We start from the raw sequence: 72,089 nt of genomic DNA on the forward strand, positions 1-72,089 counted from the left end.
AAATTATTTAAAATTAATAGAAATGCTTGAAAAAACTTCAAAAAATGATTAAATAAGTAAAAATACACATTTTAAAGTTATCTTGTAAGTGTAATTGACATATATATAATTAAGAAGAAAAATATCGTAAACAAAGATATATTGGTAGATTCGATATTTGAATTTTAAAAATAATATATATGAATTTTGAAAGTATATAGAGTTAGAATTGAGTTAAAAAATATTTGATTTTACTGAATAAAAATAATTTATACATAAATATAATACATATGATATTACAATAGTCCTTATACTAAGGAAGAGATCGATGTGATTTCATTATATTGTTAGATGAAGATGACCCAATTTGTTGAAGATAATATTTATTTAAAAAATTTTAAAATACTTTTATTAAAACATGTTTTATTATATTTTAAATGAAAATTAAATTAATTTATATAAATATTTTATTTGAGATTTAATTTTTAAAATTTTATTAAAAATATATAGTAACAACTTTTTTTTTATTAATATTAATTTATTTAATAATCAAAATAAAATTCGATAATTTATAATTATTTATATGGATAGAGGAAAATTGTTCTCATGATTTGTTTTTTTTTTTTTTACCTCTACTAAATCTAAAAATTAAAAGGGCCACCCACTTCTGAAGTTGCCCTCCAGCCGAGAGAATTCCCCTTTTCTGAAGTTGCCCTCCAGTCGAGAGAGTTCCTAAAAAAGACCTATCTTCCTCTGCCACTCTCAATCCTCGCAGGTACTAATCTAATCACATTGATATTATTTTTTTTGCAACCCCCGTTTGATTCCCAAGAAAATCCATCCCCCATTCGATTTCCGGGAAAATTCATCCTCGTTTGATTTCCGAGAAAATCCATTCAAAACCCCCAAAGAAAACCAAAAATTTGCTTTTCTTTTGCTCCCTGTGTTTTCTGGATCTGTTTTAAGGGTCTCTTTGCTGTTGTGCCATTGGATTTAAATTTCACGAACCCTAAATCCACGATTTTTGAGCCAGATTTTGTATCCTGTCCGCGGGCTGGACTGGTAGGAAATATCGTGAAATTTTCCGAAAAATCGGTAAAAATACCGAAATATCGGCGATATTTTCGGCGATTTTTTTAAATTCTCCTCCAGTTGCTCCGCGCGTCAGATCCACTCGCGATTTTTCTCCGATAAATCGGTGCTTCATCGATATTTCGCCGATATATCGGCGATTTTGCCGATTTTTGCCGATTTTTCCGTCAATCGATAATCGGTGTCGATTATCGTTTCGGTGCCGCCCGATATCCGATATTTCCCGATTTTTCAATCCCTGCTCATAACACAAGATTTCCATTTAAAACCCCCTTAAAACCCTAGCTACAGAGTCCACCGGCAGCGCCTGCGTCGAAACCTGCCCAACACCTCCAGGTCGGGTTAAAGGCTTGCTGGATCAGAGTCTAAACCATCTGGCAAGTTGGTTTTCTGTGGGACGTAACGGTGGAGAGTCTAGAGCTGGTGAAGCGCTTTGTTCTCTGCCCTGGGTGTCTTTAGGGGAGGAGAAACTCAGTTTCGAACTGGTCGCCGGAAGTAAGCCCTCTGCGGGTCGGTTGGCCGAGACCAAGAGAGAACGCTCAGACCGGTTATCTGAATTGGAATATATCTCCAATGGAGATTAATTTGGGAAAACTTCCATTCGATATTGATTTCCATCCTTCCAACACGCTCGTTGCTGCAGGTCTGATTAATGGAGACCTGCACTTGTAAGTTGTGATGTCGATAATCATTTTGCTCTTTGTTAGAAAAAAAAAAAGGAATGGTCTATTATCATATTGATCTCTTTTGTTACAGGTATCGTTATGGTGCCAATTCCTTACCACAAAGGTACATATAATAAAACCCGTTATTTGAAAGTTTATTGTCCAGCATGTTGGGTGAAATATTAAAAATTTTATTTTGTTTTTGTTTTCGATCATATTAGGCTATTGGAGGTTCACGCCCATGGCGACGAATCTTGTAGAGCTGTTCGTTTTATCAACGAGGGACATGGTAATATATCACATGGTTCATTTGTTTTGTTTTATTTTAATTTTTTTTTTCGTTTTTATTGCTCTTTACAGTCTTGGTGCCATGTGAATTTATGTTGGATATCTTGCCTCTTAGTTGATTCTCATGGTTAATATGTGCATGTTTAGCAATTGTGACCGGTTCTCCAGACCTCTCAATTCTTGCCACAGATGTGGAAACTGGATCAGCTATTGCTCGGCTTGAACATTCTCATGGGTGGGTTTTGATGCAGAATCATGTTACTTCCATGTGCCATTGAATGATTATATGCAAGCCTTAGTGCTATTATATGTTATGTAGCTCTGTAATTGAAGTTTTAGTTGTTCAGTTGTGTTGGCTATTGTCATTACTTGAAAATTGATGTGGTATAATATTCTCTTGCAGGGCTGCCATTAACCGATTGATCAACTTGACTGAAACAACCATTGCCTCAGGAGATGATGAAGGATGTATTAAGGTGCCTTCTCACTCTCTCTTTTTTTTTTGGTTTTTGTTTCTGTTACATTATTTCAATTGTCATGCTTTTTGGTGGTTAACATATTTAGTGTGCAAAAAGATATAGAAAGTGTCTGAATTTAATTTTTCTTTCCCATTGAGAATGTTTTCTCACAACATCATGGTGGTGGAGTTTCCACAAAACTTCAGAAGAGAATTGAGGAGCCTGGAAAATTTTGAGAGAAGTGAGGAGGTGGTCTCGGGTAAGGACTGTCTCAGTTTGGATCTACCAGGGGAGGAGGTCCATTCAGATTGTCTTTATGCAAGTTGGCTTCCTTTAGTAGTTTTGTGGGAATGGCATGGGGGTGATTTGAGAAGTGGAAATTCTCCTTTTAGATTTGAGAATATGTGGCTTAAAGTAGAAGGGTTCAAAGGCTTAGTGAGGAATTGGTGGATGGGTTATAACTTTAGAGGCTCTCATAGTCATATCCTGGTAGTGAAGTTAAAGGCCCTCAGACAGGACCTAAAAAAATTGGAACAAAGAGGTTTTCAGAAATGTCACCACTAGAAAAGGGGTGGCCTTAAAGCAAATCAGATTTGGGGACTCCAAAGAGAAGGAAATGGCTCTATCCGTTGATGGGTTAGAAGCTAGAAGGGTAGCTGTGGATGTATGTAGCAAAGTTTTTATAGGCGAAAGCGTAAGACGAAGCGTTTAGTGCTTATGAGGTGAGGCATAAGCCTCAAGGCGTTGAGGTGTAAGCCTTTTAGGACTTTAATTTTCATAATTAATAAATATTTTAATTAATTTTAAATCTATAAAATAAAATTAAATCAATAATAAGTTTCATAATAAATTCATTTTTCATAAAAAACCATATTAATAATTCTATAATGTAAATTAAAAAATAATAATAATTGCAGTACATAATTTATTTTATTTGAAAAAAATAATTAATCGTAAAATTGAATATAGAAAAAAAATATACTATAAAATAGGAAAAGAAAATAATATTAATTAATAAAGTAAGTGACCTGTATTTCTATTTTTATTATAATATTTTTATAAATTTGATGATGATTTCATGGAATGGAAAAACTTTCTTTCAATAAATTTAATTATAAAAAGGGGAAAAAATGGAAATTCAACCATTGGAAATAGTAAATAGGAAATAATGCTTTAGAATTTTAGATGCATTAAAAGGGCATATGATAGGAGGCTAATGTTGGTTTGGCTTTTTCCACACAAATAAAAAAAAAGAAGAAGACATAAAACAAAGAAACGAGAGAGATGAAGAGGTGGAGAAATAGAACCAGAGAGAAAATGATATATATGAGCGGAGAAGCTAGAGAAATGTGAGAAAAGCAAAGACAAAATTTGCAACCCAAGAAACACAAAAGTGGCGACCCCGATGAGAGAAAAAGCAAACTGAAACAATGAGATTCTTCTCGTCTCTCTCAATCTATTTCTATTTGATTTTTATTTTTTTGGGCACTTCAGCAACTCCGTTGAGGCTTGCACCTCACCCAGAAGGTGTGAAAAGCGCACTTGAGGCGCTTCTCAGCCACACATTAACCCCTAAGGCATGTGCATTTTAGGGTTGACACTTTTTTTCTTATGCCTCAATGCGTTTGGCAACCACCTCGCCCTGAAGTGCGCCTTGACGAGCGCTCGAAGAACGCCTTTAAAAACTTTGGTATGTAGCAGGTAGGTTGTATTGGAAGAGACGATGTGAAGATGGAAATCAAGGATAAAAATATTAGCTTCTTCCATTAAATGGCCAATGAATAGAGACAAAGACATTTCTTAGCTAAACTAAGGGTAAATGGTGTTTGGTTTTCTAAAGAGGATGACATAAATAAATGAGAGGGTGACTAGAGAGCTTTTCAAAGTCTCATTTTCGAAGTAAGGGATTAGAGATCTGGTATTAGTGGAATGAGTTTTGAAGCATCGGGGAATGAGGGAACTATGAGTATGGGGACTTTATTCACTAAGAGGAAGTTTAGGTTGCTTTATGGCCAATGAACATAGACAAAGAAATTTCTTAGCCAAAATAGGGTAAATGGTGTTTGGTTTTCTAAAGAGGTTGACATAAATAAAGGAGAGGGTGACTAGAGAGCTTTTCAAAGTCTCCTGTTTGAGGTAAGGGATTAGAGATTTGGTATCAGTAGATTGAGCTTTGAAGCATCAAGGAATGAGGAAACTACAAGTATGGAGGCTTTATTCACTAAGGAGGAAGTTTAGGTCACTTTATTGGATTCATGAGGGGATAAAGCCCCAGGGTCAAATGACTTCACCATGACATTTTGACAGTTTTGCTTGGGAGATGATTGAGTTATTCACTAAGTAGGAGATGATTGAGTTTTTTAGGAAGCCTTTTTATTTATTTTTTATTTTTTTATAATAGATTCTTCAAAAAAAGTCTAGATGTCACTTTCTTAGTTTTGATCTTGAAGAAATGTGGAGTAGACGACTTAAAAGATTTCAAACCAATTGGCTTAGTTAGGGGGGCTAAATAAGCTATTGGTGAAACCTTTGGCTGACAAATTGAAAAAGGTGAGGGGAAAAGTGGTATCATACTACCAACACTCCTTGATGGAGTGTAGACAAATCCTAAATGCAGTTCTCATAGGCAATGAGGCCATAGATTAAAAGTGGTGTTATTTGCAAAACGACATTGAAGAGGCAGATGATCATGTCAATTGGGGTTTTTTTTTTTATGGTGGTCTTAGAGAAAATGAGTTTGAGACAAAAGTGGATTAGATGGATCAAATGGTGCATTTGTTCAACAAAATTTTCAATTTTAGTTATCAAGACCTTGTTTAGATTCTTTCAAAGTTCTAGGGGTTCGAACAGTGGGACCCTTTTTCTCCTTATTTATTCATATTAATCGTGGAAGTGCTTAGTTGGATTTTGTGGAAGGCTAGGCAGGGGGTCTTCATCTATGGACTGGTTGGATATCTTGGTGTATTTCCACAACAACTTTTTCGGTGTTAATCAATGGTACCCTAGAGGGTTTCTTCAATAGTTCAAGAGGTTTGCGTCAGGGAGATCCTCTTTCTCCTTATCTTTTTGTGATTGGGATGGAGGCCTTTAGTAGGCTTATTCATAGGGCTGTGAGAGGGGGTTTCCTTTCAGGATGCAGGATAAAAGGTAGAAGAGGTGACGGGGCGTTGGATTCTCATTTGCTGTTCGCTGACGATACTCTAGTTTTCTGTGATTCATCCCAAGATCAGATGACTTATTTAAGCTGGCTGTTGATGTGGTTTGAAGCCTTATCAAGTTTGAGAATCAATTTGGATAAGAGCGATATCTTGCCGGTTGGGAGAGTAGAGAATTTGGAGTTGTTGGCTCTTAAGGTTGGTTGTAAAGTGGGTAGGCTGCCAACTTCTTACTTGGGGATCCCTTTGGGGGCAAATCATAAGTCCGTGGCTGTTTGGGATGGAGTGGAAGAAAGGTTCCGGAAAAGGCTTGCCAAGTGGAAAAGGCAATTCATCTCTAAAGGCGGGAGAATGACCCTTATTCGGAGTACCTTGTCAAGTATGCCTATATATTTGATGTCGTTACTTCGAATTTCTAGAGCGGTTAGTTTAAGATTGGAAAAAATTCAAAGGGATTTTTTATGGGGAGGAGGAGCTTTGGAGAAAAAGCCTCATCTAGTAAATTGGGATACCGTGTGTTTGGATAAGAGTAAGGGTGGTTTGGGAGTTAGACGTTTGTCTACTCTCAATAGGGCCCTTCTTTGTAAATGGAATTGGCGCTTTGCGAATGAAAGGGATAAACTATGGAGGCGTGTCATTAGTAGGAAGTTCGGGGAGGAAGAAGGGGGGTGGTACTCTAAAGAGGTCAGAGAGGGCTTTGGAGTTGGTTTTTGGAAGGATATAAGGAAGGAAGGTGCTCTTTTGCAAAACAGGGTGGGCTTCTCTGTGGGGAATGGTAGAAGGGTGAAATTTTGGAAAGATAATTGGTGTGGGAACTCCACTCTCTGTAATTCATTCCCCTCTTTGTATGCCTTTGCATCTTATAAAGAGGCTTGGATAGAGGAGATGTGGGATCATTCTGGAGGTGAAGGGGTTTGGAGTCCCAGATTCTCTAGGCCCTTTAATGATTGGGAGGTGGAGGAGGTGGAGAGATTACTTGTGATAATTCGGGGGAGGAGGCTTAATCCTCTTGTGGAAGATTGTTTGTTGTGGAAAGAGACAAAGGATGGGATTTTCTCAGTTAAATCTCTTTATAGCATTTTAGATTCAAGAAGAGGTGTTCAATTCCCTATCAACATTATATGGAATCCTTGTGTGCCTACTAAAGTGGATTTCTTTGCTTGGGAAGCTTTTTGGGGTAAGGTGTTAACTTTGGATCAACTCAAAAAGAGGGGTTGGTGTTTAGCCAACATATGCTTTCTTTGCTGTGAGGAAGAAGAATCTATTGATCATATTCTTATTCAGTGCTCCAAGGCTAGAGTGTTATGGGAATTATTATTTGCTCTTTTTGGTGTTTCTTGGGTCTTGCCTTATTCGGTTAGAGATACCCTTAGTGGGTGGAGTGACTTTAATATGGGCAAGAAGCGCAGAAAGGTGTGGAAGGCAGCCCCCTCGTGTATCTTTTGGGCGGTGTGGAAGGAAAGAAATAGGATTGCCTTTGACAATGAGGAGCTATCGATGAATAGGTTGAAAAATTCTTTTGTTTGTAATCTTTGGGTGTGGTCTAAACCAGTTGTAAATGAAGGTCCTCTCTCTTTACTCGGTTTTTTTGATTGGCTAGGTGTTAGGTGAGGGCTGGTATTGTATTTCTGCTTCTTTTTGTGCCCTAGGGCGTCTCTTGTATACTCCCTGTATGCTTTTGGGCCTGTTTTTGGGGCTCCTTGCTAATATATGCTTCTTTGTGTGTTTGCCAATCAAAAAAAAGGCAGGGGGTCTTCATCTCGAGCTTCACGGTGGGAGGTAGAGGAAGTGAGGGATTTGAAAGGATCCATCTCTTGTTTGTTGAAGATACTTGAATCTTCTGTGACACTGGTCAAGAATTTTTGGAGTATTTGAGTTTGTCTTTTATGCGGTTTGAGGTAGTATCCAGATTCAAAAATAATTTGGAGAAAAGTGAGTTTATTTCAGTTGGAGCAGTTGAAAATGTGGAGGCTTTTACTTCTACATTGGGATGTAGGGTAGGGCATTTTCCTACTACATATGTAGGTTGCCTTTGGGAGCTACTTTCAAAGTAGTGAGGGTGTGAGTAAGGTGGAAGAATGGTTCCAATAAAACCACTTGGTGTCAAGCTTACCAATCTACTGCATGTCACTGTTTGTCATCTCAAAAGAGTTGAGTCTAAGATTTGAGTGGATTCAATGGAACTTCCTCTAGGGTGGGGTCGCATTAGTGAAAAAGCTTCATCTATTTCAACAAAAAGAATAGAGGTCTTGGTGTTAATGACCTCTCTACTCTAAACAAGGCGCTCCTTGGTAAGTAGAGCTAGAGATACACATTTGAGGGGGAATCCCTATGAAAAAGTGTTAACATAAGAGCTTTAGGAAGGAGAAGGGGGATGGTGTTCAAAGGTTGTGATGGATGGTTATGAGATGGGCGTGTGGAAGGCTATTAGAGATTTGTGAGAGTCTTTCATGAGCAGATCTCATTTCATACTAAGCAAGGGAAGAAAGGTCAAATTTTGGAAAGATAGATGGTGTGGTGATTAAGCATTGGAAGAGTCCTTCTCAACTTATTTCTTTATATCTAGTGATAAAGACTCATGGGTGGTAAATAGGAGAGGAAGGTTGATGGAGTCCCTACTTGTCTAGACAATTTCATGATTAGGAGACCGAAAAGTGACAACATTTTTATAGAATTTGCATGAGTGCCCAATGAGTGGAGAGGAAGTTGACAAAATGAGGTGGAAGGAGTCTTAAGAGTGGTAAGTTCTCAGTTAAATCCTTCTACCACACATTAGCCTAAGAAAATAGCAGGTCTTTCTCTTCAAGCACAGTTTGGAATTCATGGGTACTTGTGAAGGTGGTAGTCCTTGCATGGGCGACAACATGAGCTTGGATTTTAATGATTGATCAACTTAAAGGGAGGGGATGGACAATGCCGAATTGATGCTATTTGTGCAAACTTGAGGAAGAATTTATTGATCATTTGCTTCTTTATAGCCCTAAAGAAGTATTTTATGACAACTTGTTTTCTTTTTGTTTGGTGTAGTTTGAGTAATGCACTCTACAGTAACATGAAATTTATTGAGTTAGAATAAATCTTTGGTGGGAAAGAAATAAAAAAACTTGTTGCTTGGAGGGTCACCTCTTTGTGTTTGTTTCAAACACTGTGGAAGGAAAGAAACAAGAGGTCTTTTGAAGATTTAGAACAATTAGAATAAAAAATTAAATCTTCTTTTATGAGTATTTTTTTGAAATGGCTCAAAGTATACATAGATGACCATTCTTTGTTTATGATAAGCTTTGTTGATTGACTTAGCTCAAATTAGGAGTTAAGAGCTTGTTTTTTGTTTTCTCTTCTCCTCAAGTGTGCCTTTTTGGGCGTCAATTGTATTTTTTTGTGCCATTTCCTTAGGTGCCATTATATGTGTGTGTATGTATACTTAAAAACTTTTCTTTTATATTTTTAAATGAAAATTGAAAATTTTAATTACTAAGTATTAATATTTTAAAAGGCTTTTAAAAGCTTATGCCTTGAGGTGTGACTCTTTGAATTAGCCTTGAGGCTATAACATCAGTTTGGGTAATTGAGGCTCAAGCCTCATCCTATTCTAGTTTACATCCTTGAGGCTTAAGGTTCTAGCCTCATCCTATTCTAGTTTACATCCTCGAGGCTTAAGCCTCAAATATTCAAAAGGTTTTAATGGGTTCGAGGTTATTCTATACTTTTAGTGTATATTTTATAAGAGGCTTAAGCCTCAATATAATTGAATGAGTTTTAATGAGCTCTATGATTTTGTAGATTTTTGGTATAGGTTTTATAAGTTTTCTCATGGATCTAGGCTTAGGTTAAACCTTTTATAAAATGGCTTAGTTAAGTTAGAATTAACCTTTTAAATGTAGGGGTAAAAGGGAGATTAAGAGGAAGAAATAGGATAATTGGTGGTTGCTTTAGTAGCTAAGCTCATATATAATTATTGTCTTATTATTATTGATTGAGAAGGAAAAATATCACTTCAATTGATGGATGAAAAAGAATGGGTAGACAGCTATGCACTGATGGGGAGGATAGTGCAGGAGGATCCTACAAGTGATAATGATGGTAGTGTGGAAGACCATTGAATGAAGTTGTGGGAAAGTTGAATTTTAGAAGAGAGAAAGAGGAACTCAATTAGAAACTATTCAAAATGATGAACAATTACTTTTGTTATTATAAATTTTAAAGTTTTCTTATTATTTAATTTTTATGTGATTATATTAGGTTTTTTTTCTTTTTTTGTTTTGTTTTGTTTTGTTTTGTTTTGTTTTTTTTTGAGAATTTATCATTATTTATTTATTTGTTTAAGTTGAAGCTTGTACCTCATTCCACCTCGAGGCTTATGCCTCCCCTTATTTGGGTAAAACACCTCAGGACTATTTTTAACCTTTTAAAACATTACTAAATATGCTAACAAATGTGCTAAATATGTAGTATTCAACATTTCATTGTGTAATATTAAATAATCCACAAGATGGGTTTCGAGAAAAAGGAAACTCTATTAAGCTTTTAGATGAAAAAATAAAATTTCATCTAGTCAACAAGGGAAAAAAAAAATCAAGATTGTTTGCTAGAGGGCTATGATATAAGTTCTATTTTATTTTATTTTTTTAAGTTACATGTTTTGCATGGACAAAACCTGTTGCACTCATCTTGTGGCTGGCATTTCAATGAAATCATAGATATACTCTGCAAATATCCACAGCTTTTTGGAACCAATACCGCAACTTGTGATTAATCATAGTAATAACACAACCAATACTTATTATGTAACTTTGCTAATTCAAAAATAAAGGATGGTATTCTTACTGCTTTATATCTGAAGATGCCTCCTTTCATGGAATTAAAGTGAAATAGAAGTATACTGCTTTTATCCTATAGTTTTTAAAGTTTATGAGTTGCATCGTTACTACTAGCTTGTAATGTGTGCTTATGTAGTTCCTGTTAGCATTGGTAATCACTAGATTCATCTATGGTTTTTAGAGAATAATTTGTTCTGTTCTGAATGAAGACAAGAAAGTTCAGTATATGTTTTTCTCACTTTTTCCTAAATGCAGGTATGGGATACCCGACAACAATCTTGCTGCAACTCCTTCGACTCTCATGAAGAATATATTTCAGATATGACTTTTGCATCTGATTCCATGAAACTTTTGGGAGTGAGGTAGTCAATACTGGACTCTTATTAACATTTCTTCCCAGTGAGTTCATGATCTGGAATTGTGATGGAAACAATCCATAATTTAAGCCTTATTACAACTTCTAACCACTAATTCTGAATATATTCAAAATGTATCAATACTTATTTTAAAAAAATGTGGAAAAATTATAATTGTACATATTTTATCTTACCTGGGCTTAGAAGATTCATTTTACCATTACATTACTGCAGACATTTTGGATAAATGTAGCAAAATAGGGGTTACTCCCAAAAATGGTGAGCAGCACTCTTGAAACTTACAAAATGCGAAATGATTGAGCTGTTTGTACTAGCCATGGGATTCCTGACTGATTCTGTTAACACCTAAAATGTTTAAACAAAAAAACCTTCATCTTATATGATTCATTTAGGATGTATCATCAACTTGTTCTTGAGTTCAAGTCAAGGAACTATTTGGATTGTAGAGACAAAACGGCATGCTAGTTTATGTAGTTGGTTATGAGGAGTTTTCATTGGAGCCCTTGTTTTATGAGGAGTTCATATGTTTCAGAGTTGGATATGGGGTTTTTTTTGTGTGTTACAAGAAAGGGGGTGGGGGGGATTGGTTTTTTCTTGGTTAAGTTATTTTACAACATGCTAAGTCTAGGTTTTTCTTGCTTGTTCCTAGTTAAGGAGATATGGATTCCAAGGACTCCTTGGAAAGTTAGTTTCTTTGTTTGAGAGGTAGCTTAGGGTGGAAATTCTTTTGATTGATTGGCTTCAAAAGCAAGGGCAGGCTCTTAGTTGGTGTTGGTTGTGCAAGGTCGGGAAGGAGCTGGCAAACCACATTCTTAGCATTGTGGGAGGGCTAGACAACATGGTAAATTGTGTATGCTTGTTTCTGAAAAAGCCCCTGCTTGGCTAGTGTGGAGTTTGGAGTTAAGAGATGAATGAGCGTTGCAGCCGGCCCATTTATGCTTGTTTATTGTATTTGAAAAAAAGATGAATTCTAGAGTTGTTTATGTCTTAAAATATGGTACATGGAGATTAAAATTTTCTTTCTTAAGTTTTTATCTGCTTGATGTTGAGCTCTATAGGGTCTAACATGTCTCTCTTTTAGATCTTACTAATATCTTGGGTAAGTGTTAGTTCAGCATAATCTTTTCCTTTGGGTCCAGTTGTTTCTCTACTGCCTAAACACATTACTCACTGATACAGCTAAAGGTCTTAAAACGCCCATCCACAGTAATAAATCATTGGTATCAACTCTTCCCTTTGCCATAAGCCAAGAAAAAGTTTTGGCCTTACGTTGATCTTTTGATATACAAATGAAGTTGGTTGGAGGAGAAGTAAATGGCTGCTGAGATTTGGTGAAACTTGGGAAAAGTAACATGTTTTGGAGGTCAATGATCAAAGTTTGATGGCAAGGAAAGATGGTGATTCATAGAGAGGAGGAGTGCAGTAATTTTGAGAGACCATCAAATTCCTAGTCAAATGCATAATGAAGAGAAAAAAAGTTGAAACTCCAAGATGAAGATGGGGAAGAGTGATTTAGGACATGAGGGGCAAGGGAAATTCTAGACCATACCAACACATAGAAACTAGGGGTTTGGACACACACGGATTGATTTCTGCACTAAAGATGAAAGCAAGTTCTTGTAGCATCTACAATCAAAATTTGAATACGCATTGGGTTATCGCCTGCCATCGACAAGTATATGAGCACCTAATTTGCGTGTTTGCAGCCTAAACATTAGACTGAACCCTGTAAATACTTTTTAACCCTGTGGCTGAGTGCTTCACTTTCCTTAGAAAATCTCTTTGACTGCTTTCCTTGCTTTCCCGAAAGGGCTTTATTTATCTAAGTAATCTAAACAATCCCCAGTCTTGCTTCACCTTTTGCTCTACGGACCTTACCATAACCAATTAAATAAGCTCTCTACCCTTTTCTATCTCCAGATTACGAGAGTCCCAAATCAATTTTCTATCCAGGAGGCCACTTTAACAAGAAGGAATTTTAAATACTAATAGGAAATAGGTTCACACTGATGTGGAACAGAAAAGCAGAGGAAAAATGACAGGACTCTAGGAATCACCCCAGAAACCTCAGGCTTACACCTAGGTTCAGTTTATATCACACAAACAAGAAAATATTGAAAGCTAGAAAGTTATGTGTTTTCATTCATCGATTCTTTTAGAAAATATATTGATGAGTTTTATGTACTACAACAAAGCTGAGAAATCAGTAATTTGAACTGATAAACAAAAATTAAAAGACTCTTGAAAATGAGAACACTCCACTTTGACTAGATTCATTAGAAGGAAAAAAGAACTTACCATGTACTTGGGTGAATATCCTCAAATTTGGCTCTGGAAAAGAAGATAGTGTCATTTGCAAGCTGAAATTTAGAACTCTCGTACACCCTCTACCTATGATATACTTGGGTGCACCAAACACCCCTCTCCAACTTTAAGTGTTAGTTTGCTTAGTACCTCAACCACAATAGTGAAAATAAAAAGTGAAAGCAGGTCTAATACTATTACACAACCCCTTCTCCTAGAATCGCGTTTTGGGTAAGCTCGGGAACTCAAACCTGAGACCTCTCAAATGTGGGTGAGCATCTACCAGTTGAGCTGCCAATGGGGGCTGTCTTTTGGCACAGTCATTGACTAGGGTTGCATAACTAATTGAGAACAAATAATTCCTAGTGTCTGTTCTCCATTCATTGACTACTCTTATTGGCAATTCACTATTACTATTGTAAAATTCACAAAAGTCAACAGCTTCTCTGACAATGGACTAAATTCCTGAAGGAAACCTTGTGAAAAACCATCAAGGCTAGGTGCTTTATTCTTTTCCATAGAAAAAAACAGCCTGTCATATTTCTTCATCAGAGAATGGTTTCTCCAGCTATCTAGAATTTACCCGGAATATATATATATATATATATATATATATATTTTTTATTTTTATTTTTATTATTTTTTTTTGTGGGGGGGGGGGGGGGGGGGGGTGTGGGTGGTGTAATGTTCCAGCTACTCAATCCTGCACAACTATCCAATTGGCTTATTATGAAGACGACCAAAGTAACTCATATTTCCTTAGTAAAACTAAAATAATTGTCTACTATTGGCCCATCTACTCTCCAAAGATGTCAGCTACTTTTTGCTCCTTCTGCCATGGGCAATTTTGTGAAAATTTTCTTGAGTTAAAGTCGCCTTTTTTTACCCATTCAGCTCTAGTTCATTTGTCTCAACACACCTCATCCTTTAATAATGTTTCATCCACCCAATTTTTCCAAAAAATACTTTTAAGTTACAGTCACCTTTCCTTATTTAATTCTAGCTTATTTGTCTCCAAAACGCTTCCTCCTTTAACAACTCTCAGTCTCTCTCTCTCTCTCTCATTTCGAAATCTTCAGAAGTCATTTTGTTCGAAAATTTGAACTTAGTTTTCACATGTTGTGATTTTATGAACTTACGGTCTTCTTATTCATTGAGACTCTCCACACTCACTTGCAAAATTTTTGATCCAGAATGAAGGAGCTACATATTCTTGAAATAAAATGGAACCAGATCACAAGTAGGATAAAAAACTGAGCTGGCAAGAGCCTCTTGAAGGCTATGAAGGAAAAGGGCTTCCTGAATACTAGAGAAAAAGAATCTGTTCATTTTTTTCTCAATTGTTATGCCATATCTTTTACTGTACATAGTATACGTATATCTACATATATATACATACATATGGATACGTGTATGTGTGTTCTAATAAAAGAATTGTGCATAACATATATGCTTCAATGGCTGAGCTTCAAGTAAGAAGAGCGAGTTCCCCCCCCACACCCCCACCCCCCCCTCCCCCCCCTCCCCTCCCCCCCTCTTCCTTGGTTAGCCTTTAGTCACCTATTGCATACTTTGTGTGTACTTTGGTGTGCCTCCTCTTAGGTGCTTCTAATATATTTTCTTTCTTCCCTATCAAAAAACATATATGATTTTGATGGCTTGTATGTTCTTAGTTTGAGTAGGTTGGGAGATGGCCATTCTTCTTTGTTTGAATTATTTATTGATGACCTCTTGATGTATATCTCTAAAATTTTCTCTTTTCTTTGTTAAGTGGAGATGGGACTCTATCTGTTTGCAATCTTCGAAGAAATAAGGTATAAATATATTTACTTTAAATCTTGGGATTTTGACAGAATTTAGGATAATTTAGCTCATTTGAATGCTTTAGTATTTACCATAATTTTTCCAACTCTTCCTTTACAATCCATTTGCTATATGTTAATGGCAGGTCCAAGTTCAGTCTGAGTTTTCAGAAGATGAGCTACTGTCTGTTGTTATAATGAAGGTAGGCTTTATTTTTGACTTCTAAGCATTGGGTTCTTCTAACGACCCTGGTTGTATCAAAGAATATGTTTGTGTTATATTTTTTTGTCTGACAACATATGTTGCATGTGAATTCTTTTTTACCAACCAAAAAAATCATATATGTTGCACTTGCTAAAACTTCTCATCAGTAGTTATTTACAATCATCTATGTAATAATTTTGTTAAAATACTTCTTCGGTTTTTTTTCTCTCTTTCTTTCCTTTTCTTTTTTGTGTTGGTGGTAGGGGTTGGGAGAGGAAAGGAAATGAATATTATGACCAATCAAGGTTGACAAAAGAGACAAAAGAAAAGAAAATAAAGTTATACTTGCATTAGATTCCCACTAAAATATTGCATCCATCTCGGTATTCTTTTTGGCCAAGAAAATCTCCTTTGAGGAATTCATTAGAGGATGGTTCTTTATAATAAATTAGTTCTCCAATCTCTCTTAAGCAAACTAGAGTCACCCTTAGCATGAGATAGAAGTGATTAAAACCGAGTAAGTCACCTTAGAAGATTTGCTCTTCTGAAAGATTGGCTCCAAGCTTTCTTGGTCATCTTTTTGACCATTGTAATATAAAGGAGATCAGCATGAACCTGCTAGGCTGGAAAAAGTGACCCTAAGTAGTTCCATATGGATCCCTATAGAAAACTCACTTTAATACCCATCTGACCTGAATGATCCAATTGTAAGCAGTAGATAGAGTTCTCCCAAAGCATTCGTTCCAAGTCTTTCCCAGTCATCTTGCTGACATCCCTATTTGAAGAGAAGGAGCTCACAGCATGACATGACATCCATTTGCCAGCTACAGCAGAAAGGACAGAATTGGATAGCACCATTGTTATTCCAGCACCAGCCTCAAACTTCCAACTTAGATTACAGTGAGAGGAGCTGTCCTTATTAATCTTAAGAATTCAAAGGTGCAAACTTGGCTATTTGGCCTAAGAAAGGAACATTGCCAACTTAATCCTTGCTCTTGTTTTAGGTGATGTGGCATGAAGGGACACTCAGATTTTCAAGGAAGTTTAACATCGGTGGCAGAGATTTTGGATAGTAATTTTTTTCGTATCTTCCTAAAAGTTGCGCAGATGGTTTAAACATTAAAGGCAACTCCTTTCATTGTTATCAGCTGAGTTAAGGCAGGGAGGTGAAGCTCTTGCAGATACCTCACTAAATTAGTGAGCTTGTAGACTGGTCTGTTAGGCTAAGGGAAGATACGAGAATGATATACAGATCAGTTAACAAGGAAGTGGATTTTTTTGTTGAAAAGGGGGGGAGCCTAGCCTTAGGGATCATCCTTATCCTCCCTGAAGGTGAGGAGGTGCATTTCATGTGCAGCCCTTTTTTGGTTTTTGTTTCTTTTTTCTTTTTTCTTACATTGATTCGCATCTTTTGTGTAGCATTTCTCTTTCTTGGTATTCAATAAATTTCTTTTCTTATTAGAAAAAAGAGGGAACTGAACGACCTCTAATTTTTTTTCCCTTTTTGAAGTGAGCCAAGATAATTTCAATAGAAAAACCTTAGTCTATGTTTGGATCTTAAGAAGTGTAAGGGAAAGTAGAGTAAAAACTTATTGAGCTCAAACATATTTTTTTTATTTTCTTTAACTTTTTCTATCATGTTTTCCATTATACTTCATTTTGCTTTCGATTTTCATGAGAACCAAACAAAAGAATTTGAGATTCTTTCCTGTTTTCCTCAATGTTTTCATAACAAGTTGGTCATTGAATTAGAAAAATTACCGACTCTTGGTTCAATGGTTGGACTGGTGGTTGAACCAGTGACATTATAAATATATAATTTATATATTATTAAAAAAAATTAAAATATAGAAATTAAAAATTTTAAACACATGTCATGTCATTAATATTGATAGATTAAATTATAATAAGGATAACAAGAAGATTTATTAAAATTCTAATATTTTTAATTTTATTAAATATATTTAACTTACAATTATTTTTATAAAATAAGATTTTATTATTTAAAGTTGTTTAGATTTTAATTGCTATATGTTTTATTATTTTTAAAATTATCACATGTTTTATCTTATTATTTATTATTCTATAATATTGATAAATAAAAAAATATATTTATTTTTAATTTTTCGAAATATATTATATATATATTTTAAATCCTTTTCTATGAAAAGTAGTTAAGATAGTTTAGTTGTGAAGTTTTTTTTTTTTCTAAAGATCAAGGTTGACTATGTTGTGCATATTCCCTTTGTTTGCATATTGTTTTTAGCCCTTTAAATGGCCCCTTTGAATCCCACATCGAAAAGGCTGTGACCCAAAGGTCCCAAGCTACCCTATAAAAAGGCCATTCAAAGTGCATCAGTCCCAAGCCATTCTATAAAAGATGCCATTCATAAGTGTATCAATCAACCTGGTCAAAGGATTGTGTAAGGGCTTTACATTGGGCCTGATATTTAATGGGCTTTTGGAAGAATAGAAGTTAAAACCATTGGACATTAGGCTTTGAAAAAAAAGGGTAAAAAACAATAGGCATTGTCCTTTGAAATGGCTGTTCTTCTGTTCTGAACTGGCTGAGCGGCTCACCAGTTTAGTGGTTGGGCTGCCGGTCTGACTGGTTCACTGTCAGTTCAACTATACTCTGGCTCAATTAAGTGAATCAAACCAGATCAAGGTCCAGTTGACGGTCTGACAGGTTGAACTGGTCAGTCTGGTCCAGTTTTCAAAACATTGGTTTTTCCCTTTTTACTTCCCTTTATAGTTTCATAGATCCCAATGGAGCCAGAAGGGAAGAGGGATATCAGTTATTATATGTGTTAATTTGTGTGTTTATTATTTTCCAATCTGCTTGGCTGATGATCTTTTATGGTCAGAATGGTCGAAAAGTTATTTGTGGAACACAGAGTGGAGCTCTATTACTGTATTCATGGGGCCATTTCAAGGATTGCAGGTATTCTGCATCAAACATTTTCGATAATTGATTAGTAGTAGAAGGTGTGTCTATCCTTGGTAGGGAAGATATTTTCTGTCAGTAAGGCATATCATTTGTTTTCTTTTTCATAAACAATTAATTTTTTTCTCTGGGTTATGGGCCTGAATATCTTTGTTGGATTTCCAGTGATCGCTTTATTGATCTCTCTCCAAACTCTGTTGATGCTTTATTGAAGGTTAGTGTATTTTGTTATTATTGTTAATATCAGCTGGCTTCCAAATCATTGAATATGCTCCAACGAAAAAGTTCAATGCTTTTTGTATCAGCTTGATGAAGATAGGGTCATTACTGGATCTGAGAATGGACTCATCAGGTGAGAAGTGCTGGAAAGGGGGAGGTTCTCCACATTTTTCACTTTTTCTGATCACAAGTTTCATTTTTCTTGCTTTTCTACTTTAATTGTTGATTTCCTCTCAATTCATGTTTAGCCTGGTAGGCATATTACCGAACAGAATAATCCAGCCAATTGCAGAGCATTCAGAATATCCTGTTGAGCGCCTTGGTATGTTTTGGCTCTTTTCTTTTGAGTAAGCATCTATGCTTGTGAGAGTTGTGTTTACACTCATCTGAGGTGTTTAGATGATTAGTAGAATTTTCTCTAACTTATAAATTTGTTTGCTCTTGTAGCTTTTTCTTTTGATAGAAAGTATCTTGGCAGTATATCACATGACCAGATGTTGAAGGTACATAACTCTCTGTAATAAATCCATGCAACATTGTCTGTCTGATAGAGAATGCTTGGTAAAATTGCAGGTAGATAATTTGTAGAGTAGATATTGGATTGTATTGTATAAAATGGCCATGTAGATTCTTGAAAAATTTTAAAACTATTTAATCTGGCAGTTTCTTGATTGAAAAAACTTCTTTTAGAGAATCAGGTAGGTTCTACTATTAAACCTCTTCATTAGATGGTTTGCCATTAAAACTATTTTTATCAGGTAGGTTCTTGAGAATGTCTGGGCATCTTGGTGAGATGGTTTGTGTCATCAAGTGATGAACCTCAATTTGTAGCACTCATGACATAGAGATATCCTATTCTATTCTTCGTATCAATCAAAGGTTAGATTCAGGCTGTTGGACTGTGGCTTTAGGTGGTTCAGGGTTGGGGTCAAGCTAGATGCAAGTCTTGAGCCTTAGGGCTCAGTTTGGATGATGGAAAAGGAAAAACAAATGTTAGAAGGAATTCATCACTTGTTTGACCCTGTGGACTGTGGAAACCATAATGGAAAATAAAATGTAATGAAAATTATTTAAAAATTTATTATTAAATTCTTCACTCTTCATATAGGAGAGGAAAAGAAATAAATTCAGGAAGACATGTGAGAAAAAAGTTATTTAAGTTTTAAACCTATTTTTTAATTTTCATCCACCTATTCTTTCCTCCCAATTTTTCCCTCCAGTTTTCTTCCCTTTGTATTTTCGTCAAATTTTCTAAGATCCAAATGGGGCCTTAATGTTCTAGTCTATGTATAGAAAGCATAAGTCCAAGAGAATTTGCTTTTCAGTTAAACCACGTATTTCTTTCTAATTTTTTATTTGTTTTTCTTTTTAGTGTTCAAATTTTTATGTGTTATATCATGATCAGATATTGCATTTGATCTTCATTGATTAATCTCAACTACCTACATCTTTTCCATGTAGCTATGGGATTTGGATGATCTATTGCAAGGTTCTGGAAGTACTCTTAGGAGTCAAGAAGCCATGGCAGACAGTGATAGCGATGAAATGGATGTGGATGCTAAAGGTATGAACATTTTGTGATTATACAGTGGAGTATGAACATCTTGGTTTCAAGTATTTATGCTCAGAATTCCCTCACCTAAATAGTGGTAATTTTCTTAATCATAATCCGTGGAGAATAAACAAATCACATACAAAACCTTATCTGATTGAAGCTACTGAACAAGCCACAACAGCAGTTTAAGAGACTGGCATTTTGAAAAGCTGATTAATCATATAGCGACTCCAGCAAGTTTCCTGTGTCGAAAGAATCCACCCTTTTAAACCAGATTGGGTTTTTCACTATACCAGGTGATGCCAACTGCGTCAAAATCTCAGCTAATTTTACACCCAATCAAATCGTGTCTGATAAAATCTTGAGGAAATTCACTGCCAGATTTAATTAGGATGCCAAAGTAATTTCCGAGTGAGAGCTGGTGGGGCCAATCCAGGAACATCCCGAATGTCCTTGTTATTTGGGTTCACAAGCTGAGTAATAATAAGTTGAAGTAAGTGATAAGCAAACATTAATAAAATGCAGTTAGAGATGATGTTGACACGAGTGCTTCATGGTTTTTCTGGAAAGGGACATGTTTTTTAATGGTTACTAAGGTTGAAAGTAATAAAAATATGATCCACTTGATGATTGTGAACCAGTTCTCTATTCAGTATTAAGACAAATTTAAAGGTGCTATACTGCTACATGAATGTTAACTGCAGGAACCATTTAGAGGCTAAGTTGAAGTGCCAAACAATGTAGATATACTCTATATCATGCAAAGTCATCCAAAATACTGTAGAAGCATGAGGGAGAGAATCAAGCAGATTAGAGAATGACAGTGATCAAAAGATTAAAACCAGTACTATTTAACTCAATGGAGGAATGGTGCAAGGAGAAAAAATTCAATAGATGTGGTTTAAGCAAAAGTGACTGATCATTATCAGAATGAGAAAGTAATATAATATAGATTTCTTCTGGAAATATAACTGTAAAAGCAATACAACTAGGGGGGTTAAAAGGGTAGGACAATGAGATGGTCATTTGGGTCTGTGTTGTATTTGATTTTAACATTCCTTCTTAATCTTTGCAGAGACCAAAAGAAAAACAGCGAGTAATGGACAAGCTCTTAACAGCTCTAGTAGCTTTTTTGCCGACTTGTAGCGAAATGATAGAACCAATCCTTTTACAACTTGGTGGTAACTGGTAACTGAACATTTCTGAGAGAGTCCTCATTCACAATTTCAGAGGCATACCTTGATCCTGTATGTTGGAAGAATGCTTTGGTTACTAGGAATAAATATTGTCGTGGGTGAAGTGTGTTTTTTATACATGTTAAGAGGAACCAAGAGGATTACAACATTTCAAAGTTTTGGTTTATTTATTACCTTGTATTCTTATGAAACAAGTGTTGTTATTATCCATATTATCAACAATGAAATGAAGAAATTGATTCCATTCTTATGATTATTTGTTGAAGTCAAAAAAACAAAAAGGGACCTGGTTAAGAGAAACTAGTCAGGAATGATGATACATGCCTACATGTGGTATGTGGTATAATTGTCCACCAAATATGTGTAGTATTGTTGTACATTCCTTGGTGGTCGTATGGCAAATATAATCTTACTCCTGTTTCCATACCTTGAGGCCAAATTTGGTATGAGAGGAAAGAGAGTGAAAATAAGCATCTTATTTTTTTTTTTTCTCATCTATTCATATGTTTGATAACTTAAATATCAATGAGAATAAAATAAATAATGATTTTAGTAGGAATGAAATCTCATTTATAAGTGAGATTAAATTGATTTTCATAAAGAGGTTTCTTGAATAGCTTGATATAGGAAATGATATATAATATTTTAAAAATACTATTTCATCCCTATATTTCCATTAAGTTTTTATGATTTTTTGTGATTCATTTTTATTTATGAAGTAAATATTATTTTTCTTACTCTTATTATTTAGCTAAAAGGAAAACATTGAAACGATGTTATTTTAAAATACTTTATTATTTGTGGGGGTATTTATTATTAACAATTTATTTATTTTTATTCATATTTCCATTTTTATCAAATATTGAAATGTAAATAAATAATCATTCTAATCTTATATTCCTAGATTCATATAAACACAAGGATTGAAATAATTGAATTCATTCATATTTCAGAAGAAATAGGAATAGTAACAAAATATACATTTTCATTCTTCATTCTCAAGTATCAAACATGGGCTTAGGGATAAAAATGGAAATAGGTTGAGAATGAAAGTGAAAATCATCGATCTAGAAAGAAATGAATCTAAATGCTAGTAAGTGTGAAGGAAATTACCAAATTTATTCATATTTAAGAAAAGATAGAAATGATAACAAAATATTCATTTTCATTCTTTATTCTCACATAGCAAACATGACCTTAGGGTGTGTTTGTCATATGGGAATAGGATGAGAATGAAGGTGAATAATTATCGATATAGAAAGAGATGAATTTTAATGCTAATAAGTGTGAAGGAAATTAATTTCTTACTCTCCTTCTCTATTCCAATGTCCCAAGCATGCACTTAAAAAATTTGGATTCATGGTCAATTTTTGTTCTTATTTAAGATTTGGTTATGTAAAAATGACATGAGAGTTACTAAATTTACAAAATGCTATTTCAAGTTATATCTATAAAATTAATTCATTTTCGAATAATGAAATGGATGATTTTGGCATGATTTTTTCTTTTGCATTTTCTAAAAAGGAGATAAAAAAATAATAAAATTTGAAATATATAAGAAACTCTACCTAATATGGAAAGATTTAATTATAAATAATTTTTAAATGACACTCTTGTCATAATGAAATTAGAAATGCTAAAGGTAATAACTATTTTGATTTGAGAGAGAAAATGATTAATTCTCTTTTCTATGTTTTTAAAACAATTTTTAAAAAAACAACAAATAGTACTATACTATTTTTTAAATAGATTTTTGTTTTTAAAAACAAAAACCATTTTTAACTCAAAAGACAAAGCAGGTTTTGAGTATTTATTTTTTAACTTTATATCAAATACCACTTTAATAAACAAACATTCTTATTCATTTTCATCCTAGTATCCATATATTTGGTCACCAACTCTCCCTTTTGGTCTTTATTTTTTGTTTTTTTTATTGCACTAAGAAAAAATTAAAAAGGAATAGGAAAATCGGTTAAGAGCCTGAGATCATTTTGAACTATTGGATGATAGTGTGGCAATGAATAATCAGAGGGTGAGAAAAGAATAAGGGGCAAGATTGCACTACAAGACGAGCACCTAATAGCTTTTGCTTTGGTCAAGCAAACCTCTAAGTCAATAAAAGAAGTAATGCTTTAACTTTCAATTACCTTTGTTCTTTCCTTCATTTCCTTCAATACTCCATGGATTGTGCTCTTCTTGGCTAGAATTAAACAATTTTCATACAAACTAAAAGAAGTATAACTTGTTTGAGTCCTTGAGCATCCTTAATTCATTTCAAAATTTCAAGCAAGGAAGCATGGATTTTAATGCATATTTTTAAAAATGGAAAATAACGGGTTTGAGTAAAGGCACCTTATACCTTATGTTGTTGAGTGGTTAAGCTTCTCTATATGGAACTCTATAAAAATGGCCTACCTAGGCCATTCGCTTCTTTTTATTCATCTTTGAATTTGCTTTATTCATCATCAATAATCCCACCATATTCATCTCTACCAATTATGGCTGACGTACTCCTTTCAATTGTCTTGGAGCAGTTGGCTTCGGTGGCTCGACAGCAGATTGAACAAGAAGTAAGACTGGTGGTGGGTGTGAAGAAAGAAGTTCAATACCTCACAAAGGTGCTCCAGCCTCCAGACCATTAGAGCCGTTGTTGCAGACGCAGAGAAACGACAAGTGACGGAAGAGCGTGTAAAAGTTTGGTTGGAGAGGCTCAAGGACATGGCCTACCAAATGGAGGACGTGGTGGATGAGTGGAGCACTGCTGTTCTCAAATTACAGATTGAGAGAGTTGAAAATGCTGCCATGCCTAAGAAACAGGTAAGCTTCTGCTGCATTATTCCCTCTCCTTTTATCTGTTTCAAGCAAGTTGCTTCCCGCCATGACATCGCCCATAAGATTAAGGACATAAAGGAACAACTAGATGACATTGAACGTGAGAGAACTAGGTTTAATTTTGTCTCTAGTTGGAGTGAGGAACGACCACGCCGACTTATAACTACCTCTGCAATTGATATTTCAGAGGTGTACGGTCGGGATATGGATAAAAAGGCCATATTAGACCATCTATTGGGTAACAATTGTCAAGAGAAATCTGGCCTCTACATAGTCTCCATAGTTGGGACTGGAGGCATGGGCAAAACAACTCTTGCTCAACTAGCCTACAACCACCGAGAGGTGAAGGCCCATTTTGATGAAAGAATATGGGTCTGTGTCTCTGATCCTTTTGACCCAATCAGAGTTTGTAGGGCTATTGTTGAGGCCCTCCAAAAAGAGTCTTGTAATCTCCATGATTTGGAAGCTTTACAACAAAAAATTGAAACATGTATTGCTGGAAAGAAGTTCCTTCTTGTGCTAGATGACGTGTGGACCGAAAACGATCAATTGTGGGAACAACTGAAGAACACTCTCACCAGCGGAGCTGTAGGGAGTAGAATTCTAGTGACCACACGTAAAGAGAGTGTTGTTGAGATGATGAGAACTACATACATGCACTCTTTAGGGAAATTGTCTGAGGACAAATCTCGGGCATTATTCTATCAAATAGCTTTTTATGGAAAGAATAGGGAGAAAATGGAAGACTTAAAAGAAATTGGTGAGAAAATAGCAGACAAATGCAAGGGCTTGCCACTCGCTATCAAAACTTTAGGGAATCTCATGCGTTCAAAACATAATAAGGAAGAATGGGAGAATGTTTTGTGTAGTGAAGTATGGAAGCTGGATGTGTTTGGAAGAGATATTTCCCCTGCTTTGTTGTTGAGTTATCATGATCTGCCCCCTGAAATTAAATGCTGCTTCTCATTTTGTGCTGTTTTTCCAAAAGACTCGGTTATTGACAGAGATGAGCTGATCAAGTTGTGGATGGCACAAAGCTATCTCAACTCTGATGGGAGTAAAGAGATGGAGATGGTTGGGAGAACGTACTTTGAATATTTAGCTGCTCGGTCTTTCTTCCAAGATTTTCAAAAAGATGATGATGGTAATATAATACGTTGTAAGATGCATGATATAGTGCATGATTTTGCTCTATTTTTGACTCAGAATGAATGCTTTATTGTGGAGGTTGACAACCAAAAAAAGGGGAGTATGGACTTATTCTTCCAAAAGATTCGTCATGCCAACTTAGTTGTCCGAGAGAGTACCCCTAATTTCGCCTCCACTTATAACATGAAGAATCTTCACACCCTCTTGGCTAAGGAAGCATTCCATTCAAGAGTTCTTGAAGCCTTAGGGCATTTGACATGTCTTAGGGCATTGGATTTGAGCAGGAATCAGTTGATTGAGGAACTTCCTAAGGAGGTAGGAAAATTGATACATTTAAGATACCTTAATCTATCATACTGTGATAGTTTGAGAGAGTTGCCTGAAACAATTTGTGATTTATATAATTTGCAAACCTTAAATATTCAGCAATGTTTCCGTCTTCAGAAACTACCACAGGCAATGGGTAAACTAATTAATTTGAGGCATCTTGAAAATTATGGTGCTGACAGTCTAAAGGGCTTGCCAAAAGGAATTGGAAGATTAAGCTCTCTTCAGACACTGGATGTTTTCATCGTGAGTAGTCATGGCAATGATGAATGCCAAATAGGAGACCTGAGAAACTTGAACAACCTAAGAGGACGTCTTTCCATTCAAGGGTTGGATGAAGTGAAAGATGCAGGGGAGGCAGAAAAAGCAGAATTGAAGAATAAGGTACACCTCCAATATTTGACATTGGAATTTGGTGAAAAGGAGGGGACAAAGGGTGTGGCTGAAGCTCTACAACCCCATCCAAACTTGAAATCTCTATGTATATTCCATTATGGTGATAGAGAGTGGCCCAATTGGATGATGGGTTCATCATTAGCTCAACTAAAAATACTTTACCTCTACTCTTGCATACGATGTCCATGTTTGCCTCCTCTGGGGCAACTGCCTGTCCTTGAGAAGCTGGATATATGGGGTATGGATGGTGTGAAATACATAGGTAGCGAGTTTTTGGGATCATCATCAACAGTATTCCCAAAGCTGAAGGAATTGGCTATTTCTTGTTTGGATGAATTGAAGCAATGGGAAATAAAAGAAAACGAAGAGAGGTCAATAATGTCATGTCTCAATGACTTGATGATGAGAGGCTGCCCAAAGTTGGAGGGACTGCCGGACCACGTGCTCCAGAGGACACCATTGCAGAAATTGGACATCACAGGTTCTCCTGTTCTGAAACGACGCTATCGAAAGGATATGGGAGAGGATGGGCACAAAATATCTCATATCCCAGAAGTCAAATATTAACAGGACTGAATGGTCATCACGCTTCACCTCATGTCGCTCTTGTTACAGGTAATTTGAATTTATCTTAGTTTTCATTTCCATTGCATCCATAATCGCACACATTAATCTATTTCATGAATATTCTTTTTCTGAAGCTTTCCATTTTGCATAACATTATTATCTTGTATCCATAGGTCCATTTTGGCACATCTGCACTGTTACTAAAGTGTTTATCCTATAATATCTACACCTTGCAAAATAAGAGAAATAAAAATGAAAACCTTTTGTACAAAAAAACTTGAAACCTTTTCTATTCTAAAAGTGTTTTGTTACATGATCAAATACCTCCAACAACCGTGTAGAAGAGATTTTATGTGATCTTTAGACTCTATATGTACTATATAATGTTATATATTATCAAATTCCATTTTAGGGTACACTTTTCTTGGGCATGGGCCTAGTGTTCCCTCTTTTCTGGTGGAGCTGGGGGTTTTCGGCTTAGAGTAGACTTTTGTTGGGCCATGGGCCTAGTGTTTCCCCTTTTTTGGTGGTATGGGCGCAATGATTGATCAGGTTTCAGGCCCATGGGTATATATATAAATTGTAAAAATAATATTTCAAATACATTAATGAATGAGAAATGAAACAAATGAAAAACATGATCTAAATGTTAACTAATTAATATTTTAATAGCCTAACCTATTAGATTATTTGCTCAAAATATTGCAAAGAAAATTTCAAAACTTATCAATAAAAACCAATTTGATTCTTGTCTCAAAATTATATCCAAAGGCATCATTTATTATTATTATTTGTCATTTTTACTTGCAAGCTTTGATCTTTATTTTTGTCTTGACTTATTTTATTTGCTTTCTTATCTTTTTTCCATCTTAATTTTATTGGTTATGGGATGTGAAGGAGATTAACACTATTGTTTTTCGTTTCAGAGAAGCAAGTTCAAATAAAAAGGAGAAAATTCCCTACACCTATGTATTGTGAAGTTGTCTATGAATCAATTTCAAATTGGTGATTTGTAAATTCTTTTTCTCTTTTTCTTTTCCCCTTTTATTGGTTTGCCTATATATGTAAGAATGTGTAAACTTCAACATTATTGTTTGGATTTATTTCCTACAACATAAATGGTTTGCGAATGATGGGAACTTGCATGCATGCATGCATGATGTTTCTTCTGATTTGTTGTAAGGACATATCTATTGTTAACCTAATGGATGAAGTGGGATGTTCTTGAAATTTCAATGCAAAGGTTTCAAATGCTTGGTTGTAATTCGAACAAAATATTCTCTTAGAGAGGGCTCTGTCAAATAAATGTGAGGCATTATCAACTAACTTAAGGTCCATTTGACAATGTTTTATGAAACTTATTTTTTAAAACTGTTTTTTATTCTTTAACTTAAAAACAATTTTTAAAAACAAGTTTTGGAAAACATGATCAAATGGATCCATGTTTTCCTTTCGTTTTTAAAAACTGGTGAAAACAACTCTTATTTGTTCTCTAAAAATTGTTATCTATTTCACTTTGTTTTTAAAAATTGTTTTAAGAGAATAACGATAAAACAGTGTTAGAATATTGTAAAAATAGTTTTTTCTTTTTAAAAAAAAAAAAATTGTTTTTAAATCAAACGACCAAATAGGTTCTTAGTGTTTGTTTGGATACACTTTTTAGTTTTATAAAATGCTTTTTGTTTTTTATTTATAAAATTAGAAAATAGTAGTTTCTTTATATAAGATATAAGAACTCTGGTAATTTAAAAATAATTTAATAAATTGAAATGTTAAAGAAAATTTACTATCTCAAAATTTAAAATTTTTTTAAATGAATTTAAAAAATATAAAGTAAATTTATACATAAGGATGTTTTTGGTAAAAATGCAAAGATGCATTAAACCTTATGAAATTTTATTTTTTTTATGGAGTTAATTAATTAATTAGAACCTAATACAACTAAATAATCAATTAAGACTCAAGTGAACTAGTTTAGGTGACCAAAGTACAATTTAGGATTAAGTCACTTAAACCTAACAAAAAACCCTATAAATGCACCTTAAGGGATAGGGTTTTAGACTTCTTTCTATCATCTTCCAAAGAGCCTTCAAAGAGAAAAACCCTACTTAGCTTCGAAAGAGAAAAGTTCACCATTTTTTCATTCTTATACCCTTGAAAGAGAACGAATGGAAGAATACCGGGTAAACAACTTCTACAATGGTCTTTGATATCTTCATCGGATTAGAAACGATTCAAAAACATTCAAATTGAATGTATGATTACTATATTCTCTATATCTAATTATTATAATGGTTTTTTGATGTTACATATTCTATTACATTCGATTTAGAGAAGCCTAGATAGATAACATATACCCTATATGATCTAGGGAACGGAGTGATATGAAGTTCTTCGCAATTACAAATTCTACAAAATCCTATTAAAATCATTGATGAAATAGAATATGAAGGCCAAAATTAATTAAGATGATTAAAGTGACACCACAAATTGCAATATAATCCTATTGAAATGATGGGTGAAATAGAAGCCAAAATTAATTGAGAAGATTAAGACCTTGTTTAATAACTGTTTTAGATAACATTTTTCTGTTTTAAAAATACTCTATGTTCAAAACAAGCCATCCAAACAGCCCTTGGAGAAACAGAATAACACACATTGGAAATTAGCTGCCAAACAGAGTTTAGGGAGAAATTCCTGAATCACCTCTCTACGCAATTCTCATAAACCAGAGACAATAAGGATGAGAGCCAAGCTCCCATTTTTATTGTTTATGGAGGGCTCTGTAAATTTCAGGCTTCTCCATTGAAGAGTAAGAGACGTTGAGGAAGACAACGGTTGGCGACGAACGACAGCGAGTTGGGCGATGCCGAATTATCCATGGCGGTGAAGGGCGGCGTCTCCAATGATTAGTGGCGAGAACAGCTTCCGGGATGGCGGTGATGAGGCAGTAACCAGCCATAGCGGTGGGTTTGGTTGTGGCAGGAGATTTCTTCACCCAAAGGTCAGTGTTGATCTCTTCAAAATCATAGCAAGAAAACCCTAAAAGAAGATCAAAGCCGGAGCCAGTGTTGGATTACTGCATAGCATAGAGACAAAATTAAGAAAATAGAGAAAGAGGTCTTCAATGATTAAGAGATGGATTAACCAAGCAAGCATTGTCAATTTCAACTATTTTTAGGGGAAATCGAAGAATATATGATGCCAAATAATTAACAGAAAATAAATAAATTAGTAATTACCGAAATGTGTGGACTATTCAGAGGTCTTTTTTTAGGGCAGGACAGACGTAGATGCACAAAGTCTGCAGCTGCGTCATCCGGAGCAAGCTATCCGGCAGGGCCTCTAGCTTGGGGCATTTCTCCAGTGTCAATGAACGGAAACATGGCATTATTGCAACATGGTATTCTTCTTTTACTTTCCACTTTTTCCATGCCTCCATAAAAGCAAACGTCAGTTTCTTCAACTTTGGGAATGCAATTGTTGTTGTTGTTGTTCCCAAAAATTCATGACCCACATACTTGAAGGAAACCATTCTCCAAATGTCAAGCCCCTCCAGATGAGGTAGTTTTCCCAAGGAAGGCAAATGGGTGTACTTTATACTACCTTCCAGCTTAAGCGTTGTCAATTGGGATAGTGATGTGGTCAACCAATTGGGGAATTTGATGTCATTGTAATGGTATATGCCTAAAGATTTCAGGTCTTGATGGGGTTGTAGGGCTTCAGCCACGATCTTCATCCCCTCTGCTGCTTCTTCCTTATCTGTATAGAAATTCAAATATGGAGGTGCTTCTTTTTCTTTAATTCTGCTTTCTCTGCTGCCCTAGCGTCCCTCACATTACCCAATCCACTTATTGCAAGATGCCCACAAAGATTGTTCAAGTTTGGCAGGTCTCCCACTTTGAGTGAATTATCATCATCGTCATCACCCACAACAGCAATCTCTGCCAATGTTCGAAGTGAACTTAATCTGCCAATTCCTTTGGGCAACACCCTTATAAGAGTGCTGTCTGTTTCAAGATGTCTCAAGTTTATCAGTTTTCCCAGCCCTTGAGGCAGATTCTCAAGACGCCAACACTTACTAAGTGTCAAGGTTTGCAAATTACATAAATTGCACATAGCTTTTGGCAATTCTTTCAACCAAGCATTATCCGACAAGTTAAGATACCTGAGATGTATCAGCTGTGCTATCTCCCTGGGAAGTTCTTCAATTGAGTTGTTGGCCAATTCTAATGTTCTAAGAGATTGCAAACATTGGAATATATTAGGTAGCCCTTTACGAATGTGTAAGTTGCCTCGAGAAATAACTAAGATAGTCTGTAGATTCTCTATATTGAAAACAGAGACAAGAAAGGGGCTGTTATATGAAAATACTATACTTGAATGACGACCCATTTTATAGAATGATTCTAACCTCAGATCTTTTCCATTATCAACCTCCATGATAAAACATTCATTTTTTGTCAAAAATTGGGCGAAGTCATGCACTATATCATGCATCTTACACTCTATTATATTTCCATCATTGTCTTTTACAAAATCTTGGAAAAGAAAGCGCATTGCTAAGCTTTCAAAGTACTCACGACCTATGGTCTCCATCTCTTTACTTTTAGAGCTGAGGTAACTCTGGGCCATCCACAACTTGATCAAATTATCCCGCTTTATGACATGATTTTTTGGAAACACTGCACAATACGAGAAACAACATTTCATTGCAGAAGACAAATCATAGTAACTCAGTAATAAAGCAGGGGAAAGATCTCTTTCGAACACTTCCAGTTGCCATACATCATTATTCAAAACATTTACCCAGTCTTCTTTCCTCTCTTTTAAATGCAGGAGACTCCCCAAAGTTTTTGCAGCAAGAGGCAAGCCCTTGCACTTGTCTGCTATTTTTTGGCCAATTTCTTCTAATTCTTCAATACCTTTCTTAGTTCTACCAAAAAAAATGATCTTACTGAACAGTGACAGCATTGCTTCTTAGACAATTCTTCGAGTGGGTGTGTGTAGGTAGTTCCTATCATTCTAGTCACTCCCATTTTATGGGTGGTCACCAAAATTCTGCTCTCTAGTGCTCAACACTTGAGACAATTCCCCAGCTCCCAAATTTGGTAGTTTTCATTCCACACATCATCCAATACAAGGAGGAACTTCTTTCTTGCAATAGAGTTTTGAATTTCTTGTTGTACAATTTCAAGTTCATGGAGATGACTAGAAGTTTTTCTTTCAAGTGCTTCAAGTATTGCCCTTGAAATCCTCATTGCGTCAAAAGGGTCTGACACACATACCCAAATCCTTTTTTCAAAATGGGAACACACCTTAACATCATTGTAGGCTAGTTGGGCAAGCGTTGTCTTTCCAATACCTCCCAAACCTACGATTGAGATCATATGGAGATCCAATGTTTTTTACTACTGCCACACAACAATTTGCTTATTATGATATCCTTATCCTCGCCTCGACCTTGTACCTCTGGTACATCAATAAAAGAGGTAGTTTTTGGTCTCTCAGGCTCTTCCATGCCTGAAATAAAATTAAAATTATACCTTTCTCCTGGGCAATCACATCTAGTCTTCTATTGATTTCTCCTATCTTAAGAGCGATGTCATGACATAGGTGGATACGACGAATAGGAAAACAAGGGAAAGGGATACAGCTGCACACCTTCTTCTTATGAGTGAGAGCATTGTCAACTCCCTGAATTTGGACTTTGAGAATTGATGAGCTCCATTCATCCAGCACGTTGTCCATGTCATATGCCAATCCTTTGAGATCTTAGCCAAATTTTTACAGCTTCATCCTTAACTTGTCTCTTCTCTGCATCCACAAGAACTGCTCGGATGTTCCTAAGTGTGTTGGTGAGCTTTTGGACGTCATTTTCAGCACCCACAAGCAATCTCAACTCTTGTTGAATCTGCCGTTGGATTACTAAAGCCAACCACTCCAAGACAATGGAAACAAGGGCATCAGCCATGTTGTGTGATGAATTGGGCAGAATTGAGAAATGAATGATGGACATAAAAGTTGCAGCTCATGTCCTCATTTGTAGCTGCAATCATGTAGTTGAGTTCATAGAAAAATGGCCCAACCACCAAGTTGACTTCAAGAGGACGAGTCTTTTTCCTTTTTCTCAAAGTGTTTATAATATGAGCATTAGTTTATTTCATTTATTTCTCAATTTCAATTTCAATTTTTCTAAATTTTATTCTTAGAAGATTCATATGGTTATCGTGTTTGCTGATAATTGTTTTGTTTTATTTTTTAATTTTAGTTTCATTTTTGTCTTTCTTCTTGGTGTGTGGCAATGACAATCTTGAAGATAATATTTCCCTGGGTCATGTTTGTAGCTCCTTTCTTTTGCTTCTAGTTTTTTTTCCATTTTCTCTTTCTCAACTCAGGAACCAAACATGACTTAAATATTCACCTTCAGATTTGTTTTTACCCTCATTGCTTGGGGAGGTTGGAGTCCTCATTGTTTGTTTTAGTTTAGGTCTGTTATGCATCATCCGATTCCATTAGATGGTTGACAATCATTTATTTGTTCATATAATATTAATAACATTGCTAATACCATTCATATTAATATTAATATTTGATTGGCAGGAAAATGGATGACAACAACCCAACAAACAGGGTTTGCTTTCTTTGCCAACTCAGACCAGATCATCCTTAGCAGGTGAGTACTTAAATAAATACATAAGCAAAATAATAAGTGGGTAACATCTATTCCCCTTAATACTCTTTGTTGTTTTTTTTTCTTTTAATTAATATAAGCACACTTAATGTAAACATCTATTCCCCTATTTGTCTTGAGACAAATAAGATCAAAAGAAGTTAATAGGAATCTAAATAGTAAGAAATGGAGCAAAATTATCGATTAAAAAAAATTCATTAATAATCCCCCTTCAACAATTGTGTGATAAAATACAAACATTACAATGAGGCTCCCATGACTCTCAAATGCATTGCCAACCTACATGTTTAAGGTAAAGAAAAATGGAGCAGTTTGAAGGTGCAGTCTTTGCTGCAGCACCCGAAAAGGAGCTTGCCATATTTGGAGAAGATGCAGTGAGTACAATAATATTTTCCCTTTTTTATTTGGATGCTGATTTCATGGCCTTAAATTTGAATAGCTAGTTGGAAAGTTAAGATCTGTACCTCGAGTTCAATGGGGCTTGAATGGGGTAAAAATCAAAAAAGAAAATGCTGCCATGAATGTAGAACATATGGTCAAAATATAGAAACTTGGAGGAATTCAGTATAAGGAATGTGAAAATTGAATGAACCATAGCTGATTGTCAGTTTTTGTAGGACACAAATATACCAAGAAGAGGAAATTGCATCATTAGGATTCTTTAGCCCATCCATTCCATTTGGCATCTAGCAAAGACTACACTCCTGCTCCTACATCGTCCACGCTCCCTGCTATTCTTGAGAATGAATTTTGATTCTAATTAGTAATCGGAATACAACAAAATGGATTTTCCATTCTCATTCCATTCCATGCTCCCACCTTCCAAATACAACAAATTTGTTCTTCCTTGTGGGACCTTGAATTATATTGTCTTGTGATAAACGGGCAAGTAAAATAAAAAGCTTCGCTCAGCACTAGTTCATGGATATTATATCACAAATGAAGATTAAAATGCAATGGCATCAAAAGTGAAACTTGAGTTGGGAGTTTCATACCTTTTGTTTTAGCTGACAAGATGTTTAGTTTTAACATCAAATGGAAATTGACAAATCAAGCACTCTACAGGATTAGGAGCAATGAATTCATCTGTCTAATTTATTTCTTACATGAGCTCTGAATAACTCCAATATTTTATTTTGTTTACAAAGAAATATCCATGAACTAGCCAGAATATGAGCAGAAAATACAGTAAATCTATTTTCTCTCAAAGGTAACATATTTCTCAAAATTATAATGCTTCATTTGCAACCAGAATAATAAAAGAAAAAAACAGCTAACAGACGTCAAAAGTAATTGTTGATGTAAAATGAAATGACAAACGCAAGACCTGCACCAGCTGGAAATTACTAGTTTATAGTAGGTGTGTAACTTGTAATTGGATAAAGAAACATAGAAGTGGGACAGAACAAATTAGAGAGTAAGGTAATAAATTTTGGTTGTTGTGCCAAACTCTATAAAAGGCATAAGCCTAATGTGTATTTTTAAAAATATTACATATCTTCATCTTTGAGAAATACAGGAAGCATTTGTACAGGAAATGGAGAGAGCATCAAAACCAAGCAGATAAATATCTTTACGAGGATGCACACATGTTGTTCCATTGAATACAAATTTTCATTAACTCGTCATTTTGAGGTAGCAAGATTGATTATTTTGAGGCATTTGGGTGTGTTCCCTACCTGTGAAAACTAATTCATATTTGTGTCTATCTTAAGGTCAGATGAGTGATACTGCACAGTTATATTAACCAGATCATTCTATTTTCTTTGTTTCTTGTTGGGGCAATAGCAAATCATTAGCTTCATTAGTAATTAGAAAGTGAAGTGTTCAAACTCCCAAGAAGAACAGTACCCAACTTTGAGGTAAGATCTACACCTGAATTAAACACAATACCAAATGGCATGATTTTTAATCATCTCCTTCTACATATAGAACAGCGGAGCCATGTCACTCCCCTCACCCTCCATTTGCATGCATATGTCCTAACAAACATGTTTTTTTTTTTTTTTAGGTATCCTAACAAACATGTATTAACTTTCATATATATTTGTCACATGATCTCTGTACACATAAAAACATAGATCATTAACAATCATTTGGTACAGATCCTTTTTGAGAGTGGATGTCAGGGTCAGGGGGAAATGGAAGTATTCCTCCAGCTGCTAATTAATGATTATGCAGCATTCATGTTTCTATAAAAGAGTGGCTATTTTCTGAGGAGTTCGTCTTTTCAACCCTCTCGAGTTTGTGTGGGGATAAAGCCTTGGGCTTTGGCAATATTAATGTTTGGACTTAGTGAAAAGTGAGGTGATGGACTTTTCTGCAGAGTTCTATAAGATAGGCACTTTTGAAAGAAACTTAAAATGCCACTTTCATGGCGTTAATCCCAAAAAAGGGAGGTGCAAAGATTTAAAAGATTTCAAATCAATTAGTTTGGTAGGGGGCTATACAACTCTAGAAAAAGTCTTGGGTAATAAACTAAAAAGGTAGTGAGAAAAATAGTTTCAAATTTTCAACATGTGCTTGTAGAGGGTAGACAAATTTTAAATGTGATCCTCATAGCAAATAAAGACATTGACTCAAGGTTGAAAACCATAGAGAGTGGGGTCAAATGTAAGCTGGATATCAAAAAGGCTTATGATCATAGCAATCATGGTTTCTACAAGCGATCTTGGAAAAAACTGGATTTAAGATGGATCAAGTGGTGCATCTCCATGGCTCGCTTTTTTGCATTGATTAATGGAATCCTAATAGGATTTTTATAGAGTTCTAGTTTTTGAAACAAAGTAACCCTCTTTCCTCTTATGATTTCATTATGGCCATGGAGGCACTATTTTATATCTTGAATTAGGGCAAAGGAAAGGGGCTTGATAGTGATGTTTTCAACTAGTGTTCCACCTATTATTTGTTTATGATACTCTTATTCTGGTACCAATAAGGAGTATATGGAGTACTTGAGCTAGGAATTCAAGTGGTTTGAGGCAAATTTAGGTTTAAAATTTAATTTGAAGAAACTTGAGTTGATGCCAATTAGGGGGTTACTAATATAGAGGACCTGGCTAGGGTTTTGGGTTGTAGAGTGGGTACTCTTCTGAAAAATTATTTGGGCCTTCCATTGGGAGCTCTTTCAAATCTTCTCAAGTTTGTAATGAAGTAGAGGAAAGATTACAGAAACAACTCCCCATGCAAAAGAGATAGTACTTATCGAAAGGAAGAAAATAACTTCAATAAAAAGCACCCTATCTAGCATACCGATTTACTACACTCCTTATTTTTCATACCAAGAAAGGTAATTCTAAGGTTGAGGTACATTCAAAGGGATTTCCTTTAATGGGGATGAGCACTTAAGAGAAAGCCACTTGTAGTTGGTGTATTGATCAACATTCTTCATAGAAAATAAGGGTGAGGGCTTGAGTATTAGAAGTTTGTCCATTAAAAAGAAGATTCTTCTTAGTACATGGTGTTGGAGATTCATAATTGAAAGTGAATCCCTTTGGATGCGGGTGATTACAAGAAAGCATGGGGAGAAAAAGGAGGGATGGTACAGTAAAAAGAGTGAAGGAAGGGTATTAGGTGAGGTTATGGAAGACAATCAAAAGTGAGTGGGAGGTGTTTAACAGTAAGATTGTATTTAGGGTGAGAAATGATTGAAGTGTGAAATTTTAGAAGGATAGGTGATGTGGTGACAAATCCTTAGGACATGCTTTTCCTGCATTATTTTCAATAGCCACTGCTAAAGATGCATGAGTAGCCAAGGTGTGAGAGCAAAATGTGGAGAAAGATTGTTGGAACCCCAAGTTCACAAGACATTCATAGTCAAGAGTTGGGTGAGGTGGAGACTTTTTTTTTAAGAAGTACAAGCGCAAATGACATTGGGGATATAAAGAATAATATGATTTGGGAAATTCACAATTAAATATCTATATTTCTACTTATCAAAGGGAATAACATAGCCATAAAGGTTTGCATAAATATAACAGGAACACATTCACATGCATTAAAAGCAATAAGAAAACTATTATAAATCATTATTGCTACAAAACAACATGGTTGAAATAAAAAAGCCAAAACTGGATGGCATGCAAGAACAAACATCTTTTGCCTGGATACTAAAAAAATATTTAGAGTTACCATGTCCGTGGTCATATTCATCATGATGATGATGATGGTGATCATGGTCATGATCATGGCCATGAGTTGCATGATCTTCCTTTACACCTTCTGGATTGACAACACTCTCAATCCTGGCAAGGTTCTAACAGATGTTAGCTTACAACCCCAAATCACAAAAAAATGCCCAAAAAGCCAGAAAGATAGCAAAGAAGTCTTCATGAAGCCAAACAATGAAGTACTCCATCTGTTAAGAGCATAGAATTGTTTTTCTTTGTTGTTTCATTGTCTCTTTTTCATGGGCAGTAAATCCTAATGCAGAATGTAAATAAAGGAGGCCATAAGTAGACACATAAAAGATAAATAAAACGAAAACAAGCACACAAACAAACAAACACTGACATCAGCACAGAAACTAAAATAAAATAGTAAAATGTGAGGTCAAACTGCTCTTGCACAGAACATGCAAGAAATAAAAACCTACAAGGGAACTCTCTAGGCTACTAATGAGGATGAGATCTTTAGAAATAAGGATTTGACTAGGCTATCCTTCTGCTTTGGTACTCAGTAGACTTCTCTGTCATGTTAACTCCTTAAGGCACTAAAACAAACATAAGAGAGGAACTCTCCAACCCTTTTTTTCGTTTTTCATTTTTTGATAGGCACTTTCCAATATTTACTCTCATTCTTTTTTTAGGAACTTTCTTTGCCACCAACCAAGAACATTGTTACCAAGTCATGTTACACTCATATGGCCTGCTTCAATTGGCCATGGTAAGGATTTTAACCCAAGCTGTCTCTCACTCAAAAAATATTAATTTGGAAGGAACAACTACCAACCAAACCCTAAATAACATATTCCTGAAAAGCATATTAACATAATCTTCTATCTGTATTGAGCTTCCAATTGATAGTATCTTTTTTGGCTCTGCCCACCAATATCTCATATAGCAGACTCATAAACTCAACTAACTACTCTAGTTACCTGTCCTTAAAGCTCTAAATGATAACAAGGGATTAGTGATCACCAGTCCAGCCCTCACAAAATAATCGCACATCATGTGTCATCATTCGGCACAATAATAAACAAGTCCTGAAAAATATACATCAAGGTAGTAAATCCACATGAAAAATTACAACAGTATCTTGCTCTTCTCCCATCAACTATTCAGAATTGATTGAAACTAATATCAACTAAAACATCACTTCTATTCAAAAAGTTATGAAACAAGATAAAATAGAATCCTATGTTCTAAGGGAACTTAATAAGGCCAGGGAAGTATGATATGTAGAGAGAATTATGGACCTAATAAGAATCCAGATCAGGAGTTCTTTCAAGCATCAACAAGCTATTAAAACTCTATAGAGGATAAAAAACAAAAACCAAATAATAAACAAGGTAGATCCCTTGTTTAGCCAAAATGGGATACCACCGAAAAATATCCAAAATTGTTGACATCCTGCCAAATTCTTGAAATAAGCGCCACCTTGGAGACACAAGTGAGCCCATTGGATATAGATGTCTAAGAGAGACATGTTTTTGTTCCTTTCAAGCTCCCATCCCTGCCCAACAACTTTTACCTTCTAGAGATTGGCACAAAGCTATTATGAGGAACAGAGAAACTAGAGTCTTCATCCATTTGCCAAATACATTGTAGATGAAAACGACGTTAACCAACTTCACTTCTCACCATAATGCACAAATGTTAGATGACAAGCATCCTCTTTACCTTGCAGAAGGTTTGGTTAGCATTAACTATAAAATCAAAATGACAAGATGATGCAATACCTTGAACCCAAATTTCTGGATTTCACAATAAATTAATTACTTTGGGTTATGCTAATAATGAAGAATGTGCGTACTATGTAACTACGGGGCCATAAAGAATGGGGTATTTCTACCTTGAATTATTCAACGTTATTACAGAAATTCTTTTAGATCAAGGCTAAGAAGAAATTAAATAAAGCTCAAAAGGTGCTTTGGAAAACTGTAGGAATGTATAGAAAACCTAAAATGAGCTTAAGCAAAAATAGGTTCTTTAACCTCCTTAAAGACAATTGTTATGTGGAGAAAGAGAGAGAGAGAGAGAGAGAGAGAGAGAGAGAGAGAGAGAGAGAGAGAGAGAGAGAGAGAGAGAGAGAGAGAGAGAGAGAGAGAGAGAGAGGGAGGGAGAGAAGGAGAGAGAGACAGATAGACTGACGGAGAGAACGCTTTCATAAATTTGTTCAAAAAAAGAGAACTGATTACTACTCAAAAAGTACTCTTTTATAACTTGAAAATAACTGTTTTAAACACTTTTGAGTAGTAGTTAATACCTTTTAACTCAATTGGCACATTAAGGAACCTAGCAAGGGTTACTAATCAGATTTGGCAAGTTTTGGTGTTTTTGGTAGCTATTTGATCATTGAAACAAACCAAGAATGATGGAGAATTTTGTGAAATCCATGGCAATACAAGTTGAAGCTCAAATACATGAAGAATCCGAGCTATGGAGCACTTCATAGCCCTTTGCCAAGCTTGGAAATAGGTTGCCAAGCCAATCAGAGATGCAAAAAAGAAAACCAGAGAAAGAAATCCAACAACCAGCATGTTCGCATGGCTATGTGAAAATTTCGCATAGCATGCGAAATCAAGAGGAGGAGTAGCTGCAGGACTGAGAGCAGGACTGAGTGAAAGACAATTTCGCACACTGTACGAAATTTCACACACCATGCGAAACCACAAGAAGCAGCCAAAGAATTTCGCACACCATGCGAAATTTCACATGGTATGCGAAATCCTTTTGTGCATCGACTCCATTAGATTTTTATCTCTAGATATTTTGTATAATTTCCTATTTTCTCCTTGTAATCAAGCTATATATTTTCATATATATTTTTTCTAGACATGAAGGAAAGATATGCAGAAAACAGTTGTAAATTCCCGTAGTAAGAAATATATAGAACTTTTGCTCTGCCATTTCCTTCTCATTTTGTTTTCACTTTTCTTTCTAGCCAAACAACCTTTGAGGATGATTTCTCAGGGGATGAATGGCTAGGTTTTACGTTTCTTGGAGTGATGAAAGCTAGGTGAAGGACCCGAATGCAAAGGAGGGAGTTGTCCTTGCTTTAAATGAAAGTAGTTGTTAACCATTAATGGTTTTTATTTCAAGGTTTTGCTTTAAATCCCTTCGAATCACCTTGAATGGCCAATACTTGGTAAGATTTTCAGATTCTATGGATGCTTATTGCTAGATCCATGGATGTTTATTAGTTATCATTTACGAGCCATTGGAAGGTGGTTCAAGGGGAGGGTCTTTAGTGTTTGAAGCCATTAATGAGAAGCAATTACCATTTTTCATGAACCATTTGGATCAAATCTTAATTGCTAAATACAAAACCGGTTCGGGAGATAACCATCCTTTATGTTATTGTTCCCTACGCGAGGAGAAGATCTGGAATCTCCTCATTTGCCTAAGGAACCCAATCCTAGTGACTTAAAGCTCCAAGAGACCTTTTCTTTGTAGTTAACTTCACTTATTATTCTTGCTTAACTTAAAAATCAATATTTGCACCCACAATTCCATTTTCTTTAAAGGCTAACTTTCATAAGGGAAAAAACCATGTTATTTCCTTCACTAAAGTCAACTGTACGATGAAAACCCATCCCCGTGGACGATCCTAGAGCCACTATACTATGTTAGCTATGCTACCCTAGTATAAGGTGATTTAGGTTTTATAGATTTTGTTGATAGCACCCATTTGAGCCAGAATCAAATGGCATGACTGCATGAGGGGCGAATCAAATGGCACCGTTGTCGGGGATGGTGCCAAAGTACATTGACATGATCTTTGGTGAACACTTGTGATCTTCATCACAAGTTTGGTGACTTTTCTTTTACTAATTGTTTTTCTTTGTCTAGATTTTAGTTTATCTTTTATTTAGTTTTTAGCTAACCTTAACCTCTTCCTAGTATTGTATTTCTTTTGTTTTCTTTGTTTTTGTTTTAGTGATCTCTAGTTGTGCATGCCCTCTTGGATCAGAGATATTGAGGGAAGACTTGTGAAAATTGAAACTCCTCGAGAAACTGAGTTGGAAGTATGCTTGAACATCATGGATGTTCCACCTGAAGACCAGGATAGCCAACATGGTCAAGAAGATAATTTCAATGCATACCAATCCATGAGAGACCACATGCATCCACCTCGAATGAGTGCACTTTCATGCATAGTGCCTCCCAGTGAGCAGCTAGTAATCTGACCTCACATTGTGCCACTCCTACCTACTTTCCATGGGATGGAAAGTGAGAATCCCTACTCGTATATTAAGGAATTCGAGGAGGTTTGTACTACATTCCAAGAAGGAGGAACTTCAATTGACTTGATGAGGCTCAAGCTATTTCCTTTCACCTTGAAGGATAAGGCCAAGATTTGGCTTAATTATCTAAGGCCAAGGAGTATCCGAACTTGGATTGATTTGCAAGCAGAGTTTCTCAAGAAGTTCTTCCCTACTCATAGGACCAATGGTTTGAAAAGACAAATTTTGAACTTCTCAGCTAAAGAGAATGAGAAATTCTATGAGTGTTGGGAGAGGTACATGGAAGCTATTAATGTTTGTCCTTACCATGGCTTTGACACATGGCTCTTAGTGAGCTATTTTTACGATGGTATGTCTTCTTTAATGAAACAATTCCTAGAAACTATGTGTGGAGGAGACTTCATGAGTAAGAATCCGTAGGAAGCCATGGACTTTTTAAGTTATGTGGTTGAAGTTTCAAGAGGATGGGATGAACCAAATGCTAGAGAGATGGGAAGAATGAAGTCTCAACCTAATACTAAGGCTGGAATGTATGTTTTGAATGAAGACATTGACATGAAGGCAAAGGTTGCAGCTATGGCAAGAAGATTGGAAGAGCTAGAAATGAAAAAGGTACAAGAAGTGCAAGCCATTTTCGAGACACCAGTGCAAGCAATGCCTTGTTCCATTTGTCAATCTTATGAGCACTTGGTGGAGGAGTGTCCTACAATTCCAGCAGTGAGAGAGATGTTTGGTGATCAAGCAAATGTTATTGGTCAATTCAAGCCCCACAACAATGCTCCATATGGAAATACCTACAATTCAAATTGGAGGAACCATCCAAATTTCTCTTGGAAACCAAAGCCACCTCAGTACACACAACCTGCTCAAGCACCTCAGCAAGCCTCGAATCTTGAACAAGCTATTGTAAACCTTAGCAAGGTTGTGGGAGACTTTGTGGGGGATCTGAAGCCCATCAATGCTTAACTGAATAAGAGAATTGACAGTGTGGAGAGTACATTAGAAAAAAGGATGGATGTGATATAAAATGATCTGTCTCAGAAGATAGACAATGTCCAATATGCAATCTCAAGGCTTACCAACCTCAACACAGTGCAAGAGAAAGGAAAGTTTCCTTCTCAACCTCATCAAAATCTTAAGGGTATCCATGAAGTGGAGGCTTAAGAGGGAGAATCTTCAAAGGTGGGGGAAGTCAAAGCAGTTATCATCTTGAGGAGTGGTAAAGAGGTTGATCAGCCCACATCCAAGCCAAAGCATGATGAAGAGAGTGTAGCAGAAAAAGAAACGAGTGAGGAAATTAAAGGAAAGAGAAAATAGAGAAGTACAAAGAATGATGACCATGATTCGGGTGTGGATGAAGAACCCGAGATGATAGTCATCAAGGAAGATATGATGAAGAAACACATGTCTCCACCTTTCCCCTAAGCTTTGCATGGCAAAAAGGGAACCAATAATGCATCATAAAATTTTGAAGTGTTGAGGCAAGTGAAGGTCAATATCCCTTTGCTAGACATGATTAAACAAGTGCCGACATATGAAAAAATCTTGAAGGACTTGTGCACTGTAAAGAGAGGGTTGAATGTGAACAAGAAAACCTTTTTGACCGAGCAAGTGAGTGCCATCATACAGTGCAAGTCTCCAGTGAAGTACAAAGATCCGGGCTGCCCTACCATCTCAGTGAGTATTGGAGGGACTTGTGTGGAGAAAACTTTGTTGGACTTGGGAGCAAGTGTGAATTTGCTACCCTACTCTATCTATAAGCAGTTGGGACTTGGAGAGTTGAAGCCAACATCCATCACTCTATCTCTGGAAAATAGATCAATGAAGATTCCAAGAGGGATGATCGAAGATGTCTTGGTTTAAGTTGACAAATTCTACTATCTAGTGGATTTTATTGTTCTTGATATGGATTCAGTTGTCAAAGGAACTAATTATGTTCCTATCATACTTGGAAGACCATTCCTAGCTACATCAAATGCAATCATCAATTGTAGGAATGAAGTCATGTAACTCACGTTTGGCAACATGACATTGGAGCTCAACATCTTCCATTTGTACAAGAAGCATATCCATCCGAAAGAAGAAGAAGGTCCAGAGGAAGTGTGCATGATTGACACTTTAGTGGAGGAGCATTGTGATCAGAGAATGCAAGAGGATTTGATTAAGAGTTTTAGGGATCTTGATGAAGGGTTACCTAAACCCTCAGATTTGCTTACTACCCTATCCCCTTGGAGGAGGAGAGAATAAATTTTACCCTTATTCAAAGAGGAGGAGACACAAAGAGCTGCTAAGGAGGAGCCCCCAAAGCTTATTCTTAAGCCACTACCCACGGAGTTGAAGTATGCATACTTGGAAGAAGACAAGAAGTGCCTTGTTTTTATATCTTCAGCTTTTACCATTCATCAAAAGGATTGTCTACTTGAAGTCCTTAGGAGATGTAAAAAGACAATAGGGTGGCAAATTTCTGATTTGAAAGGGATCAACCCTTTAGTCTGCACCCATCATATTTACATGGAGGATGAAGTTAAGCCAGTTCGTCAACCTTAGAGAATGTTGAACCCTCACATGTAAGAGGTGGTGCGAGCTGAAGTTCTTAAGCTACTTCAGGCCGATATTATTTACCCCATATCAGATAGCCCATGGGTGAGTCCTACTCAAGTTGTGCCAAAGAAGTCCGAGATCACGGTGGTGCAAAATGATAAGGGAGAAGATGTCTTTACACGCCTCACTACAGGTTGGAGGGTGTGTATCGATTACAGGAGGTTGAATGCGGTGACAAGGAATGACCATTTCGCGTTGCCCTTTATTGATTAGGTGTTTGAGAGGGTCTCTGGGCATCCTTTTTATTATTTCTTGGATGGCTACTCCAGATACTTTCAGATAGAAATTGATGTTGAAGACCAAGAGAAGACCACTTTCATGTGCCCATTTGGAACCTATGCATACAAGAGAATGCCTTTTGGCTTATGTAATGCACCCGCAACTTTCCAAAGATGCATGTTAAGCATTTTCAGTGATATGGTGGAGCGTATTATGGAAGTCTTTATGGATGATATCACCATATATGGAAGTGCATTTGATGAATGCTTGGTCAACTTAAAAGCTGTTATGAGCCGATGCATTGAGAAAGACTTAGTGCTTAACTGGGAGAAGTGCCATTTCATGGTACACCAAGGGATTGTCCTTGGGCACATCATCTCCAAGCAAGGCATTGAAGTTGATAAAGCAAAGGTTGAACTCATTGTCAAGTTGCCATCCCCAACAAATGTCAAAGGAGTAAGGCAATTCCTTGGCCATGCCGGGTTCTATCGGAGGTTTATCAAGGATTTCTCTAAGCTTGCAAGACCTCTTTGTGAACTATTGGTCAAGGATGCTAAATTCATATGGGATGATAGATGTCAAAAGAGTTTTGAAGAATTGAAGCTATTTTTGACAACCGCACCAATAGTGAGGGCTCCCAACTGGCAACTACCATTTGAGGTAATGTGTGATGCTAGTGACTTTGCTATAGGAGCTGTTCTTGGGCAAAGAGAAGATTGAAAACCCTATGTGATCTACTATGTGAGCAAGACATTGAATGAGGCTCAAAGAAACTACACAACCACTGAGAAAGAATTGTTAGCTGTAGTTTTTGCCTTGGATAAGTTTCATGCTCACTTGGTGGGGTCTTTCATTGTGGTTTTCACTGATCACTCTGCTTTGAAGTATCTATTGACCAAGCAAGGTGCTAAAGCAAGGCTGATTAGATGGATTCTTTTGCTTCAAGAGTTCAACCTCCAGATCAAAGACAAGAAAGAAGTGGAGAATGTGGTAGCAGACCACCTTTCAAGGCTAGCTATCGCACATAATTCCCATGGTTTGCCCATTAATGATGATTTTCCAGAGGAGTCTCTCATGTTGGTGGAAGTTGCTCCTTGCTATGCTCACATTGTGAACTACCTAGTCACAAGAGAAGTTCCAAGTGAGTGGAAAACACAAGATAAGAAGCACTTCTTTGCAAAAATTCATGCCTACTATTGGGAAGAGCCATTTTTATTCAAGTATTGTGCGGATCAAATAATAAGGAAGTGCGTTCCTGAAGAAGAGCAATAGGGGATCCTCAGTCATTGCCATGAAAATGCATGTCGAGGCCACTTTGCTTCTCAGAAGACAACTATGAGAGTGTTGCAATCGGGTTTCTGTTGGCCATCACTTTTCAAAGATGCCCACACCATGTGCAAGAGTTGTGATCGATGCCAGAGGCTTGGAAAGTTGACACATAGGAACATGATGCCTTTGAACCCCATTTTGATAGTTGATCTTTTTGATGTTTGGGGCATTGACTTAATGAGACCATTTCCTATGTCTTTTGGCCACTCTTACATCTTGATGGGAGTAGATTATGTTTCTAAGTGAGTTGAGGCAGTCTCATGCAAGCACAATGACCATAGAGTGGTTCTCAAGTTTCTCAAGGAGAACATCTTCTCAAGATTTGGGGTGCCCAAAGCCATAATTAGTGATGGGGGTACTCATTTTTGCAACAAGCCTTTTGAAACTCTCATAGCCAAGTATGGGGTGAAGCATAAGGTAGCTACGCCTTACCACTCTCAAACTAGTGGGCAAGTTGAGTTAGCAAACTGGGAGATTAAAAACATATTGATGAAGGTGGTGAACACAAACAAAAAAGATTAGTCAGTCAAGCTCCTTGATTCACTATGGGCATATAGAATAGCTTACAAGACCATTCTTGGGATGTCTCCTTATTGCCTAGTCTATGGCAAAGCATGCCATCTCCCCGTGGAATTGGAATACAAGGCTTGGTGGGCAATCAAGAAGCTCAACATGGATTTGAGCAGAGCTGGGTTAAAGAGGTTCTTAGACCTCAATGAGATGGAGGAATTGAGAAATGATGGCTACATCAATTCAAAAATTGCAAAAGAGAAAATGAAGAGGTGGCATGATCAGTTGATTTCCCGCAAGGAATTTCAAAAGGGACAAAGAGTCTTGCTCTATGACTCTAAGCTCCACATCTTTCCGAGCAAACTGAAATCAAGGTGGATAGGTCATTTTACCATTCACCAAGTGCATTCAAATGGAGTAGTGGAACTACTCAACTCCACCAGCACCAGGAGCTTCAAAGTGAATGGCTACCATTTCAAGCCCTTTGTGGAGCCTTTTTCTCGTGACAAGGAGGAATTCATCCTTCTTGATCCACATCAAGCTTGACAAGACCAGTGTCTTGATGGACTTAGTCTTTCTAAAAGACTATCAAGTCCATATATTTTTGTTTTATTTTTTATTTGAGACTTTTCCTGTATTATTACTTGTTTTGATTTTTATTTCTCATTTTAACTTTATTTTGATTTGATTTAACTTAGGTTTTTGATGATCAATTGTAGGAGGACTTCAAAGCAATAAGGTGGGTTCTTAAAAAAAATTCTTGGCAGAGGAAAAACCAAGACAATTCACACACCATGCGAACCAATTTTGCACACTGTGCGAAAATAAACCAACTTTGTGAACTCATTTTGCATACTCTGCAAAATTTTTGTAGAGCATGCGAAAAATTTCGCACACCCAACCCTATTTCGTACGCTGTGTGAAACCCTAAGGAGTCTGTGAACCAATTTCTTACCCCCAACGCCATTTCGCACGCTATGAGAAAACCAAAAGGCGTTGTGCGAAAATGAAAAGTCATCCTGCCATTCCTTTTTAAACCCCCAAGCCCTAACTTTTCCAATTCGTAAACACCAAACACCCTACGAATCCCTCATTTTCCTTTGCCACTTTGCGACCTCATCTCTCTCCATTCAATACCCCGCCCCGCACATCACTTTGAGCCCCATTGGAGCACGAACGCGAGGCCATTCTCCATTTCTGACATGGCACGAACCCGATGAGCCATTCCCACCCCTTCACCCTGTCGCACTACGAGGCAGAGATCCTCCATTGCTCAGGTGCCTAGTGATTCTCCATCTCAGGCCGCGAAGGCCCCGCGGATTCCACCTTCTGAGGGTGAAAAGCCCACTAGTCCTTCTTCTCCTGCTTCTCAGCATAGATATGAGACGAGGAGACCACCTACTACACTAGGGGTGACTACTTCACGCCCTTCTGCCAAGAGGGCCAAGACTTCAGGCCCAGTTGAGTCATCCAGAGCTCCACAGCCTGAGCCACCGGTAGCTAGAGCTCCTGCAGATTCTGAGCTCCCTTCTAACATGTCACCGGAGTTTATTATCAGACGCCCGATGGTCACAGCACCGCCTATTGAGGGCAACTCAGATTGTAGAGCGAGACCTTTCCACTCGGAGCTATATTTTGATCAAGAGGCCATGCGACAACAGCCTGAGCTCTGAAACTCTTATGGCCTACTACAGAGGTACCATCTTGAGCACCTTATGACTCCTCGTGAGTTCTTTTATCCTAGAGTAGCACTAGATTTTTACCAGTCCATGACTACTCGTGGCGTCCCGAGTCCTACCACAATACACTTCACCATTAATGGACGTCATGGTGTCCTCGAGGCCAGACATATTGCAGAGGTTCTACAGATTCCTTTCGAGCCAGTGAATCCATCTGCTTTCCTCCAATAGTTCCCAGTATCTCAAAGGGACATGGTCCATATTTTATCCAGGGGGACCTCTTCAGATTCGATCTTTCTACAGAATGAGCTTCCACCTGGGATGCTTCTCGTAGATGTGGTGCTACGCTCTAACCTCTTTACCCTACAACATTCGGTATAGAGGCGATGAACTATTTTGGACGTTTTACTCTGTATATCAAAGGGCTTCTACTTTGGCCCACACCACCTGATCATGGCCTCTCTTGTCCACTTTGAGGAGAATGTCCATAGGAAGAAGCTTCAGAGGGTGGACACCATTCCATTACTATTCCCGAGGTTGCTTTGCCACATATTGGAGTATATGAGCTTTCTTACTGAGGCTCGGCTTGAGCGCCGCCGCCTTTGTCGAGAGCGATTCACTCTCGACAAATGGAATCAGTTGGCGGGCTATTCTGCACCTCTAGTGATTCTTCTTGATGAAGGAGGGATGGGAAGAGGGCCCATGCCATTTAGATTTGAAAACATGTGGCTGAAGGATGAGGGCTTTAAGGAGGTGTTGAGAAAGTGGTGGAAGGGGGGAGGGGGATTCAGGTTAGCAAGTTAGCCAACTTCATTTTGGCTGAAAAGTTGAAGGCCTTGAAATCGATTATGAGAAGTTGGAATAAAGAGGTTTTTCGTAAGGTTGAAACTAAGAAATGGAGTGCTTGGAATCTGGTGGATTTTTGGGACAAGGAAGAGAGTGCTCACTCACTGTCCATTGAAGAAGGGGAAGCTAGGAAGGAGGCAATAAACATTTATAAAAGGTGGGTCCTTTTAGAAGAAGCGTCGTAGAGGCAGAAGTCTAAAGAAATTTGGTTGAAGAAGGGGGATAAAAATATAAGGTTCTTTCATCAATAGGAGGTGGTTCATTGAGGAAAGTGAAATTAAAGAGGAAGTGGGCAGAGTTTTCCAAGGTCTGTTGTTAGATCCTGGTGGATGGAAGCCCAATATGGATGGTTTGATTTTTGAGAGGCCGGAAGAACTGGACGTGGAAGGATTGGAGAAACCTTTCTCGGAAGAGGAGGTCTTTGGTGGGTTGTCAAGTTTCTACGGGGAGAAAACGATAGGCCCTAACAGTTTCTCAATGGCTTTTTGGCAGTATTCTTGGGACTTTGTAAAGGTGGAGGTGATGAACTTCTTTAGGCAGTTCCATGAGTTTGGGAGCTTTGTAAGGAGTCTGAATGCAAATTTTCTAGTGTTGATTCCTAAGAAAGGGGAGGGGGGGGGGGGGGGGGGTTGAGGACTTGAAGGATTTTAGGTCAATTAGCTTGGTGGGAAGGTTGTACAAGTGGTTAACCAAGGTGTTGGCTAACAGATTGAAAGGGGTGTTAGCTAAGGTGATCTCAATGTCTCAAAATGCGTTTGTGGAGGGACGACAGATTATGAATGCAGTGTTGATTGCTGATGAAACAATAAATTCAATTTTGAAAAGCAATAAAGGGGCGATTATCTGCAAATTGGACATTGAGAAAGCCTATGATCATGTGGATTGGTCTTTTCTTTCAGCGGTGTTGGAGAATATGGGATTTGGGGAAAAGTGGCGTAGATGGATAAAGTGGTGTTTATCCACTACTAGATTATCTGTCTTGGTGAATGGAACCCCTACTGGATTTTTTCAGAGCTCAAGGGGTTTAAGGTAAGAAGATCCCCTTTTGCCTTATTTGTTCGTAATTGTGATGGAGGCCTTTAGCTGTTTGCTGAAGAGAGCAGTTTCTAGGGGCTTTTTATCACCTTGCTCGGTTCGAGGAAGAAAGAGGGAAATGGTCCAGGTCTCTCACTTGCTATTTGCTTACGATACTTTGATTTTTTATGAGGCGAAGGAGGAGCAGTTAACGTGTTTGTGTTGGCCGTTAATGTGGTCTAAGGCAATTTTAGGGTTAAGAATGAATTTGAAAAAAAAAAAGTGAGCTGATATTGGTTGGTAGAGTTGAGAATGTAGAAGAGCTGGCTGAAGAGTTCGGTTATAAGGTAGAAAGATTGCATTCCACTTACTTAGGAATGTCGTTGGGTGCTCTGTTTAAATATGCTACCGCTTGGGATGGAATAGAAGAAAGATTCCACAAGAGATTGGCTATGTGGAAACATCAATATATTTCTAAGGGGGGAGGATTGCCTTAATTTGAAGTATTTTGTCTAATATGCCGATCTATTTCATGTCTATTTTTCAGTTGCCTAGACTGGTTAGAATGAGACTGGAGGGGGATTCAGGTTAGCAAGTCAGCCAACTTCATTTTGGCTGAAAAGTTGAAGGCCTTGAAATCGATTATGAGAAGATGGGGTTTGGGGAAAAGTGGCGTAGATGGATAAAGTGGTGTTTATCCACTACTAGATTCTTTGTCTTGGTGAATGGAACCCCTACTGGAGTTTTTTAGAGTTCAAGGGGTTTAAGGCAAGAATATCCTCTTTCGCCTTACTTGTTCGTAATTGTGATGGAGGTCTTCAGCTGTTTGCTAAAGAGAGCAGTTTCTAGGGGCTTTTTATCACCTTGCTCGGTTCGAGGAAGAAGGAAGGAAATGGTCTAGGTCTCTCACTTGCTGTTTGCTGACGATACTTTGATTTTTTATGAGGCGAAGGAGGAGCAGTTAACGTGTTTGTGTTGGCCATTAATGTGGTTTAAGGCAATTTCAGGGTTAAGAGTGAATTTGGAAAAAAAAAAAAAAAAAAGTGAGCTGATACTGGTTGGTAGAGTTGAGAATGTGAAAGAGCTGGCTGAAGAGTTCGGTTATAAGGTAGAAAGATTGCCTTCCACTTACTTAGGAATGTCGTTGGGTGCTCTTTTTAAATATGCTACCGTTTGGGATGGAATAGAAGAAAGATTCCGCAAGAGATTGGCTATGTGGAAATATCAATATATTTCTAAGGGGGAGGATTACCTTAATTTGAAGTATTTTGTCTAATCTGTCGATCTAATTCATGTCTATTTTTCAGCTGCCTAGAGTGGTTATAATGAGACTGGAGCAGATTCAAAGGGATTTATTGTGGGGTGGTGGGGCTCTTGAGCAAAAACCTCACTTAGCAAGGTGGCCGATTGTTTGTTTAGAAAATGAAAAGGAGGTTTGGGGATTAAGAGTCTTGGAACTTTCAATAGGGCTCTCATTGGCAAGTGGGTTTGGCACTTTGCACTTGAAAGAAAGGCCCTTTGGAACCAAGTGATTAGAAGGAAATATGAGGAGGAAAGAAGAGGGTGGAGCTCTTGTGATGCTAGAAAAGCCTATGGAGTTGGGTTGTGGAAAGCAATAAGCAAGTTGAGATATCTAATGACCCCTTCTTTTGACTTTGTGGTGGGTGATGGAAAGAATGTGAGGTTTTGGAAAGACAAGTGGTGTGGAACCACCTCTTTGTGTGAGTCTTTCCCTTGTTTATTTGCTCTAGCAACTTCCAAAGAGGCTTGAGTAAATGAAGTTTGGGCAGTTGTGGGGGAAAAGGGGAGAAGTTGAAGCCCTTGTTTCACTAGACCTTTCAATGATTGGGAGATGGAAGAGGTGGAAAGGTTGTTTTGTTGCTTGGATGGGAAGAAGGTTAATGTGGGCGAGGATGATAGGGTGAGGTGGATGGAATCGAAGGATGGCGTGTTTTCGATAAAGTCTTTGTATAGGGCCTTGCAACCAGTTTCTCTTGTTTCTTTCCCTTCGAAGATTATATGGAACTCTTGTGTGCAACCTAAATTAAGTTTCTTTACTTGGTAGGCTTTGTGGAGAAGAGTTTTAACCTTAGACTGTTTGTAAAAGAGGGGTTGGGCTTTGGCTAATAGATGCTTTTTGTGCCAAAGGTTTGAGGAGTTGATTGATCACCTCCTTCTTCATTGTGAAAAAATGAGGGAAGTATAGATGTTGCTCCTTTCTTTATTTGGAGTGTCTTGGGTGTTTCTTTATTCGGTAAAGGAAACCCTTTTTGGGTGCAAAGACTCTTTTGTGGGTAAAAAGAAGGTGGTGTGGCAAGTGGGACCGTTATGCTTGTTTTGTGTTATTTGGAAGGTAAGGAATAAAATTGCCTTTGAAGATAGTGTGTTGTCCATCCAAAGGTTGAAAGCTTCTTTTATGTATTTACTTTGGTCGGAGACTAAATTGTGGATAAAAGGTGGTCATTTGACCTTAATAGATTTTATAGATTGGGTGGGGTCGTGATGAGGGAGAAGGTTTTTTTTTGTTTTTCTTTGTTGTTTTGGGTCCATTTGTAAGGGGGTGAGTGTCTTTGTACTGTATTTCTGTGGGTCGCTATTTTAGCGCCTCTTTGTAATACATTTCTTTTGCTTATTGATCAAAAAAAAAAATTATACTTCACTTTACTTTCCATTTTCACCGCAACCAAACAAAAGAATTTGAGATTCTTTCCTATTTTTCTCAATGTTTTGAGAGTCGGACCGGTTGTTAAACCAGAAAAGTTATCGGTTCACAGTTCAATGGTCGGATCGATGGTTGAACCACAATTGAACTGGTGATGTTATAAATGTATAATTTATATATTATTAAGAATTTAAACTATAGAAATTAAAAAATTTAGACACATTTCATATAATTGATAGAGATAGATTAAATTATAATAAGGATAAAATGAAGATTTATTAAAATTTTAATAGTTTTAATTTTATTAAATATATTTAACTTATAATTATTTTTATAAAATAAGATTTTATTATTTAAAGTTGTTTAAATTTTAATAGCTATATATTTTATTATTTATAAAATTATTAGTTATTTTATCTTATTATTTATTATCCTATAATATTAGATAAATCATAGTAGTTAAGATAGTTTAGTGGTGACCATGTTGTGCATATTCCCTTTGTTTGTATATTGTTTTTTGCCCGTTAAATGTCCCCTTTGAATCCCACATTGAAAAGGCAGTGAACAAAAGGTTCCAAGCTAGCCTATAAAGATGCCATTCATAAGTGCATGGGCCAACCTAGTCAAAGGATTGTCTGAGCGCATCACATTGGGCTTGATATTTAGTGGGCTTTTGGAAGAACAAAAGTTAAAAAATATTGGACTTTGGGCTTTCATAGAAAGGAAAAACCATTGGGCATTGGGCTTCGAAATGGCTGTCCCTTTTGTTCTGAGCCGGCTCACCGGTTTAGCGGTTGGGCCACTGGTCTTACCGGTTCACTGCCGATTCAACTATACTCCAGCTCAATTAAGTGAACCGAACTGGATCAAGGTCCAGTCAAAGGTCTGACGGGTCGGTCCAGTCCACTTTTTAAAACATTAGTTTTCCCTTTTTTTTCCTTCTGTTAATAGTTTCATAGATCCAATGGAGCCACAAGGGAAGAGGGATATCAGTTCTTAATTTTTTCCTCTGGAATATGGTCTTGAATATCTTTGTTGAATTTCCAGTGACCGCTTTATTGATCTCTCTCCAAACTCCGTTGATGCTTTATTGAAGGTTGGTGTATTTTGTTATTATTGTTAGTATCAGTTGGCTTCCAAATCATTGAATATGATCCAACCAAATAGTTCCATGCTTTTTGTATCAGCTTGATGAAGATAGGGTCATTACTGGATCTGAGAATGGACTCATCAGGTGAGAAGCGCTGGAAAGGGGAATACTTGGCAAAATTACAGGTAGATAATTTGTAGAGTAGATATTGGATTGCATTGCATAATATGGCCATGGAGATTCTTTAACAAATTTTAAAACTATTTAATCAGGCGGTTTCTTGATTGAAAAAACTTCTTTTAGATAATCAGGTAGTTTCTATAAATCCTCTTCATTAGATGGTTCGCTATTAAAACTATTTTAATTAAGTAGTTTCTTGAGAATGTCCTGGCATCTTGGTGATATGGTTTGCGTCGTCAAGTGATGAACCTCAATTTGTAGCACTCATGACCTAGAGATATCCTATTCTATTCTTTGTATCAATCAAAGGTTAGATTCAGGCTGTTGGACTGTGGCTTTAGGTGGTTCAGGGTTGGGGTCGGGCTAGATGTAGGTCTTGAGCCTTCAGGCTCAGCTTGGATGATGGAAAAGGGAAAAAAATGTTAGAAGGAATCCATATTATCTTGTTTGATTACCCTGTGGACTGTGGAAACCATAATGGAAAATAAAATGTAATGAAAATTATTTAAAAATTTATTATTAAATTCTTCACTCTTCATATAGGAGAGGAAAATAAATAAATTCAGGAAGATGTGAGAAAAAAGTTATTAAGTTTTAAACCTATTTTTTAATTTTCCTTCGCCAATTTTTCCCTCCTGTTTTCTTCCCTTTGTATTTTCTTCAAATTTTCTAAGATCCAAATGGGGCCTTAATGTTCTAGTTTATGTATAGAAAGCGTAAGTCCAAGAGAATTTGCTTTTCATTTAAACCATGTATTTCTTTCTAATTTTTTTTTTATTTTGCTTTTTAATGTTCAAATTTTTTATATATCTTATATCATGATCAGATATTGCATTTGACCTTCATTGATTAATCTCAACTACCCACATCTTTTCCATGTAGCTATGGGATTTAGATGATCTATTGCAAGGTTCTGGAAGTACTCTAAGGAGTCGAGAAGCCATGGCAGACAGTGATAGCGATGAAATGGATGTGGATGCTAAAAGGTATGTCCTGCAGAACTGAATGCCAATAATGTGGTATCTTCCATATTTATTTCCTTCATCAACTCCTTGGGCTGTGAGACAGACATTTGGGTCTGTGTTGTATTTGATTTTAACATTCCTTCTCAATCTTTGCAGAGACCAAAAGAAAAACAGTGAGTAATGGACAAGCTCGTAACAGCTCTAGTAGGTTTTTTGCCGATTTGTAGTGAGATGATGGAACCACTCCTTTTGCAACTTGGTGGTAACTGAACATTTCTGAGAGCAAGTCCTCATTCACAATTGCAAAGGCATACCTCAATCCTGTATGTTGGAAGAATGCTTTGGTTACTAGGAATAAATATTGTCGTGGGTGAAGTGTGCTTTCAAAGTTTTGGTTTATTTATTACCTTCCTTGCATTCAAGAGTCTGAAATTTTTTATGAAACAAGTGTTGTTATTATCCATATTATCAACCAATGAAATGTAGAAATTGATTCCATTCGTATGACTATTTCTTGAAGTAAAAAAAACAAATGGATTTGATTAAGAAAACCTAATCAGGAATGATGCTACAAGCCTTCTTGTGGTATAATTTTCCGCCAAATATGTGTAGTATTCTTGTGCATTCCTTGGTGGTCGTATGACAAATATAACATTACTTTTTTTTTTCCTTTTGTTATTATAATTTATTTCCAATGTTGTCACATGTTAAAGTAAAATAGACATCGTATTTTCATAAATTAAGATAATCCCACAATATAAGGCATATGAAACTCTTGTTTCCATGCTTTGAGGCCATATTTGGTAAGGGAGGATGAAGAGCGAAAATGAGCATCTTATTTCTTTTCTCATCTATTCATATGTTTTGATAACTTAAATATCAATGAGAATGAAATAAAAAATGATTTCAAATGAAATCTCATTTATAAGTAAGATTAAATTGATTTTCATAAGGAGGTTTCTTGTATAGCTTGGTATAGGAAGTGATATATAATATCTTAAAATATTATTTTACCCTTATATTTCCATTAGGTTTTTATGACTTTTTGTGATTTATTTTTATTTATTAGGTAAATATTATTTTTTTAATCTTATTATTTAACTAAAAAGAAAACATTGAAACGATGTTATTTTGAAATACTTTATTATGTGTTAGAGTATTATTGTTAACTTATTTATTTTTATTCATATTTTTGCTTTTATCAAACATTGAAATATAAACAAATATTGATTTCAATCTTATATTCTTAAGTGCATCCAAATACAATAATTGAAATCAATGAATTCATTTATATTTAATAAGAAAAAGAAATAGTAACAAAATATTTATTTTTATTTCTCATTTTTGAGTATCAAACATGAGCTTAGGGATAAAAATGGAAATATGATGAGAATAATGGTGAATGATTATCGATCTAGAAAGAAATGAATCTAAATGCTAGTAAGTAAGTGTGAAGAAAACCATTGAATTTTTTCATATTTAAGAAAAAATATGAATGATAATGAAATATTCATTTCCGTTCCTCATTCACACGTATTAAACATGGGCTTAGTGTGTGTTTGCTATGTGAGAATAAAAATGGAAATAAGATGATAATGAAGGTGAATGATCATGGATATAGAAAGAGATGAAGCTAAATGCTATTAAGTGTGAAGGGAAATTAATTTCCCACTTCCAAACCATTAGGTTATGTTTGGTTCCGGAAAGTACAAAGGAAATAAAAAAACTAAGGAAAATGATTTTATCATGTTTGGTTGTCTTATAAAATATTCCAAAGAAAATTAAATATAATTAAAATTAGTTAAAAACTTATACATTTTAAAATTATGTAATCTTTATATTGATGAGTTAAAATAAATAAAATGAGTTTGATGTAGCAAATAAAAATTATTTATTATTTTTAACTCTATTTTTTATTTTCCTTCATTTTTTTTTTTTTTTGCATTTTTCCTCAAATTTTCTGAGAACCAAACATAGCTCTAAGAATTTTGGATTCATAGTCAATTTTTGTTCTTATTTAGGATTTGGTTACTAAATTTACAAAATACTATTTTAAGCTATATCTATAAAACTAATTTATTTATGAATAATTAAATGGATGAATTTGACATGATTTTTTCTTCTGCCTTTTCTACAAAGGAGATAAAAAATAATAATAAAATTGGGATATATAAGAAACTCTACCTAATATGGAAAGATTTAATTATAAATAATTTTTAAATGACACTCTTAGAGATAATGAAATTAGAAATGCTAAAGGCAATAGCCATTTTAATTTGAGAGTTAGAATAATTAATTTTCTTTTTTTACTTTTTGTTTTTTAAAAAAACAATTTTTTAAAGAACAACAAACAAAACTATAAAGTTTTTAAATAGATTTTTGTTTTTAAAAACAAAAACCATTTTTAAATCAATAGACAAAGTTGGTTTAAGTATTTAATTTTTAACTTTATATTAAATACCACTTCAATAATAAAAAATAATATTTAAATTTGTCTAAAAACCTTCTTATTCAGTTTCATCTTAGTATTTATACATTTGGTTACTAACTCTCCCTCTTGGTCTTCATTTTTTATTTTTTTTATTGCACTAAAAATAATTAGAAAGGAATAGGAAAACCGGATAAGAGCCTTGAGAATATTTTGGACTATTGGATGATAGTGTGGCAATGAATAATTTAAGGGTGAGAAAAGAATGAAGGGAAAGATTGCACTACAAGACAAGCACCTAATAGCTTTTGCTTTGGACAAGCAAACCTCTAAGCCAATAAAATAAGTTATGCTTTAACTTTCAATGACCTTTGTTCTTTCCTTCATTTTCTTCAATACTCCATGGATTGTGCTTTTCTTGGCTAATATTAATTCATTTCAAAATTTCAAGTAAGGATTTTAATGCATATTTTTAAAAAATGGAAAATAATGGGTTTGTGTGAAGGCACCTTATACCTTATGTTGTTGAGTGGATAAGCTTCTCTATGTGCAACTCTATAAAAATGGCCTACGCAGACCATTGGCTTCTTTTTATTCATCCTTGAATTTGCTTTACTCATCATCAATAATCTCACCATATTCATCTCTACCAATTATGGCTGAAACTCTCCTTTCAATTGTCTTGGAGCAGTTGGCTTCGGTGGCTCGGCAGGGGATTGAACAAGAAGTAAGACAAATGGTGGGTGTTAAGAAAGAAGTTCCACACCTCAGAGAGGTAATTCGGACCATTAGAGCCGTTGTTGCAGACGCGGAGAAACGACAAGTGACGGAAGAGCGTGTAAAAGTTTGGTTGGAGAGGCTCAAGGACATGGCCTACCAAATGGAGGACGTGGTGGATGAGTGGAGCACTGCTATTCTCAAATTACAGATTGAGAGAGTTGAAAATGCTGCCATGCCTAAGAAAAAGGTAAGCTCCTGCTGCATTATTCCCCCTCCTTTCATTTGTTTCAAGCAAGTTGCTTCCCGTCGTCACATCGCTCTTAAGATTAAGGACATAAAGGAACGACTAGATGGTATGGAAAAGGAGAGAATTACATTTAATTTTGTCTCTAGTGGGAGTGAGGAACGACCACAGCGACTTATAACTACCTCTGCAATTGATATTTCAGAGGTGTACGGTCGGGATATGGATAAAAAGGCCATATTAGACCATCTATTGGGTAACAAGTGTCAAGAGAAATCTGGCCTCTACATAGTCTCCATAGTTGGGACTGGAGGCATGGGCAAAACAACTCTTGCTCAACTAGCCTACAACCACCCAGAGGTGAAGGCCCATTTTGATGAAAGAATATGGGTCTGTGTCTCTGATCCTTTTGACCCAATCAGAGTTTGTAGGGCTATTGTTGAGGCCCTCCAAAAAGAGTCTTGTAATCTCCATGATTTGGAAGCTTTACAGCAAAAAATTCAAACATGTATTGCTGGAAAGAAGTTCCTTCTTGTGTTAGATGACGTGTGGACCGAAAACCATCAATTGTGGGAACAACTGAAGAACACTCTCTCCTGCGGAGCTGTAGGGAGTAGAATTCTAGTGACCACACGTAAAGAGAGTGTTGTTAAGATGACGGGAACTACATACATGCATTCCTTAGGGGAATTGTCCAGGGAGCAATCTCGGGCATTATTCCATCAAATAGCTTTCTTTGAAAAGCGTAGTTGGGAGAAAGAGGAAGAATTAAAAGAAATTGGTGAGAAAATAGCAGACAAATGCAAGGGCTTGCCCCTCACTATAAAAACTTTAGGGAACCTCTTGCGCATAAAAAATAGTGAGGAAGAATGGAAGAACGTATTGAATAGTGAAGTATGGCAGCTAGATGAGTTTGAGAGAGATATTTCCCCTGCTTTGTTGTTGAGTTATTATGATCTGCCCCCTGCAATTCAACGCTGCTTCTCATTTTGTGCTGTTTTTCCAAAAGACTCGGTTATTGAGAGAGATGAGCTGATCAAGTTGTGGATGGCACAAAGCTATCTCAAATCTGATGGGAGTAAAGAGATGGAGATGGTTGGGAGAACGTACTTTGAATATTTAGCTGCTCGGTCTTTCTTCCAAGATTTTAAAAAAGATGATGATGGTAATATAATAGGTTGTAAGATGCATGATATAGTGCATGATTTTGCTCAATTTTTGACTCAGAATGAATGCTTTATTGTGGAGGTTGACAACCAAAAAAAGGGGAGTATGGACTTATTCTTCCAAAAGATTCGTCATGCCACCTTAGTTGTCCGAGAGAGTACCGCTAATTTCGCCTCCACTTGTAACATGAAGAATCTTCACACCCTCTTGGCTAAGGAAGCATTCCATTCAAGAGTTCTTGAAGCCTTAGGGCATTTGACATGTCTTAGGGCATTTGACATGTCTTAGGGCATTGGATTTGAGCAGGAATCAGTTGATTGAGGAACTTCCTAAGGAGGTAGGAAAATTGATACATTTAAGATACCTTAATCTATCAAGGTGTTCTCGTTTGAGAAAGTTGCCTGAAACAATTTGTGATTTATATAATTTGCAAACCTTAAATATTCAACAATGTTTCTGTCTTCAGAAACTACCACAGGCAATGGGTAAACTAATTAATTTGAGGCATCTTGAAAATTATGGTGCTGACAGTCTAAAGGGCTTGCCAAAAGGAATTGGAAGATTAAGCTCTCTTCAGACACTGGATGTTTTCATGTTGAGTAGTCATGGCCATGATGAATGCCAAATAGGAGACCTGAGAAACTTGAACAACCTAAGAGGACATCTTTTCATTCAAGGGTTGGATGAAGTGAAAGATGCAGGGGAGGCAGAAAAAGCAGAATTGAAGAATAAGGTACACCTCCAATATTTGACATTGGAAGTTGGTGAAAAGGAGGGGACAAAGGGTGTGGCTGAAGCTCTACAACCCCATCCAAACTTGAAATCTCTATGTATATTCCATTATGGTGATAGAGAATGGCCCAATTGGATGATGGGTTCATCATTAGCTCAACTGAAAACACTTTACCTCGCGTTTTGCGATCGATGTCCATGTTTGCCTCCTTTGGGGCAACTGCCTGTCCTTGAGAAGCTGGATATATGGCATATGCGTGGTGTGAAATACATAGGTAGTGAGTTTTTGGGATCATCATCAACAGTATTCCCAAAGCTGAAGGAATTGTCTATTTCTGGTTTGGATGAATTGAAGCAATGGGAAATAAAAGGAAAAGAATAGAGGTCAATAATGCCATGTCTCAATGACTTGACTATGCTAGCCTGCCCAAAGCTGGAGGGACTGCCGGACCAAGTGCTCCAGAGGACACCATTGCAGAAATTGGACATCACAGGTTCTCCTATTCTGAAACGACGCTATCGAAAGGATATGGGAGAGGATCGGCACAAAATATCTCATATCCCAAAAGTAGTTGAATATTCACGGGACTGAATGGTCATCACGCTTCACCTCATGTCACTCTTGTTACAGGTAATTTGAATTTATCTTAGTTTTCATTTCCATTGCATCCATAATTGCACACATTAATGTATTTCATGAATAATCTTTTTCTGAAGCTTTCCATTTTGCATAACATTATTATGTTATGCAAATGTGGGTCATGAATAATCTTCAACTTTGGGAATGCAATTGTTGTTGTTGTTGTTCCCAAAAATTCATGACCCACATACTTGAAGGAAACCATTCTCCAAATGTCAAGCCCCTCCAGATGAGGTAGTTTTCCCAAGGAAGGCAAATGGGTGTACTTTATACTACCTTCCAGCTTAAGCGTTGTCAATTGGGATAGTGATGTGGTCAACCAATTGGGGAATTTGATGTCATTGTAATGGTATATGCCTAAAGATTTCAGGTCTTGATGGGGTTGTAGGGCTTCAGCCACGATCTTCATCCCCTCTGCTGCTTCTTCCTTATCTGTATAGAAATTCAAATATGGAGGTGCTTCTTTTTCTTTAATTCTGCTTTCTCTGCTGCCCTAGCGTCCCTCACATTACCCAATCCACTTATTGCAAGATGCCCACAAAGATTGTTCAAGTTTGGCAGGTCTCCCACTTTGAGTGAATTATCATCATCGTCATCACCCACAACAGCAATCTCTGCCAATGTTCGAAGTGAACTTAATCTGCCAATTCCTTTGGGCAACACCCTTATAAGAGTGCTGTCTGTTTCAAGATGTCTCAAGTTTATCAGTTTTCCCAGCCCTTGAGGCAGATTCTCAAGACGCCAACACTTACTAAGTGTCAAGGTTTGCAAATTACATAAATTGCACATAGCTTTTGGCAATTCTTTCAACCAAGCATTATCCGACAAGTTAAGATACCTGAGATGTATCAGCTGTGCTATCTCCCTGGGAAGTTCTTCAATTGAGTTGTTGGCCAATTCTAATGTTCTAAGAGATTGCAAACATTGGAATATATTAGGTAGCCCTTTACAAATGTGTAAGTTACCTCGAGAAATAACTAAGATAGTCTGTAGATTCTCTATATTGAAAACAGAGACAGGAAAGGGGCTGTTATATGAAAATACTATACTTGAATGACGACCCATTTTATAGAATGATTCTAACCTCAGATCTTTTCCATTATCAACCTCCATGATAAAACATTCATTTTTTGTCAAAAATTGGGCGAAGTCATGCACTATATCATGCATCTTACACTCTATTATATTTCCATCATTGTCTTTTACAAAATCTTGGAAAAGAAAGCGCATTGCTAAGCTTTCAAAGTACTCACGACCTATGGTCTCCATCTCTTTACTTTTAGAGCTGAGGTAACTCTGGGCCATCCACAACTTGATCAAATTATCCCGCTTTATGACATGATTTTTTGGAAACAGTGCACAATACGAGAAACAACATTTCATTGCAGAAGACAAATCATAGTAACTCAGTAATAAAGCAGGGGAAAGATCTCTTTCGAACACTTCCAGTTGCCATACATCATTATTCAAAACATTTACCCAGTCTTCTTTCCTCTCTTTTAAATGCAGGAGACTCCCCAAAGTTTTTGCAGCAAGAGGCAAGCCCTTGCACTTGTCTGCTATTTTTTGGCCAATTTCTTCTAATTCTTCAATACCTTTCTTAGTTCTACCAAAAAAAATGATCTTACTGAACAGTGACAGCATTGCTTCTTAGACAATTCTTCGAGTGGGTGTGTGTAGGTAGTTCCTATCATTCTAGTCACTCCCATTTTATGGGTGGTCACCAAAATTCTGCTCTCTAGTGCTCAACACTTGAGACAATTCCCCAGCTCCCAAATCTGGTAGTTTTCATTCCACACATCATCCAATACAAGGAGGAACTTCTTTCTTGCAATAGAGTTTTGAATTTCTTGTTGTACAATTTCAAGTTCATGGAGATGACTAGAAGTTTTTCTTTCAAGTGCTTCAAGTATTGCCCTTGAAATCCTCATTGTGTCAAAAGGGTCTGACACACATACCCAAATCCTTTTTTCAAAATGGGAACACACCTTAACATCATTGTAGGCTAGTTGGGCAAGCGTTGTCTTTCCAATACCTCCCAAACCTACGATTGAGATCATATGGAGATCCAATGTTTTTTACTACTGCCACACAACAATTTGCTTATTATGATATCCTTATCCTCGCCTCGACCTTGTACCTCTGGTACATCAATAAAAGAGGTAGTTTTTGGTCTCTCAGGCTCTTCCATGCCTGAAATAAAATTAAAATTATACCTATCTTTCTCCTGGGCAATCACATCTAGTCTTCTATTGATTTCTCCTATCTTAAGAGCGATGTCATGACATAGGTGGATACGACGAATAGGAAAACAAGGGAAAGGGATACAGCTGCACACCTTCTTCTTATGAGTGAGAGCATTGTCAACTCCCTGAATTTGGACTTTGAGAATTGATGAGCTCCATTCATCCAGCACGTTGTCCATGTCATATGCCAATCCTTTGAGATCTTAGCCAAATTTTTACAGCTTCATCCTTAACTTGTCTCTTCTCTGCATCCACAAGAACTGCTCGGATGTTCCTAAGTGTGTTGGTGAGCTTTTGGACGTCATTTTCAGCACCCACAAGCAATCTCAACTCTTGTTGAATCTGCCGTTGGATTACTAAAGCCAACCGCTCCAAGACAATGGAAACAAGGGCATCAGCCATGTTGTGTGATGAATTGGGCAGAATTGAGAAATGAATGATGGACATAAAAGTTGCAGCTCATGTCCTCATTTGTAGCTGCAATCATGTAGTTGAGTTCATAGAAAAATGGCCCAACCACCAAGTTGACTTCAAGAGGACGAGTCTTTTTCCTTTTTCTCAAAGTGTTTATAATATGAGCATTAGTTTATTTCATTTATTTCTCAATTTCAATTTCAATTTTTCTAAATTTTATTCTTAGAAGATTCATATGGTTATCGTGTTTGCTGATAATTGTTTTGTTTTATTTTTTAATTTTAGTTTCATTTTTGTCTTTCTTCTTGGTGTGTGGCAATGACAATCTTGAAGATAATATTTCCCTGGGTCATGTTTGTAGCTCCTTTCTTTTGCTTCTAGTTTTTTTTCCATTTTCTCTTTCTCAACTCAGGAACCAAACATGACTTAAATATTCACCTTCAGATTTGTTTTTACCCTCATTGATTGGGGAGGTTGGAGTCCTCATTGTTTGTTTTAGTTCAGGTCTGTTATGCATCATCCGATTCCATTAGATGGTTGACAATCATTTATTTGTTCATATAATATTAATAACATTGCTAATACCATTCATATTAATATTAATATTTGATTGGCAGGAAAATGGATGACAACTACCCAACAAACAGGGTTTGCTTTCTTTGCCAACTCAGACCAGATCATCCTTAGCAGGTGAGTACAAATAAATACATAAGCAAAATAATAAGTGGGTAACATCTATTCCCCTTAATACTCTTTGTTGTTTTTTTTCAAAAGTAATATATACCAATTTATTACCCTTAACATCTATTCCCCTATTTGTTTAGTTGTATACCAATTTATTACTTGTAACAAAATTACTTTTTCAAATGCTAATTCATTAATTCACTTTCCTTATTTAAATAATTTTAGGCATAAAGATGGCCAAACTATCATTTTTATTTTTTTGAAGTTAAATTGGGTTAAAATAATTATTTAATTAATATTGAAAGAAAATTTTGTAACCCTAGCATATGAAATTACTTGGAAGATGATGAATAAATATTCCCTGAATTAATTTCAAATTAAATTCTTTGTTAATAACTTTTAGTATGTCCTTTAGATTAATTATTTATTAAGAGCAAACAATCTCATGTACGTGTTCAAAAAAATAAAATTGATTATATTAATAAATATAAAATATAACATGAAAGAATCATCTAACAATATACTAAAAGGAAAATCATGCAACCATACATCACCAAAAAATAAATATGCTTTTTGGAACTTTGTTTTTACCTTTTTAATTGTAATGTGTAGAAAATTGTAAGTGGTCTCCTAACTATTGAATAATTCATTAATTACGAGAAATGGTACAATAATCCACTAACTATGAGAAAAGTACACTGTTTTACCATTATGATCAATTAGGAGAGTTTCAAACCTTTTAAACATTCCAAAATGATTTTTTACTTAAAAAAAAAAAAAAAAAAACTTTGAACAATCATTTTAAATGATGCCCCTGATCTTTTGAACGGTCTCTCCCATTTGACATGTTTTGCCAAACTATTTTCAAATGCCTTTTTAGTACTTTTTCATGTAATTGTGATTCTGAAAGTTTTATCAACTTTAAATGCATACTTACCTTGAATTTGACAACTCTGAATCAACTCGAAGCTAAATTTGATGAAGTTCAAAGTTGTCTTGAGACAAATAAGATGAAAAGAAGTAATAGGAATCTAAATAGTAAGAAATGGAGCAAAATTATCGATTAAAAAAAATTCATTAATAATCCCCCTTCAACAATTGTATGATAAAATACAAACATTACAATGAGGCTCCCATGACTCTCAAATGCACTGCCAACCTACATGTTTAAGGTAAAGAAAAATGGAGCAGTTTGAAGGTGCAGTCTTCGCTGCAGCACCCAAAAAGGAGCTTGCCATATTTGGAGAAGATGCAATGAGTACAATAATATTTTCCCTTTTTTATTTGGATGCTGATTTCATGGCCTTAAATTTGAATAGCTAGTTGGAAAGTTAAGTTCTGTACCTCGAGTTCAATGGGGCTTGAATGGGGTAAAAATAAAAAAGAAAATGCTGCCATGAATGTAGAACATATGGTCAAAATATAGAAACTTGGAGGAATTCAGTATAAGGAATGTGAAAATTGAATGAACCATAGCTGATTGTCGGTTTTTGTAGGACACAAATATACCAAGAAGAGGAAATTGCATCATTAGGATTCTTTAGCCCATCCATTCCATTTGGCATCTAGCAAAGACTACACTCCTGCTCCTACATCGTCCACACTCCCCCTGCTATTCTTGAGAATGAAGTTTGATTCTAATTAGTAATCATGGATTGAAAAATCGGAAAATGTCGCCGATATTTCGGAGAAATATCGGTTATCGGGCGGCATCGAAACGATAATCGGCACCGATTATCGATCGACGGAAAAATCGGCCAAAAATCGGCAAAATCGCCGATATATCGGCGAAATATCGGTGGAGAACCGAAAAATCGGCGAAACATCGGCGAGTGGAGGCACGCGCGGAGAAGAAGGAGGTGGATGGAAAAAAATCGGCAATTAATCGGCAAAATCGGCGATATATCGGCGATTTTTTGAAAAAATCGGCGATTTTTTGCTGATAAAATCGCGATAAATCGGCGATTTTTTCAAAAAAATCGGCGATTTTTTCCAACCAGATTTCACCCGTGTAATTTAATTTTTTATAAAAAAATTACTAAGCATGAAAGGAAGGATTCCATGTTGGGCCTGTCTTATGACATAGCCCACATATCCACTCCAATTACTGTGGGCTTTTTTTTCAGCCCACAAGACCATGCCAAGACTTTGCTGAGGATGACTTTTATAGGAGTCATTTGACTCCTTGTTCCTCTCATTTTCCGATGTGGGATTGCTTAAATATCAATGAAAAAAAACATAACAAAACTCCACCAAAAGGATTTGAACCTTGGACCAATCTTTTACTATAGTCCACCTAGGACACCACTTGGCTATATGTGTTTTGTTATCTAATATGCCAAACAAAACAATATATATTAGATTTTAAATTATAATATTAAATAAAAATAATATAATATTTTTAAAAATTATGAAATTAGTTTAAATTTTCATTTTTTTATATATTCACATTTCAATATTATACATATTTCATTTAATAAAATTTAAAATATTAATATGATTTAATTTGATAATATCAAAGATATAAAATAATATTATTGATGTTTAATTTATTCATATATATTTTAAAATTTTTATAATTATTTTTAATTTTAATAATATATTTATGACGTCACCTGTTCGATCATCGGTCCGATTCTGAAAACATTGATTACACTTATAAAATAACTTTAACATGTATATTCTTGCTTATTTTTATCATTCTTTGGATTTTTCTAAGCATTCCCATCAATTTTGGATAATTTTTGTCTCATCGATATTTGATGAAAAATATCCACCGATATTTCCGATATATCCGTAAAATCCAAGTACCGATATATCCGTATTTACCGATATTTCAATCCTTGTTAGTAATCGAAATACAACAAAATGGATTTTCCATTCTCATTCCATTCCATGCTCCCACCTTCCAAATACAACAAATTTGTTCTTCCTTGTGGGACCTTGAATTATATTGTCTTGTGATAAACGGGCAAGTAAAATAAAAAGCTTCGCTCAGCACTAGTTCATGGATATTAAATCACAAATGAAGATTAAAATGCAATGGCATCAAAAGTGAAACTTGAGTTGGGAGTTTCATACCTTTTGTTTTAGCTGACAAGATGTTTAGTTTTAACATCAAATGGAAATTGACGAATCAAGCACTCTGCAGGATTAGGAGCAACGAATTCATCTGTCTAATTTATTTCTTACATGAGCTCTGAATAACTCCAATATTTTATTTTGTTTACAAAGAAAAAACAGTACAACATCCAAGATGCCCTAAGTAGCATTCTGAATGCTTGAGGATTCAGTAACCTATCCGGAATATGAGCAGAAAATACAGTAAATCTATTTTCTCTCTCAGGTAACATATTTCTCAAAATTATAATGCTTCATTTGCAACCAGAATAATAAAACAAAAAAACAGCTAACAGATGTCAAAAGTAATTGTTGACAAACGCAAGACCTACACCAGCTGGAAATTACTAGTTTATAGTAGGTGTGTAACTTGTAATTGGATAATTAGAGAGTAAGGTAATAAATTTTGGTTGTGCCAAACTGTATAAAAGGCACAAGCCTAATGTGTATTTTTAAAAATTTTACGTATCTTCATCTCTAAGAAATACAGGAAGCATTTGTACAGGAAATGGAGAGAGCATCAAAACCAAGCAGAGATATATCTTTACGAGGATGCACACATGTTGTTCCATTGAATACAATTTTTTATTAACTCATCATTTTGAGGTAGCATGATTGATTATTTTGAGGCATTTGGGTGTGTTCCCTACCTGTGAAAACTAATTCATATTTGTGTCTATCTTAAGGTTAGATGAGTGATACTGCACAGTTATATTAACCAGATCATTCTATTTTCTTTGTTTCTTGTTGGGGCAATAGCAAATCATTAGCTTCATTAGTAATTAGAAAGTGAAGTGTTCAAACTCCCAAGAAGGACAGTACCCAACTTTGAGGTAAGATCTCCACCAGAATTAAACACAATACCAAATGGCATGATTTTTAATCATCTCCTTCTACATATAGAACAGCGGAGCCATGTCACTCCCCTCACCCTCCATTTGCATGCATATGTCCTAACAAACATGTTTTTTTTTTTTTTAGGTATCCTAACAAACATGTATTAACTTTCATATATATTATCCACATGATCTATGTACACATAAAAACATAGATCATTAACAATCATTTGGTACAGATCCTTTTTGAGAGTGGATGTCAGGGTCAGGGGGAAATGGAAGATTCATGTTTCTATAAAAGAGTGGCTATTTTACGAGGAGTTCGTCTTTTCAACCCTCTCGAGTTTGTGTGGGGATAAAGCCCCTGGGCTTTGGCAATATTGTTGGGACTTAGTGAAAAAGTGAGGTGATGGGCTTTTCTGCAGAGTTCTATAAGATAGGCACTTTTGAAAGAAACTTAAATGCCACTTTTATGGCGTTAATCCCAAAAAAAGGGAGGTGCAAAGATTTAAAAGATTTCAACATCAGTTAATTCATCTCAACCTGCATCCAATCCAGAATATGATCAGTGGGTGATTTTAGATCAATTCTTGTTGAGTTGGATTCTTGCTTCCATATCTGAAGCCATGTATGGTCATGTGGTTAATTGTCAAACATCAGCCGAAGTATGGAGTGTTCTTGAAAAACTTTTTGTCTCGGATTCAAAGGCAAGAACTCTTCAACTACGTTTCATGCTACAATCATTAAAGAAAGGTGCTCTAAGCATAAATGATTATGTGCTAAAAATGAGAAACATAGCAGATATGCTCTCTGCCTCTGGAAAACCTGTACCAGATGAAGATTTAATTCTTTACATTTTAGGTGGATTAAGACTAGAATTTGAAACAATTGTTGTGAATATTACATCTAGATCTGAGGCAATCTCTCTACAAGAAGTCCATTATCTGCTACAAAGTCATGAAATTCGTCTTGAGCAACTTTCAGCGGCCTCTGTTATTGACGTTCCACTAGCAGCACATATTACAGTTGGAGGTGTTCAAAATTCTAACACTAATGATGGACAGTTCAGAGGCAAGGCAAAACAGCTTCCATTCCCTACCACTATTAATAAAACACAAGTTCCATTTGAACTAGTTTTTTCAGATGTGTGGGGCCCTGCACATATAACTTCATGTAATGGGTACAAATATTACATTGCATTTTTAGATGCTTTTACAAACTATACTTGGATTTATCCCATGCAACAAAAGTCCCAAGCAACATCAATTGGCTTGTAGTTCATAGCATTGGTAGATCGACAATTTCCCACTAAACTTAAGTGTCTACAAATAGACTGGGGTGGAGAGTTTCGTCCCCTTCAATCTCTTCTGTAGAAGAAAGGCATCATCTTTCGTCATCCTTGTCCTCATGTTCATCAATAGAATGGGAAGGTGGAACGAAAGCATAGAAGCATTGTAGAAATTGGATTAACTCTGTTGGCTAAGTCTCAATTGCCATTTACTTTCTGGTGGCATGCCTTCTCTATAGCAACTTACCTTCTCAATAGACTACCAACTCCGGTTCTCCATTGTAATTTATCTGGATTTTTTTCTCTTGACATGTGAATTACTATTTTTAAATTACTAATTTGACAGACTGTGTTTTGCTTAACTGTTGCACTAAGGTGGGGCATGTTGTCGGTAGAGCCGCGTCAAAAATTTAATATAGAAGGAAATTTAATGTAGGAAATTTCTTGGCAACTTCCTGCCTCTAAGCGTCAAAAATTTAACATAGAAGGAAATTTCTTGGCAACTTCCTGCCTCTTAAGTCTATAATGGTGGGGCCAGTTTGAGACCCTTAGCGAAGGAAAAGTCTTGGCAACTTCGTGCCTCTAAGTCTATAGAGGTTTTGTTGCCTTCTAAGGGTGAAGAATTATTTAGATGACCATTCAGAGCTAATGAAAGCTTTTTCAATATATCTAACTATATATATATATTAAATAGGTTTGAGAATTCTAATTTTATTTCTTAAAAATAAAAATATATTTTGTAATTATATAATAAGAAGAAAAAAAAGTATTTTTACAATATTCTTTATAATTATTTGCTAATTTTGAATAATTTTTTAATGTTTAGACAAGATAGGATTATTGTTAGTTTTGTGATGAGGTATGAAATAATAGTTTTGAATGAGTATTAATTTTCAAAATCATTTTAAAAATCTTAATTATGAAAACAAAAAAATAAAAAAAAATAAAACTGGAACCAAACATGGTTAAGTAACAAAAATAGGTTGGCCCACAACTCCTTTTCCTTCATTTCCATTAGTCTTTATTTCACTAGAATTCTTAGTCTTTACGCGTTTTCTTACAATGTGATATTTGTCATAAAATTCCAAGCTTTTACGGGGAAGAAGACATCAATCTGACGGTGAAACCGAAGAGATCGACTAAAGCTCCAATGAGAATAACAAATGGAAAAAATAAGGTGGGCCTCATTTCCTCCGCACATAGTTGATAAGCCAAGGCTAAATAGTTGATATAGATGAAGTCAACTATTGGTGTTGTATGGCTGCGCCTCTTTACCAGTGAAATTAGATTACTAGCTCTCTCACTTGCCTTCATTCATCACCCCCTTATGGCTGACGCTCTCCTTTCTATCGTCTTGGAGCGCTTGGCTTCCGTTGTTGAGCAACAGATTCGTGATGAACTTACTCTGGTTCTGGGTGTTGAAGCAGAAATCCAAAGCCTCACAGATACACTCCGATCCGTCCGAGATGTTCTTGAGGATGCAGAGCGCAGACAAGTGAAGGAAAAATCCGTCCAAGGTTGGTTGGAGAGGCTGAAAGACATGGCTTACCAAATGGACGACGTGGTGGATGAGTGGAGCACTGCTATTCTCCAATTACAGATCAAGGGAGCTGAAAGTGCTTCCATGTCTAAGAAGAAGGTAAGCTCCTGCATTCCCTCCCCTTGCTTTTGTCTCAAGCAAGTTGCTTCTCGTCGTGATATTGCTCTTAAGATTAAGGGCATTAAACAACAACTAGATGTCATTGCTAGTCAAAGAAGCCAGTTCAATTTTATCTCCAGTTTGAGTGAGGAACCACAGCGATTTATAACTACCTCTCAACTTGATATTCCGGAGGTATATGGTCGGGATATGGATAAAAACACCATATTAGGCCATCTGTTGGGTGAGACTTGTCAAGAGACCGAATCTGGGCCCCACATCATCTCCATAGTTGGGACTGGAGGCATGGGCAAAACAACGCTTGCTCAACTAGCCTACAACCACCCGGAGGTGAAGGCCCATTTTGATGAAAGAATTTGGGTCTGTGTCTCCGATCCCTTTGACCCAATCAGAATTTTTAGGGAGATTGTTGAAATCCTCCAAAGAGAATCTCCTAATCTCCATAGTTTGGAAGCTTTACAACAAAAAATTCAAACATGTATTGCTGGAAAGAAGTTCCTTCTTGTGTTAGATGACGTGTGGACCGAAAACCATCAATTGTGGGAACAACTGAATAGCACTCTCTCCTGCGGAGGTGTAGGGAGTAGAATTCTAGTGACCACACGTAAAGAGAGTGTTGTTGAGATGATGAGAACTACATACATGCACTCTTTAGGGAAATTGTCTGAGGACAAATCTCGGGCATTATTCTATCAAATAGCTTTTTATGGAAAGAATAGGGAGAAAATGGAAGACTTCCAAGAAATTGGTGAGAAAATAGCAGACAAATGCAAGGGCTTGCCACTCGCTATAAAAACTTTAGGGAATCTCATGCGTTCAAAACATAATAGGGAAGAATGGGAGAATGTTTTGTGTAGTGAAGTATGGAAGCTGGATGTGTTTGGAAGAGATATTTCCCCTGCTTTGTTGTTGAGTTATTATGATCTGCCCCCTACAATTAAACGCTGCTTCTCATTTTGTGCTGTTTTTCCAAAAGACTCGGTTATTGAGAGAGATGAGCTGATCAAGTTGTGGATGGCACAAAGCTATCTCAAATCTGATGGGAGTAAAGAGATGGAGATGGTTGGTAGAGAGTACTTCGAATATTTAGCTGCTCGGTCTTTCTTCCAAGATTTTGAAAAAGATGGTGATGATGATATAATAAGATGTAAGATGCATGATATAGTGCATGATTTTGCTCAATTTTTGACTCAGAATGAATGCTTTGTTGTGGAGGTTGACAACCAAAAAAAGGGGAGTATGGACTTATTCTTCCAAAAGATTTGTCATGCCACCTTAGTTGTCCAAGAGAGTACCCTTAATTTCGCCTCCACTTGTAACATGAAGAATCTTCACACCCTCTTGGCTAAGAGTGCATTCGATTCAAGAGTTCTTGAAGCCTTAG

General features: G+C 36.3%; 5 protein-coding genes across 8 annotated transcripts in view; all 5 read left to right on the forward strand.

Annotated features, from left to right (window-relative positions):
- The first annotated feature begins 624 nt into the window (after positions 1-624).
- On the forward strand, positions 625-21,309 carry LOC100260046 (WD repeat-containing protein 55). Of its 4 annotated transcripts, none has more exons than XM_059739641.1 (16): positions 629-754; positions 1,013-1,739; positions 1,828-1,860; positions 1,958-2,025; positions 2,172-2,259; positions 2,428-2,500; positions 10,710-10,816; positions 14,907-14,949; positions 15,084-15,140; positions 18,010-18,086; positions 18,255-18,303; positions 18,395-18,441; positions 18,557-18,630; positions 18,756-18,811; positions 19,770-19,872; positions 20,939-21,309. In XM_059739641.1, the coding sequence occupies exons 2-16, from the start codon at positions 1,645-1,647 to the stop codon at positions 21,007-21,009; spliced, it is 1,041 nt and encodes a 346-aa protein (XP_059595624.1). In that variant the 5' UTR covers positions 629-754; positions 1,013-1,644; the 3' UTR covers positions 21,010-21,309. The 4 variants fall into 4 exon arrangements, with proteins under 4 accessions (XP_059595625.1, XP_002271081.1, XP_059595624.1 ...); XM_019222183.2 differs by having other exon boundaries at positions 1,357-1,739; XM_002271045.5 differs by having other exon boundaries at positions 628-1,739.
- Positions 21,310-23,496: 2,187 nt separating this feature from the next.
- On the forward strand, positions 23,497-27,566 carry LOC100265161 (putative disease resistance protein RGA4). Its single transcript, XM_010656644.3, has 2 exons — positions 23,497-26,378; positions 27,257-27,566. The coding sequence occupies exon 1, from the start codon at positions 23,778-23,780 to the stop codon at positions 26,328-26,330; it is 2,553 nt and encodes an 850-aa protein (XP_010654946.1). The 5' UTR covers positions 23,497-23,777; the 3' UTR covers positions 26,331-26,378; positions 27,257-27,566.
- Positions 27,567-57,594: 30,028 nt separating this feature from the next.
- Positions 57,595-59,381, forward strand: LOC132254310 (putative disease resistance protein RGA3). Its single transcript, XM_059739639.1, has one exon. It carries the CDS (start codon positions 57,610-57,612, stop codon positions 59,371-59,373), a length of 1,764 nt encoding a protein of 587 aa, XP_059595622.1. The 5' UTR covers positions 57,595-57,609; the 3' UTR covers positions 59,374-59,381.
- A 185-nt stretch (positions 59,382-59,566) lies between these two features.
- On the forward strand, positions 59,567-60,199 carry LOC100263574 (putative disease resistance RPP13-like protein 1). The gene has a single exon (XM_010656645.2). The coding sequence runs from the start codon at positions 59,567-59,569 to the stop codon at positions 60,197-60,199; it is 633 nt and encodes a 210-aa protein (XP_010654947.2).
- Positions 60,200-70,279: 10,080 nt separating this feature from the next.
- LOC100246437 (disease resistance protein RGA2-like) overlaps positions 70,280-72,089 on the forward strand; it is a 2,853-nt gene continuing 1,043 nt past the window's right edge. The window contains exon 1 of the mRNA XM_059739561.1: positions 70,280-72,089. This exon is cut by the window's right edge and continues 1,043 nt beyond it. Within this exon, the coding sequence (XP_059595544.1) occupies positions 70,280-72,089 (1,810 nt within the window).

This window comes from Vitis vinifera, chromosome 9 (genome assembly GCF_030704535.1).
Source record: "Vitis vinifera cultivar Pinot Noir 40024 chromosome 9, ASM3070453v1".
Lineage (NCBI taxonomy): Eukaryota > Viridiplantae > Streptophyta > Magnoliopsida > Vitales > Vitaceae > Vitis > Vitis vinifera.

What these genes read in the sequence shown, in the direction of transcription:
- LOC100260046 (XM_002271045.5), top strand. Translation starts at nt 1,645, where the DNA reads ATGGAGATTAATTTGGGAAAACTTCCATTCGATATTGATTTCCATCCT. An exon ending in ATGAAACTTTTGGGAGTGAG is followed by an intron (nt 10,817 to 14,906) that starts GTAGTCAATACT and finishes TTCTTTGTTAAG; the next exon opens with TGGAGATGGGACTCTATCTG. An exon ending in CACATGACCAGATGTTGAAG is followed by an intron (nt 18,812 to 19,769) that starts GTACATAACTCT and finishes TTTTCCATGTAG; the next exon opens with CTATGGGATTTGGATGATCT.
- LOC100265161 (XM_010656644.3), top strand. Translation starts at nt 23,778, where the DNA reads ATGGCCTACCAAATGGAGGACGTGGTGGATGAGTGGAGCACTGCTGTT.
- LOC100263574 (XM_010656645.2), top strand. Translation starts at nt 59,567, where the DNA reads ATGGGTAAACTAATTAATTTGAGGCATCTTGAAAATTATGGTGCTGAC.
- LOC132254310 (XM_059739639.1), top strand. Translation starts at nt 57,610, where the DNA reads ATGGCTGAAACTCTCCTTTCAATTGTCTTGGAGCAGTTGGCTTCGGTG.